Here is a 72089-nt window from a genome sequence, read left to right as displayed (position 1 = left end):
ATCGCAGTATCAGAAGAAGATCTTAAGGAAGAGCAGAGGCAGGCTATGGAAAAGGCTGTAGAAGAATACAGGCAGCTTTGTCTGAAATCATTTAGCCTGAACAAGAGTGGACAAGTCATCCAGAAGCAAGATTTGCCGTTGCCTCGGTAGGTTACCTTTGACTCCAATCCTGGTAAACTTCAAGAGATGGTTAATTCTGTAGTAAATCATGCTTTGATTAATCATTCCAATGTGTTGTCCAATACTATTCATAATGCTGTGGTTCGAACTCTCAAAGAAGGACAAGCGTCACCGCATTACGTTGGGCCTGCCTATCACCAACCAGAGCCGGCATCTGTCAATACTCCATCGGCTCCCTCGGCCGTTGTGGGTACAGAAGTTACTTCCCCTCTAGTATCGGCAGGCTTACCTAATATTCAATCTACACCAATACGATCAGATCAGGTACTACCAGGAGGACGAGTTCAGCTTAATACAGATCTATTGGCATCAGCTATGTCAGGCCCTGTGTCTCAGAATAGCCAGATTCCTGCTAATTGGTGGGGATATGGTATGCCTCCGAAGTCATCTGCTTTCAATCCTGGGTTACCTCAAGTGTTTGATGCAGCAGGAAAAGCTCCTATACCATCGGCTGTTTCGCCGATGGCTCAAGTGCCTCAATATGCCACAGCAACTACTGTGCAACCAACTCCAGGAGGTTTCCAGATGCCTTTGGTTCAAACACCCAATTCAAGTCCATCGGCAAGCTTACTGCCGATGCAGCAGAAAGCCCCTGCTATGAGTCAAACTGGGGTTCGGTTCATGCCTCAAACTGGTTATAATTATCCAACAATGTCAGCAAATTACCAACCATCGGTAAGTTTTGTACCGATGAGTTCTAATAATGGTTGGTCAAGACAGTTACTTGCTCAACATACAGTTCAGCAAAATCAGCAGGTTGCAGGGATTCAACAAGGTCATATGCAAGCTGGTTTCCAGAATCAAGCATCGGCAGCTCAGCCGATGAATCCTTTCCAACAGGTTAATGGACCACAAGTAACGGCAAATATGCCGATTGCTGGAGATCGTGGGCCACAAAGATATGTGGAGGGATATCAGCAAGCCCCTCCTGTAGAAATTCAGCCAGTTCGTCAGCAGGAAGCTGATGCTTTTTGGGCCGATAAGATAGCAGAAATTATGAAGGATCAGTTTGGGATAAAGCCCAAGGTCAATACTTATTGTTATCGGACTCCATACCCTCCTGCATATGATTTAATTCCTCTCCCAAATCGATACACGGTACTAGATTTCACTAAATTCTCTGGGCAAGATGATACATCAACAATGGAACACGTCAATCGCTTCATTATTCAATGTGGAGAGGCAGCTAGTAGAGATGAATTAAGAGTTTGATTATTTTCATCATCTTTGTCTGGATCGGCATTTACATGGTTCATTTCATTACCACCAAATTCTATTATTACTTGGGCTGATCTAGAAAAGCAATTTCATAAGTATTTCTTTGCTGGAATCCATGAAAAGAAGCTTACCGATTTAGTAAAATTGAGACAGCGTAATGATGAATCGGTAGAAAGCTTTGTGCAAAGGCTACGAGATGTAAAAAATAAGTGCTACAGCCTGGTGTTAGATGATCGGCAGCTTGCCGATCTAGCTTTCCAAGGGTTATTGCCACATCTTAAAGACAGATATGCTTCTTAGGAGTTTGAAAGCCTCAGTCATCTTGTGCAAAGGATCTCTGATCAAGATACTAGAGTTTTTGAACCTAAAAAGAATTAGAGTAAAAAAGTATCATTTGTTGAAGAAGTAGGAGATTCTGATTCTGATGAAGAACCAGTTATCGGCTTAGCTGAGTGGGTTAAGAATAAAAAACCGATATCTTGTCCCTTTGGCCAGAAAGAGCTAGAAAAGTTTACCTTTGATATCACCAAGGCCGACAAGATATTTGATCTTCTGCTTCAAGAGGGCCAAATTAAGCTGTCACCTAATCATGTGATCCTATCGGCAGAAGAGTTGAAGAAGATCTTGTACTGCAAATGGCACAATGCAACTTCACACAGTACAAATGAGTGCAAGGTGTTCAGGCAACAGTTACAATCGGCTATTGAATCTGGGAGAATTAAGTTTGGTACTTCCAATGCCCAGAAGCCGATGAAAATTGATCAACACCCTTTTCCAGCAAATACGTTGGAGGCCAAAGGGAAGACCAAGGTATTGACGTCAGAGGCTGCTGAGAAAAACGCATCAGTAGATCCCCAACATCGGATAACTACCGATGATGCAAAAAGTAAGGGTTTGCTGGGAGAAAGCAGTAGTTCCAAAAACCCTCCTCGACCTGGCATTGTGATTACTCATCGAAGGCAGCAGGAGGGTTGGCATCAGCATAATGACCGATATCGACAACAGCAAGAAGAGAGACGTTGGGAAGAATGTTATCGGCATAAAAATCATTGGAGGTGCCTGTTTTTCATCCATTGCTGGGAAGAAGGTATTAAATTGCCAACTATTGAAAATTGCCCTGAGTGCAATGGTTATTATGGAGTCAATCGGTCAGAAAGGAGGTTTCAACCTGGCAATCGGGGTTTATTTATCAATGAGCCGATCAGAGGCAGAGCATCAGTGCATGATCGGCTGGGGGGCAGACTTAGTGTACATGAGAGGCTTGGTAAACGCGCTGGATATTTTCCAAGGAATCAAGAGGAGCTTGAGGAGATGGCAAATGCAAGAGTTCCCGATGAAGAAATATTCTACAGGGACCCCAATATACGCCGTGTAGAATCAACTGGGACTTGTTATCAGCCGGTTTGGAAAACCAAGTTTCCTCGATGGTGCCTAGAGGGTCTGACAAAGACACAGAAAAGGAGGATGCAATGTGAGCATCAGGAGGATTTATACCGAGAGGAAAATTCCTCTAATGAGAGGTCCGGTCATCAGCAGTGGCAGGTAAAACACAAAAATAAGGGTCCATCGGCAGATGTTAATATGGTATTCATGTTGCCGATGGAGTTTTTGGCACTATCTGATAATGAGGAAGAAGTTGTTCTTTCTGATCAAGTAGCTCAGTTGACACTAGATCCAATGATGGCTGTTTTTGAGAAACCTACCGATGACGGGAGACAGCATCTTAAGGCTTTGTTTGTGAAAGGCAGAGTTGATGGGCAGCCTGTATCTAAGATACTTATCGACGGAGGGGCTACGATTAATATTATGCCTTATGTGATGTATCGGAAACTTGGTAAGGGAGATCAAGACTTGACCAAAACCGATATGATGCTGAAGGATTTTGAAGGCAATGTGTCACCGGCTAAAGGGGCAGTATGCGTTGAATTGACCATCGGCAGCAAAACCTTGTCGACGACGTTCTTTGTTATTAATGGCAAGGGTGCATATAATCTGCTTCTAGGGAGAGATTGGATTCATGCTAATTGTTGTGTTCCTTCTACAATGCATCAATGCCTCGTACAGTGGATTGGGGATAAGATTGAGGTTGTCCCTGGTGATTCTTCTTATATCATCGCATCGGCAGAATCAGATACTTATGAGCGAACTAAATGCATATCAGGAGAAGTTTGGGAAAAAGAGTTCCTTAGAGTTGCTGATTATGAAATTCCACCGATCCAAGCAGTCGGTTCTGAAGAAGAGTTTTAATGGATAGGTTTGCCGATGATGGAAAATTAGGTCAAGGGTTCACATCGGCAGATGATTTAGTAAAAGTAGATATTGGTGATGGCGATAGGCCAAGACCTACTTTTATTAGTGCTAAGTTAGATTCCAAGTGTAAGCAGCAAATAACTGATTTGTTAAAAGAGTATAAAGATTGTTTTGCTTGGGATTATACTGAGATGCCTGGATTAGACCGATCGATAGTTGAACATCGGTTACCTATCAAATCTGGATTTCGGCCACATCAGCAGCCAGCGCACCGATGCAACCCTAATATACTTCCTGACATTAAGGCCGAAATAACTAAATTAATTGAGGCAAAGTTTATTCGGCAGTGTCGATATGCAGAGTGGATCTCTAATGTGGTTCCTGTCTATAAGAAAAATGGAAAACTTCGTGTTTGTATTGATTTCAGGAATCTCAACAAAGCCACGCCGATGGATGGTTATCCAATGCCGATTGCTGATTTATTGATTGATGCTGCAGCCGGACATCAAATTATCAGCTTCATAGATGGTAATGCAGGTTACAATCAAATATTCATGGCTGAAGAAGATATTCCCAAGACTGCTTTCAGATGTCTAGGTCATGTAGGGTTGTTTGAGTGGATAGTCATGACGTTTGGTTTGAAAAATGCTGGCGCTACTTATCAAAGAGCTATGAACTTTATTTTTCATGAATACATCGGCACATTAGTGGAGATCTACATTGATGATGTAGTGATTAAGTCTGGAGATATCACAAAACATCTGGCCGATCTACGAAAGATACTGGAGTGCACAAGGAAGCATGGATTGAAGATGAATCCTAATAAATGTGCATTTGGTGTATCGGCAGGTCAATTCTTGGGTTTTATGGTGCATCAGCGGGGCATCGAAATCAGTAGGAAGTCTATTGATGCAATTAACAAGGTGGTTGCTCCTGCCAATAAAACTAAATTGCAATCTTTGATCGGTAAGATTAATTTCATTAGAAGATTCATATCTAATCTGTCGGGTAAGATCAAGGCTTTCAGTCCATTACTTAAATTGAAGGCCGATCAGGAATTTGTATGGGGAGCTGAGCAGCAGTTAGCCCTAGATGAAATTAAGAAATATTTAACGAATCCTCCAGTGCTAGTTCCACCTCAACACGGGAAACCTTTTAGGTTGTATTTGTCAACTGATGATACCGTTATCGGTTCAGCTCTTATTCAAGAATTTGAAGGAAAAGAACGTGTTATTTATTATTTGAGCAGAAGATTGGTGGATGCTGAGACAAGGTATTCGGCCATCGAAAAATTATGTCTGTGTTTATACTTTTCTTGTGTCAAATTAAGACATTATTTGTTATCTACCGAATGTACGGTCATATGCAAAGACGACGTAGTCAAGTATATGCTGTCGATGCCGATATTAAGTGGTAGAATCGACAAGTGGATTTTAGCATTATCAGAATTTGAACTACGTTACGAATCGACTAAGGCAGTTAAGGGGCAAGTTATGGCTGATTTTGTCACTCAGCATTGTAATATAGTGGACTCTCTGGAGGTTGCTCCTTGGACACTTTTCTTCGATGGGTCTACATGTGGTGAAGGAGCAGGTATCGACATTGTGTTGATTTCACCTCAAGGAAGGAAGTATGAGTTTTCATTGCCGATTGTTGCTACATCGACAAACAATCAAGCTGAATACCAAGCCTTGATAAAAGGGTTAGAATTGCTGAAGGAGATACGTGCCGATGCTGTTGAAATCTTTGGTGATTCTATGCTAGTTATAAATCAATTGGCTGGGATTTATGAATGCCAAAGTGAAGTTTTAATTTCGTATTATGAAAGATGTTTGCAATTGTTGAAAGGGTTTAGAGATTTTTGTCTTGAACATATTTCTCGACTGCATAATGAAGAGGCTAATCGACTAGCTCAGCATGCTTCAGGGTATCAGCCTATTCAGGAAGTGCTAACATCGGCAGTCGATACCAATGACTAGAGAAAGGAGATTGTCGATTATTTAAAGGATCCATATAAAAAGGTTGAAAGACGTATAAGGTTCCAAGCTACCAAGTATGTGCTCCTCGATGATGAATTATATTATCGAACTATAGATGGAGTTTTACTCAAATGTGTTAGCAGTGATGAATTGAAAAGTTTGATGGGTGAAATTCATGAAGGAGTGTGTGGGGTGCATCAATCGGCTTTCAAGATGAAGTGGATGATCAGAAGGAATGGATACTATTGGCCGACTATTCTTGAAGATTGATTTAAATATTTTAAAGGATGTCAGGGATGTCAAAAGTTTGGTAATATTCAAAGAGCGCCTGCATCGGCTATGAACCCTATAATTAAACCTTGGCCGTTCCAGGGATGGGCTATCGATCTCATCGGTCAGATTTATCCACCATCAAGCAAAGGACATAAATTTATTCTGGTTGCTACCGATTATTTCACAAAATGGGTTGAGGCAATTCCTTTAAAAAAGGTGACATCGGCTAATATGATCGATTTTGTGAAAGAGCATATTGTTTACCGATTTGGTATTCCTCAGACTATCACTACCGATCAGGGTACTATGTTTACATCGGGAGAATTTGATGAGTTTGTTGTAGGTATGGGAATTAAAGTTTTAAATTCTTCTCCATATTATGCTCAAGCTAATGGTCAGGCTGAGGCTTCTAACAAAGGGATCATCAAACTCATTAAGCGCAAAATTAAAGAAAATCCTAAGAGGTGGCATACAGTATTAAATGAAGCCTTGTGGTCATATTGGATGTCGTATCATGGTGCAACCAAAGTGACGCCTTATCAGTTAGTATATGGACACGACGCAGTATTGCCTTGGGAAATTAAAACTGGCTCTAGGTGAATACGTTCTCAAAATCAGCTGACAGCCGATGATTATGATATTCTTATGAAGGATGAGTTGGAAGATGTGGCGGGTCATCGGTTAAGGGCTTTAGTTAGCATCGAAGAAAATAAGAAAAGAGTAGCCAGATGGTATGACAAGAGGGTGAAGGTAAAGGAGTTTGCCGATGGGGATCTGGTCTGGAAATTGATTTTACCGATTGGGACTAAAAGTTCAAAGTTTGGAAAGTGGTCTCCTAATTGGGAAGGTCCATATCGGATAAATCAGTCTGCTCCTGGTAACGCATATATTCTAGAAACCCTCGAAGGGGTTGTGTTTCCTAGAGCATTAAATGGAAAATATTTAAAGAAATATTACCCTAGTATCTGGATGGATGCATAAAAGTATAAGTACCGATAACAGTCCTATCGGCTAGAATTATACAAGGATGTCAATGTCTCATAAAGTGCCGATGCAATAGACAAGATTTACAAGTTTAACAAGGATTGGATAGCCAATATCGCACGCAGGCGAATCTGGTCAGCTTCCTTCATTTCTTTGATGTCTTCATCGGCAGCACCCTCCATAGGCTTGAGTTTTTTCTTCATGGCCAAGGCTTTACGAGCCTGGATGTCTCTTTCTTGCTGAAGGGCCTTGATGGCATCGGGTAGCTGGCTTTCTTCTAGTTGGGCATGAGTTAAGGCTACTTCGACTTCTTTCAATTCAGCCAATAGAGCCATCCTCTTTGTCGATAAGTCTAAGATTTTCTGCTTAAGTTCAGCGCCTGAAGTCTGCAAGTTGCCGATGCCCTTGTGCTTCTCATCGGCAATTTGTTTCAGTTGTAGCATCTCTTCTTTGAGTTGAGCCTGAGCTGCTCTATCAGCAATGCGTTGAGCAGCCCGTTGATATTGCAGTTGGCGGCTTTCTAAATGGGCTGCTGGGAAGAGTACTTCTTCAACATCGGTAGGGACCTGGCCTCGGATTGTTTTGAAAATTGCCTTTGCGGGGTCCGAGTCCTCTACCAGTTGGGCGGTATTCTGCTGTAACAAGTCCAGGAGAGCTTCCAACTTGGACTTAATTTCTGCCGATATTGTTCCCAGTGCAAGGGAAGAACTTGTTTCCTCTCCATCATCGTCGGAAACGTCAATGGCAAAGGAAAATAGGCTGTTTGGGGAGTCTTGTTCCTGAGAAAAAGAAAAGGAGGTCAGTTAAGGATAAGTATGAATATTATAAATCAACTAGGTCAATCGGCTTACCTGTTTCAAGGCAATTTCCTATACTTGGCTGGAGGAGGCAGCCTGGAGTATGCCGTGTGGAGGATCGGCTGAGCTTGCAGATGGGATATCCTCTGTGGCCTCATCGGTGGTTGGCCCTTAGGGTATGATGACCGATGACGTTGGGGCAAATGGGGGGATCGGCATGGACTTCTGTCATTTTGGCTGTGCCTCGGCATCTGTTAAGGCTTTGCGCTTTGCTTGGGCCTCAGCAACGGTTGGCTGGGGGGCATCGGCACTTGTTGGTTGTGAAGCTTGAACATCTGGTACGCTTGCCGATGTACCCATTTGTTGCTGCAAAACAAGTGTAAGGTATGATATTTAACAGATAAAATGTAAAATCAAAGGAATACCTCTGAAGGATTGTCAGAGGTAGTAGTGCTTGATGTCGGAGGAATTGCCGATGACGATCCAGCAGTGGCTCTTACACCCTGATGATTAATGTTAATACAGTTTGTGATCGGCATGAGTAGAAATAAATAGGGTTGTTACCTTGAATGCCTTGATCAGGGTTGTAGCGGCAGCCAATGGAGTGGCCCTAGCTGTAGCCAATTTGGACTTGGAGGTGATGGTCTTGGCACGGGTCTTCTAGTGAGTCAAAGCAGTTAAGGTGGGGGCGTTGTAGCCGATCGGTGATATCGGGGAAACAGGCTGAAGGTTGAAGGGTTTCCCACTTTTGCTCATAGATGGTGCTGGGTTGTTAACCTATCATGAGAGAGTTAGTTACCAATATATGAAAGGAAAAAGCAGAAGGGAGTTAGAAGAAATTTACTGCGTCATCAGGAATGGCGTATTCAGGGTCGATCATGTGCCGATATGAGTGAGCAGATGTTGCAAACAATTGTTCCTTCCACTCTCGCCACCATTGCTTATATGATTCGGTGATGAAAGATACTAGCGTCCAGTTGGATATATCGACATCTGTAGTATCGGCATCGGGGGGAAGTCGCACTACCCTGCTCCAATCTGTTCCGCAAGTGATTGTTTCTCTGGGTTTGATCGCATCGGTAAAACAAAGTTTGATTGGCAGTTGCCCAAAAGCCAATTGACGGGATACTGCCGATGGATTGTAAAATTCATACATGATATTAGTGTTTTCCCGCTACCGAATGTGTTTACTGGGATTGCTCTGGGAGTAATGATGGCCATCATGAGTTCATTATCCTAATTCAGAGTGTCATCGACAAAGTTGAAAAGAAGGGGGAATCTGTTTTCTTCGTCGATATAAGGTACCCAGGCCCTATGATCACGAGAAAGACCATTGTAGAAGCTTTGGAAGAATCTGCCGATCTGGTCTTCATTGGCCTCTATTCCAGGGAGGACAATTATGGCTTCACCAAAATTGAGGGGTGAGCGTGTTGCCGATTCCTCATCCCCAAGCACGTGGTCTTCAGCAATTTCTCGTGGGAATTGTTGGGCAAAGAAGTCCCATTGCAAATGCTTGTGCATATGGGCATTCATCCACATGTTGATAAACCACCACGGGCCTCCTAAGTTGCCGATGGGTTCGCCAAGCAAAAGTTTCTGAGACACTTGATGAAGAAGATGATAAGTGGAGCTCAGAAGGTATCGGCCAAGAGGGAACCTTACACCATTGGCCAAGAGTTCAGCCGCGGGGAGGAAGGCGTTGGTTGGTCCTACTGATCGACCACAGAAGATAAATTTTTCTAACCACATATTCAAGAATGTGGCATGTTCCCTCTGGTTAACTGTCCCGGTCCTCTGGCATTCTTGAATGTATCCCGTCCAACCGCCGATGTTGTGGGTATTCACCCTATATTCAGATTTTCTGCCATAGATGGAGCCTTCATCGGCAGTTGAAATGTCCAAGCCAGTGAGCATGTAGACATCGGCAAGTGTGGGAGTAGCTGGGCCATGTCCAAACATGAAAGTGTTTGTTGTGTCTGACCAGAAGTAAGCAGCTACAATCATCATTGACTCGTTCTTTTGCATATCGGCAATGGATAGCCTAATGCATTGGTCTAGCTTCCGTTCTGCCCAGTGTACTTGCATCGGCCTGTTGACCCTCAAGTACCAATCTTTCCACCCTTTGGTGGTTTTGGGCCAAGATCGGAATGTATCTTTCCATAAATTCAGAGAGAAATTTTGGGCTCTAAAGGGGATTCTGTTAACCTCTACATTAATCAGATCAGTTGGATCTGGGTTGCCCATTGGTCCTAGGCATTGGACGTGCGGCTGATCGGTTGGAATAACTAATTTGTTGTGAAGTTCCTAAGTTTAGAGGATCCGAAAAAAAGAAAAAAAGAGAGGAAAAATTACCAACTGTATGAACTCGCAAAGACTAGAGGAATCGAGGTAAAAGGTAATGGAAGTGGAACGAACCGCAGGGACGTTGAAGTTGATTGCCATTATCTTGAGGTAGATGGGGGCACGAGCTGGAGGCTCGAGGTTGACGCTGGAGAAAAGTTCTTGTTGGTTGAGGTCGCACAGTTGTTCGTCGGAGTCGCCACCGAAAAGAGAAAATACCAAAGATTGGGGTTTGAGGGTAGAAGACGAGCGTTCCGGAGAAATCTATTTATAAGCCGCTCGGAGTAGGGGTATTTTGGACTTATCTCTATGCCGCGCGCATGTAGGTCGAGATGGTTCAGATGGATATGGTAATTGTTCACACGATAATCAAGGAATTGTATAGATGATTTGATGACAAGTAATCATGATTTGGAAGAGATCTCGGTACAGGATATTTTAATTCTAAAAATGGCGACATTATTATGTTAGGATCTTGCCGATGGATTATTGTTTCGGTATCTTAACCATAATCAGGGCAAGAGTGGTTGGAAATTGTGTGATATTTACTGAGGCGCGTGAATCAGGACTAGATTTGATTAGATTTGATAACAGATCATGTTTTGGCTTGGAGGATGAGTTACAGTAATTGGGCGAAGGCAAACGTTATCTGGAGTAAATTTTGGAGCATTAATGGTTTTATACTCCGAAATTGGGGGGCATGTGTTGACACCGTTTTTTTGCACATGTCAAAATGATCAGAGTGGGCTAATCGGCAGGTGGAAAGTTACTGTATACGTTGACAGCCGATGAAAATCAGCTTGTAAAGATGGTTGTCGATGAATGGTGGTGATCGATGGAAAAGTTGATTTACTCGGGCGTTGCCGATAAGGTTGGAGATGTTATTGTCGATGCCGATGAAGGGAGGCTTGAAGACTACTGCCGATGAAACAGGAAGTATGCCGATGGAAAGGAGGTTGGTGAGATTTCCATCGTAATTGAAGCGGACAGGGAAGTAGATAGGAGTTGATTTCCTTTTCTATATTTGTTAGAGTATGATTCATGTAAAGAGTCACGTGTTTCCTTAGATATGGACTTGGTGTCCTAGTTGTATTTTGGTTATGTCTCTTTAGATCAGGGTATAAATATAGATTGAGGGGCAATGTAATGGAGATATCAATCAATATCAAAACCAATTTTTACTCCTATTTGCATCTATTTACTTTTCGGCGACTTCGTCAATTTGCATATTTTTCCTTTTACGAGTTCTCATTGATTCGGCGAGTTGCATCGCTTCAGTGCAACCTTCGGCGATTCTTGAGTTCCATGTGAGTACCTCTTGGCCGTGACTTCCGAGCGTATCGCTGTTGTCAGGACCAAAGTGCTCGTATCTTCATCCTTGTCGATTAACAGGTCAAATCGACTGGCACGCTTTGGATATCGATTCGGGTATTAGCCCTTTGTGTTTGCAGATCCACTTTTGCATCAATAGATAGTGATGAAGAATTTGAATCACCTTCTTATGATGATCTTATCAAATTGTTAAACCAATACACTGAAATCATTAGAAAGACAAGAGCTAAAAATGAGAAGCTAAAACTTGTGAATGACTCACTCTTAGCAAAGTATGACATAGCTAAAAAAGCTAATGATGAGCTTAGAGAAGAGAACAAAAGTGTGTCATCCAAACTCAAGGAACTCAAAACCTCTAAAAGGGAGCTTAGAGAAAAATATGATAAACTTGAGGGGATACACAATGAGCTCACCACTAGTTACAACTTGCTAAAAGAAGAGTACACTAATCTCAAGGTTAATCATGACAATCTTGTTCTTTCTCTTGAGTTATTGCCAAATGAGCCACATGATGCTACTAACAATGTTGTTAAGATTGATATAGCCACTTCATGTGATGACTTGATTGTTGAGAGCATTGAGCAAGGTTCTAGTAGCAGAGGCAAGAAAGTGGTTGAGTCCGACAACTATGATGGTATGTCAAACTCAAAAATGAAAATGAAAAGCTCAAGAAGGATCTTGAAAAACTATCGACCACAAACACAATTGTGATAGAGAATCTTGATAATGATCATGATATGGCTCTTGAGAATGAGATGCTTAGAGAAGAGAACAAGAGACTCAAAATGGAGAAGAATCATGATGAACTTAGAGAAGAAAACAAGAAACTCAAGTTGGAGAAAGAACATCTCAAAACCGGTTTGAGCAAGTTCACAAGAGGCCCATATCTCTAAAGTGAGCTACTTATGAACACCATGATAAAGATGAATAGAAGTGGTATTGGGTTCTTGGCAAATCAAGAGAAGAAAGCTCAAGCTCAACATCAACAACAATACAAGTCAAAGCCTAAGCCAAAGAGATGCTTTGAGTGTGGACAAGAAGGTCACTTTGCTCATGAGTGCGAAACTCCACCACCACATCCCTTGCCCAAGCATGCTAGACCCTTTGCCTTCAATGCTCACTACATGCTTAGAAAAGATTCTAGTGGAAAGATGAAAGTCATGTTCTTAGGTCCACACAACAAGAATAGGCCTAAACAAATTTGGGTTGCTAAGTCACTAGTTGAGAAAGTCAAGAGCCCTCATCAAGTTTGGGTCCCTAAACAACAAGCTTTATCTCTTGTGTGTGTAGGTGAACTACAAGACCGGTTGAAAGCACTAGTTTGGTTTTGGTGAATTGATGAAACCCTAAGTGCTAACCTAGTTTATCAAAGTGATCATGAGATAGGTAGCACATTTCAAGTGGTGAAGCAAATGGAGATCATGACATGATGATAGTGATGCCATGGTGATGATCAAGTGCTTGGACTTGAAAAGAAGAAAGAGAAAAACAAAAGGCTCAAGGCAAAGGTATAAGTGGTAGAAGTCATTTCATTTCGGTGATCAAGACACTTAGCGAGTGTGATCACATTTAGGTTCGATAGCCATACTATTAAGAGGGGTGAAACTCGTATCGAAATACGGTTATCAAAGTGCCACTAGATTCTCTAACTCATTGCATATGCATTTAGGATCTAGTGGAGTGCTAACACCCTTGAAAATGTGTGTGAAAATATGCTAACACACATGCACAAAGGTAATACATATTGTGTTTAGCACTTGGGAGCAAGGGTTTGAAACTTCACCGACGGACACTCCGACGGTGCCACTGGCACCCTGTACAGTAAAGACAGCGTTTCACAAAGTGCACCGGACGCTGGTCACGCAGTGACCAGACGCTGGGATCCTACGTCCGGTCAGTGGCACGTAGTGAATGCCGCCCTCGGTATCTTGACTGGACGTAGGCGACCGGACTCTGGCTGAACACTGTTCAGCGTCTGGTCCTGCTAATGTGGTGGTGCACAGAGAAGATCATGAATGAGTGGACGCTAGGCGAGTCTGATCAGGCATGACCAGATGCCTCCGGTCGCGAATTTTCACCTCTAGAACCTTAGTGGAAGTGACCGAACGCTAGAGTCTTGTGTTTGGTCCTATACTGTAGTGCGTCCGGTCACAACTTAAATGCACTGATGACCGTTGAGATTGGCCGATTAGCATTTGAAGCAGGGTCAAGTGGCGTGCATCACGCGACCGGACGCTGGGGTCCTACGTCCGGTCAATCTGACCGGCGCGTTCGGTCGCCCTGATTTTTCATGGAACAGAGAGCCAATGGCTCTATTCGTAGGGGCTCTCTATTTAAGCCCCATGGCCAGCTCAAGCTCACTCTCTTGGCTATTTGCATTGACATAACAACCTTGTGAGCTTAGCCAAAGCCTCCCACTCATCTCCATCATTGATTCATCATCTTTGTGAGATTGGGAGTGAATCCAAGTGCATTGCTTGAGTGTTTGCATCTAGAGGCACTTGGTGTTCGTGTTTCGCTGCAGGATTTGCTTTTTACTCTTGGTGGTTGCTACCACCTAGATGGCTTGGAGCAGCGAAGATCGTCGAGTGGAGGTTGGTGAATGTCTCCGGCTTCGATCGTGATGATTGTGAGGGGTTCTTGACCTTTCCCCGATGGAGAGCCAAAAGGTACTCTAGTAAATTGCTTGTGGCTTATGTGATCCTCATCTTGTGTTGGTAGTGCGATACCCTATTGAGGGTTTGGCGTGTGATGCCAATTAGCGCGTGAACCTCCAAGTGAGTGAATCGCCACAACGAGGACTAGCTTGCCGGCAAGCAAGTGAACCTCGGTAAAAAATCATTGTGTCATCATTTGATTCCAAGGTGATTGGTCTTCATTGGTATTCATTCTTATGATTGATTGGTTCATTCCTCGACATGGCGGTATAACTATCTTGCTCTCTCTCTCTTTACATTACCCTAAACTAGTTATCAAGTTCTTTAGTGTAGTTAGTTGTGAGAGCTTGTTAGTTTGGTTAGTGTGGCTCTTTAATTAGCCTTTGAGAGCACACTAACTTAGTGTAGTGACATAGCCATTGTGTGGATAGAAATTATATAAACTAGAATTGTGGTAGGTGGCTTGCAATTTTAGTAGGCTAGCATAACACTTGCTTCACCTCATAATTGTCTAACCGGTTTGCTAAGTGTTGTTGTAGAATTTTTAATAGGCTATTCACCCCCTCTAGCCATATGGACCTTTCACCGGTGGAAGTCATTGAGTTATTGATAGTGGTTACACTCAACATACGACAGGTGATCCTCATATGTTCACCTCACTAGATGAAGAAGTAGATGGTCAAGAAAGGATTACATTTGGTGATAATTCAAAGGGCAAAGTGCAAGGATTGGGCAAAGTTGCAATATCAAATGATCACTCAATATCAAATGTGCTATATGTTGCTTCATTGAGCTTTAACTTGCTATCCGTAGGTCAATTGTGTGATCCTGGCTTTCAATGTTTGTTCACTGAGAAGGAAGTGGTTGTGTCAAAGAGAGATAATGATCAAATTATATTCAAGGGCTTTAGATACAACAACCTATATCTTGTGGATTTCACCTCCGAAGATGCAAACTTAAAGACATGTTTATTCACCAAAACATCACTTGGGTGGCTTTGGCATAGAAGACTTGCACATGTTGGGATGAGCTCACTCAAGAAGCTAATAAAGAATGAATTGGTGAGAGGTTTGAAGGATGTGAAATTTGAGAAGGACAAGCTTTGTAGTGCATGTCAAGCTGGCAAACAAGTTGCAAACACTCATCCAACCAAAGCTTTCATGTCAACAACGAGAGTACTAGAGTTTCTCCACATGGATTTATTTGGACCAACAACTTACAAGAGTTAGGGAGGCAACCTCTATTGTTTTGTGATATTTGATGACTACTCTAGATACACTTGGGTGTTCTTCCGTCATGACAATATCGAAGTGGCCATATGTTTCAAGAAGTTTGCCAAGAGAGCACAAAATGAATTTGAAGTGAAGCTCAAGAAGATAAGAAGCGACAATGGGAAAGAATTTGACAACACAAACATTGAAGCATATTGTGATGAAGTTGGGATCAAGCATGAGGTCTCCGCAACCTACACTCCTCAACAAAATGGTGTAGTAGAGAGAAAGAACCGGACACTAATCACCCTTGCAAGAACAATGCTTGATGAGTACAATACACCTCAAGATCTATGGGTAGAAGCTATCAACACCGCATGCTATGCATCTAACCGCCTATTTCTCTAAAAGTTTCTTGGCAAGACCTCTTATGAGTTGCTCAATGGGAAGAAGCCAGACGTCTCATTCTTCTAGGTTTTTGGTTGCAAATGCTACATCTACAAGAAGCGGGAACACCTAGGGAAGTTCCAAAGATGTTGTGATATTGGTTTTCTTGTTGGTTACTCATCAAAGTCCAAAGCATATCGAGTATTTAATCATGCCACCGGCTTGGTTGAAGAAACATAAGATGTGGAATTTGATGAATCTAATGGCTCCCAAGGAGCACATGAGAACCTTGATGATGTAGGTGATGAACCATTGAGGGAGGCCATGAAGAACATTCCGGTTGGAGACATCAAGCCCAAAAATGATGAAAGTGATGTACAAGTGATTGATCCACCCTCTTCATCAAATATGTCACAAGATGATGATAAAGATGGGAGAGTAGAAAATGAAGATACTCACATCTTCCATGACCAAATGGTGGCATAAGCCCAAGATGTTGATGCTCCACAGCCTCCTCCTCTAGTTATTGATAGAAGAAATTCATCCCTACTACAAGCACATCCACAAGATCTTATCATAGGAAGTCCTTCAAAGGGTGTAATGACTCACTTTCAAAAACTTGCTTCATTTATTAACATCACTCGTTTGTTTCTTGTATTGAGCCTAAGAATGTAGAAGAAACTCTTCAAGATCTAGATTGGATAAATGCCATGCATGGAGAATTGAACAACTTCACCCGCAATGAAGTTTGGACACTTGAAGAGCGACCACAAGATGTAAGAGTCATTGGAACAAAGTCGGTGTTCCGCAATAAGCAAGATGATCAAGGCATCGTTGTGAGGAACAAGGAAAGGCTAGTTGCAAAGGGGTTCTCTCAAGTTGAAGGGTTGGATTTTGGAGAGACCTTTGCACCGGTTGTAAGACTTGAAGCCATTCATATCCTTCTTGCATATGCATCTCATCATGAAATGAAATTAAATCAAATGGATGTTAAAAGTGCATTTTTAAATGGCTTCATAAATGAACTAGTCTATGTTGATCAACCTCTCGGGTTCGAAGACCCTAGATATCCTAATCATGTTTATAGGTTGTTCAAGGCACTATTTGTTCATTGAGAATGGCTTCACCATTGGGAAGGTCAACACCACACTATTCACCAAGAAGCTTGATGGAGAGATCTTCATTTGTCAAGTATATGTTGATGATATCATATTTGGCTCATCAAATGAAGTCTATTGCAAAGAGTTTGGTGAATTGATGTCGAAGGAGTTCGAGATATCTATGATTGGAGAGCTTACATTCTTTCTTGGTTTTTAAGTCAAGAAAATAAGAGAAAGGATCTTCATCTCTCAAGAAAAATATACCAAGGATCTTCTCAAGAGGTTTAAAATGGATGAATGTAAGCCAATCAAGACACCAATGCCATCTAATGGACATCTCGACCTAGATGAGGGAGGTAAATCAGTTGATCAAACTCTCTACCGTTCTATGATTGGTAGCTTGTTATACTTGACCGCATCTAGGCCCAACATCATGTTTAGTGTGTGTATGTGTGCTAGATTTCAATCTAATCCTAAGGAGGCTCACATGGTTGCCATTAAAAGAATCCTTAGGTACCTTAAGCATACACCAAGTATTGGTCTTTGGTATCCCAAAGGAGCTAAATTCCAACTAGTTGGCTATTCCAATTCAGATTATGCCGGTTGCAAAATTGATAGAAAAAGCACATCCAGAGGGTGCCATTTGCTAGGTAGATCACTAGTGTCTTGGACCTCTAAAAAGCAAAATAGTGTGGCCTTGTCCACAACCGAGGCAGAGTACATTGCCATAAGTGCTTGTTGTGCACAAATTCTTTACATGAAGCAAACTCTTCTAGACTATGGTGTAGTTCTAGAAAGAGTACCTCTCTTGTGTGACAATGAGAGCACGGTAAAACTTGCTAATAACCCGGTTCAACACTCTCACACCAAGCACATAGATATCCGTCGTCACTTTCTTAGAGATCATATTGCTAAAAATGATATATTACTAGAAGGTGTAAGGACCGAGGATCAATTGGCGGATATCTTTACAAAACCGCTAGATGAGGCTACGTTTTGTCGGTTGTGGAATGAGCTCAATGTGCTTGATCTAAGTAACTTCATAAAAAAATGAGCTTATGTTGTCCCTTGCATTGCATTGTAATATAAAACATGTTTAATTTTTAGCAATGCACTTAGGGCTTGTCTAACATGGTTAAGATAACCGTCGAAAAGCATGTGAAGAAGCTTAACCTTGGATCAAACTTGACAAGCAACTAGATTTTCTTTCAAGTATTGCATTGCATATGCATGTGTGTTGCTTTATCATTTCTTTTTGGTTATCTTTTGAGCATCCGCTGTGTTCATCAACAAATACAGAGAGCATTTGAAGCTCCTATTGGTTATAAACCCTATTGAGTTGCCACATGTTGCTCTTTGACTCTCTTGTTGTTTATTTTTCTAGAAAGAACTATAGCCGAAGACAAATTATTTTAAATTTTTTTTGAGGGTTTGAGAGAGGTCTCTCATATCTGTCCGAATTGGTGTCCATTTTGGTCTTATCGAAGTTTGGTACTTGATTGGGAGAAAGCATCATGGAGAAAGAAGGAGGAACTGCAGCGGAACAAGGACCGAACGCTGGATCGAACTCACTGTGTGCCGCGTTCGGTCGCTCTGCCTATTGTGTCCGGTTATTTAGTGCTCATGTGAACTGATGCATGAACAATATCTCTTATGTGTCTAGTCCATAACTCGGTGCTGTGTCTGATCGTTAAGTGCTTCTCAGAAACTGACCGGACTCAGCTAGTGCGTCTGGTCATGAGTGATCGGATGTGTCCAGTTGCTCAAGAGCATTTCTGGAGCTCTCTATTCCTGATCGGACTTAGGAGATGCAGCGTCTGGTCATATGCAAAGGCGCGTCCGGTCACAATGGTGCTCGTGTGATCTATTTTGACTCTAACAGTCACGTGGGCCCACACCAACTCCTCCATTCAGCAACCGCCGGCGCCCGCATCCCTAATCCGCCGCCCACCTCTCGCTCACCGACGTGCATGCACCTCCTCTGCTTTTCTCATCGTGGCTCTGCTTTTCTCTGCATTGCAAAGCTTCCCATCCAATCGCATACGAACTGATCCACTACATTGGGCATCTAAAAATGAGCATGTGGTTTGACCCCTGCCCATGCTGCATCCTCTCATGTCCCTATACGCGCGCTGGTGCGCCGCTGCCGGCCACACTACCCCGTCCCATCCTACCTCCGCGTTGGTGCTCTGGCGTGTGTATGATGTGTACCTCCCTCGTGCTGCTTCCCATTCCTTCCTTTTCTACTATCGTGGAGGAGATGCCCCAACTTCAGTCTGCCTGTTTAGCCTGCTGTTGTTGCTCTGACCTTGCTTGCCTTGCCTGGCTCAGCTTGTCTCAGTCTGTCCTCGCTTGTCTAGACTATTTCTCTGCCGAGCCAAGCACCCAATTGACAGCGTCCCAGTCGCCTTGGCATACTCCCCATGCCCCTCCTTTTTCCTCTCCACCGCGAATGCCACGTGTAGGCCACAGCACTCCTCTTCCACGCAGTTAGCCGCCTCTCCTTTTTCCTCCCCGCAGCGCCGCCGTTGCCTTTTCCCTCGCGAGTGTGCACGAGCTCCTCGGTCCGCGCTGGACCACCGTCCATCGGCGCTACCATTGCCATGCCGTCCCTGCTGCTCCACGGAGCTGCTTCCTCCTCTGCTTGCCTTGCGCGATGCCCCTACCATCAAGCCGCCCCATGAGCGTGTGCTGCTCGTCCCACTATTGCCGAGCACGCGCCGTCCCTTCCTTTCCCGCTCTGGACCACAGCGCCATGGCAGCGCCTGCGTGGCCTCGGTCTTCTCCCGGTGTCCCTCCTTCTTCCTTCCACGCGAGCAAGCTCCCGACCCGCGCTGGTCCGCCTGGTCCGGACTGGTGCCGACTGGGCTGCCTTGCTGCTGGGCCAGTTTCGTTGACGCCGGCCTTTTCAATTTGTAGAGCAGTTTCTAATTTAGCTTACAAGGTAAATTTGTAAACTTAAAATAAAATTGTGTAGGTGTCCAAAAATGATGAAACCATTTTTGTTAGTCTCCTAAAATCATGATCTATCTGTTAGTATATTTTGTTCACATAGTTGGATAATATTCTTGGAAGCTATATAATTAATTTAAGGTACTTAATATTGTAAAATATAAACGTGTAGGAATTTCCATGATAAATTGGTAATATTGTTGAATCTAAAATTTATACAGTAGGCTCCTAGCAATATTAGGTATTCACTATAATTTTTGTAGCTCTAGAATAATTAGTTGCTAGATAGACAATGATGTCCTATTCGAATAGTGATTAAATCGTTAGAGTGAAATAAAGAAACAACTTTGGTTTATATAACTAAAACATTCGTTGGGAAATAATGCCTTATTCGCCAACATGGATATGTAGCCTAAGTACGGACGTCGTTAGAGCGAGCTAGTTAGCTTGTGAGGCGTAATCGGATTTCTAAGCATTTCGGCTGTCGTCGATTATTTACATCTATGCATTTGCATCAATGCATATCATATAGGTACGATGATGGCTCAACGAACCAATTGAAGGATGATTGGAATCCGAAGATGGTGTAATGGTATTCTCTCCAGGAGATGATGCGATGGGCTTTCTATTTAGATGATGTGGATGATCTGAAGATGCAAATACTAACTTTTGGTTAAATCTTACCTAGGCAAGCCTCGGTGCATAACCCCTACTTTTCTGCAGTTTAAATTATATTTGTGCATTAAGTTTTAAGGAGTTGAATGAAACCCACTTGCATATATATATCTTTATCCCATGAGTCTTACTAGTATGACATGATCGTGTAGAATGCTATGCTACATGACTCCGGTAGAAGTCGTGTGATTGCCTGTCACTCGTGAGAGATAGGAAATATATTACCGCATTATTATCACTTGGAATATATAAAAATGGTGGAAAAGAAAAATGGTGACCGGGCAGGGATATGGTTTGGGTATTGGTGGATGTAAGAGGTTGTGTCACCGTGGACGCGGGGCATGGCTTGGTTACACTGCTTTCCCTGTCCGTGTCGATTAAGGACCGGTCGTTGCATAAGGCATCGTGGGCAAGTCACAGATTTATTATCCTAAGCACATACTTGTGCATGGGCACTTGGAAGACTTGTTGCTCTCTTGTCGTGGGTTTTGGCACATTTCGGACTGACTGTCAGGGTTTTGTTTCGGTGGAGGAGGTCCTTGCACCGCACTGAGTCCAGGACTCAGAGGCGGGGGCTTGGAGTCCCAGTTTGGATGGGGACCTAGGACCCTAGGATAGGAGGGTGACGGGTTGGTCCTACTTGTGCCTTGGGCACAAGCGGGGCGTGTATTTTCGGGGTACCCAGCTGGGGGCATTGATTCGCGAATCACCAGGCAATCCGGTATGGCTTGTTTCGTGTCTAGCACCATAGTAAGAACTGAAAGATGAAAGATGGAATGGAAAAAGGAAATCTGATTGCTTACCACCTGCTTGAAAGTAGCACATGTGCTTACATAGAATGGTTAGTTAATGAACCAATGCGGCTATTAATAAAAATCGAATATAAGGATGCACTCTTAGCAATGCTTCCTGCAAATGCAATAAACCCACAAGCCAGATAGCCTTGCATATCCTTGGTGTCTTTTCTTTCCTCCTGTCGGGTAAGTCTTGCTGAGTACAATTGAGTACTCAAGGTTTTATTCCCCTATTGTAGGTCACAGGTGGATGCTAGAGCTGACTCTTGTGTGTGGATACCTCCTGGTGGGCTCAGCGAGGATTCCTTTACGCTGCGATCGTAGTTTTTATTTACAACTCTCACCAAATGCTTTTATAAATGGAAGTTTCATAATCTGTTGTCGTAGTTTATATATCAATACTTCATCATGTCATGTTAGATATTTATGTCCGCTGTAATTTAGATCACTTGTTTATATTCCGCTATTCAATTAAATTATTTATAACTCTGATAATATGTTCATATTCCGCTATTATAAATGATAAATATTGTACTATGATGTTACATGCAAAGTGATGTAAGAAATGGTTAAGAATGATGTAAGCTTTATTCTCTCATTTGTGATCCTGATGGCAAAAATGTGGATTTTTGGGTTCTCCCCAGGGGTGTGCCCGACGGAATCAAGTAATTTAGTGTTCTCCCCTAAGTGCTTAGTGTCTAATGGAAGATGAACACTCCTGGGAGGCGTTAGATTAGGCGGTTCTACCACATAGGCCAAGCCTCAGCAAGTGTCAGTTGGGCAGTGATTCTCAGTGCTAGGGGGAGTCCATGACAGTTGTCTTTTGTTAGTGGCAGTGGTCCTTTGCTAGTCACTTGAGTTCTTTGCAGTGTCAGTTATGGCTCGTTGCAACAATGTCGGGGGTGGCCCCGGCGATGATGAGAGGCATCCACCTCGCTTGACAGAGCAGGAAAAGGGAAAGGGGCCAAAGAAGACAATTACAAAGAAGAAGCGCAAGCGTGGTGACACAGAGGCAGAGAAAGCAGCAACAGTGGCCACCACCACAGAGCGTGCTGAGAGAGGTGACAGAGGTAGTGGTATTTGCATTGGCAATCAGTTATCACCAGCTCAGAGGGCCATAGTTGAGGAGCTTGAGGCCAGGCATGGTAGTTCACATGGTACTATCATGCTTAGAGGTCAGCGTGTATCTCTAGAGGATACACCAGAGGGCACTCGTGTTAAGGAGATTAAGCCCCAGGAGGAGACCGAGCAGCACCAGGATGAGGTAGAGCAGCAGTAGGAGCAGCCACTACGATGCTTAGGTCGTTGCATAAGGCATCGTGGGCAAGTCATAGATTTATTATCTCGAGCACATACTTGTGTATGGGCGCTTGGAAGACTTGTTGCTCTCTTGTCGTGGGTTCTGACTCTTTTCGGACCGACTGTCAGGGTTTTGTTTTGGTGGAGGAGGTCCTTGCACCGCACTGAGTCTGGGACTCAGAGGCGAGGGCTTGGAGTCCTAGTTTGGATGGGGACCTAGGACCCTAGGATAGGAGGGTGGGGGTTGGTCCTACTTGTGCCTTGGGCACAAGCGAGGCGTGTGTTTTCGGGGTACCCAGCTGGGGCATTGATTTGTGAATCGCCGGGCAATCCGGTATGGCTTGTTTCGTGTCTAGCACCATAGTAAGAACTGAAAGATGAAAGATGAAATGGAAAAAGGAAATTTGATTGCTTACCACCTGCTTGAAAGTAGCACAGGTGCTTACATAGAATGGTTAGTTAATGAACCAATGCGGCTGTTAATAAAAATTGAATATAAGGACGCACTCTTAGCAATGCTTCCTGCAAATGCAATAAACCCACAAGCCAGATAGCCTTGCATACCCTTGCAATCTTTTCTTTCCTCCTATCGAGTAAGTCTTGCTGAGTACAATTGAGTACTCAGGGTTTTATTCCCCCTGTTGCAGGTGACAGGTGGATGCTAGAGCTGACCCTTGTGTGTGGATACCTCCTGGTGGGCTCAGCGAGGATTCCTTTACGCTGCGATCGTAGTTTTTATTTACAACTCTCACCAAATGCTTTTATAAATGGAAGTTTCATAATCTATTGTCGTAGTTTATATATCAATACTTCATCATGTCATGTTAGATATTTATGTCCACTGTAATTTGGATCACTTGTTTATATTCCGCTGTTCAATTAAATTGTTTATAACTTTGATAATATGTTCATATTCTGCTATTATAAATGATAAATATTGTACTATGATGTTACATGTAAAGTGATGTAAGAAATGGTTAAGAACTATGTAAGCTTTATTCTCTCATTTGTGATCCTAATGGCAAAAATGTGGATTTTTTGGTTCTCCCCTGGGGTGTGCCCGACGGAACCGAGTAATTTAGTGTTCTCCCCTGAGTGCTTAGTGTCTAATGGAAGACAAGCACTCTTGGGAGGCATTAGACTAGGCGGTTCTGCCATAGAGGCCAAGCCTCAGCAAGTGTCAGTTGGGCAGTGATTCTCAGTGCTAGGGGGAGTCCGTGACAGTTGTCTTTTGCTAGTGGCAGTGGTCCTTTGCTAGTCACTTGAGTTCTTTGTAGTGTCAGTTATGGCTCGTTGCAACAATGCCGGGGGTGGCCCCGACGATGATGAGAGGCATCCACCTCGCTTGAGAGAGCAGGAAAAGGGAAAGGGGCCAAAGAAGACAATTACAAAGAAGAAGTGCAAGCGTGGTGACACAGAGGCAGAGAAAGCAGCAACAGTGGCCACCACCGCAGAGCGTGCTGAGAGAGGTGACAGAGGTAGTGGTATTTGTATTGGCAATTAGTTGGCACCATCTTAGAGGGCCACTGTTGAGGAGCTTGAGGCCAGGCATGGTAGTCCACATGGTACTATCATGCTTAGAGGTCAGCGTGTATCTCTAGAGGATACACCAGAGGACACTCGTGTTAAGGAGATTGAGCCCTAGGAGGAAGCAGAGCAGCAGCTGGAGCAGCCACTACGATGCTCAGGTCATACTCGTGCTCATGTGACACCTAGGCTAGAGAGGCGGAGGCGTGGTTCTCGGCCACCTCCCAGACCACGAGGCCTGCCGCCAGTAGAGCACTTGGATTTGAGGGCTGCCATAGCTCGATAGGTGCAGCAGCTTCGCTTTGTGGAGGTTGAGCGGTGGTTCCCTCCTTAGCATGACGAGAGGGCTTCAGAGGGCTTCTACACTATGCTCTAGGAGGATTTCTGTAATGCATATCTGAACAGTGGTGTAGCCTTCAGATCTTAAAGGGTGTGTCAGTTAGAGGCTATAGTGGCAGTTGGAGGAGAGCTGGTTCGACCCCACCTCACTTTCCTGCCTAGATTGGCAGATCTCTTGGGGCGAACCGGCAGGTACGTTGCTAGTTGGGTCAAAGAGTTCTATGCCTCTCTATAGATTGACCTTGGTCATAGGTCATTCACTTCACCTTTAGAGGACGTGACCACATGTTGTACAGCGACAGGGTCCGAGAGATACTGAGGATTCTAGAGTCAGCCACCAGGAGTCACTAGATTTGCTATGGACAGACTCAGCCACTGAGACGTCCTCACGGCAGAGTAGTGCCACCCACCGACCTAGTCTGCTTTCTAGAGCCGTTCGGCGAGGGTTCGAGATGGACTCCCGGTGCCCTTACACCTATGGCTCATCTTTTAGACGCTGTTATGAGGAGGACCTTGCTTCTAAGAGGTGGCTACCATGAGGGTTTGACTCGTATTTAGCTTTGGCTAGTCCGCCACCTGATCTCTCAGACGATGTTTGATATTTGGGACTTGCTACTTTCAGAGATGGAGGACACTCTTGCAGAGGGATTCAAGGGCCACCATCAGCTACCATATGCCCATTAGATCTATTTTCTTATACTCCAGGCCTGTTCACATATACCTTCTGAGGTAGTGTCTAAGTTGACTGGTACTACTACTGAGTTCCCCAAGTACAACATGCGCCAGCTGATGGGTTTTAGTACTAGGAGTAGGACACTGACGCCGATCCATCGCCAAAGGCCAGAGGTGCAAGAGACTATAGCTGAGTAGGATGAGGCCATTAGGGCCATTGCTGAGATTGAGCTTGAGTAGCTAGAGGTATAGCTGGAGGATGTGGTTGAGAGCGACTCGACTAATAGCTCAGATGAGGACTACTAGCCTATTCCACGGATGCCCCCACGGGCTCACGACAGCAAGGCCAATGGCTCCAGTTCAGCTCCACCCCAGCCACCATAGACAGACCCTGCTTTGATAGCCATACTTGACAGGATGTAGCAGGAGCAGACTCACTAGGCACAGGCCATAGCTACCACTCTCGCTCAGCTGCAGACCCATCAGGATCAGTTCCAGCAGCAGCAATAGGCCATGCAGCAGCAGCAGCTAGTCATTCAGTAGCAGCTTCTTGGTTTCATGCAGCATGTCTTTTCGGCTATAGGGATAGCTCCTCACCAGTCCACATTGCAGCTTGGTTAGCCTATTACTACTACCCTAGTGACTCTAGCCATACAGCCTAGTGGGCTTTAGAGTCTGGGACAGCCGACTTCATAGTTTGCCTCACCCACCGAGCAGGTGTCTCTATGGTTTGCTTCACCAGGGATAGAGCAAGCTCAGCACTTCACTCCTATAGTCACAGGCTTCACTCCTACTCAATCCACATCAGTGCTCATGACAGACACCCTTGTCTCTAGGAGTCTGGGTGCTACTTTCAGTGAGCTCACAGGATAGCCTACACGACCTGAGTTTCAAGTTCTTGCTCCTACCATAGCCGCTCCAATCATAGGGACTACTGAGACGATCCCATCCTCTGTTGCTTCATCCGAGCCACCTCTAACAGTCACTCCCACCCCTGAGGTTTCAGTGCCAACGCCAGTAGTAGTTGTGGCTCCACTTCCTCTAGTGACACCTTCTGAGCCACAGGGTCAGGCTACTACCATAGATTCATCGTTACCACAGGCCACCCTAGCTATCGATTCCACTGAGCAGACCTAGATCGCTTCACGTGATAGAGGGTCCGACTGCTCCGAGTTCAGGGTCTAAGGATGATGCAGCTCAGTTTCAGATCTCTCACCACACCTTAGCACCCGACACATCTGCTGCTACCCCACCATCTGACCCTTTGGTTTTGGTGCTTGACGCCAAAGGGGAGAGGGAGCGAGTATGTTAAATTTAGGGGAGCGTGTGAGATGGACTCGTTCTTTTGTGTGTGATACTTCATGCATTCATGTTTACTCTCATGCATTATGTTATATGTAAAATATGTGTGATTGTGAGACTTATGTGGCATGTGTTCTCTCAACCTTGATATATATGTCATGTCACTTGATTATCCTCGTTTGCTTTGCTTCCACGTTTCACTCCGATGCAAATGAGTTTTACTTTGTGTACTTATGCTTATTTCATACCTTGTGAGTACATTGCGTTGGCTTGGATCATATAAGCATGCCTAACCCTCCTTTGTTCTTATTATCAATTGCTTATATGAGCCAAGCATGTTGAAAACCTCACTCATATTTTCTACATACTCGAGGTTTTGTTGTCATCAATCACCAAAAAGAGAGAGATTGAAAGCATCTAGGACCCTAGTTTGGTTTTGGTGATTAATAACAACATAAGATTACTGTGACTAATGTGTGTTTTGTAGAGGCAACTTGAGTTAGGTCATGGTAATGGTGATCAATTGGGCAATTATGGTTTTCATGCCCCTATCGATGGAAATCATTTTGGTTTTCAAATGATAGATGACAAGGTTAAGGACAGACTAGTTCTAAGTGTTGTTTAACGTTGAAGAGACACTTAGTGTAGTTTAGAAGTTTGGTTTTCCTTTGACTGTACTATTAAGGGGGGTATGAACTAGTAGCTTGACCTAGGTGAGTCTAATGGTTTTGGTGTGGTGCACACTTGTCAAACTTAGCACTAGGTAGCTGAAGGACATCCCATAGATCAGTTGAAGTTGATGTCGTTCACAAAGTTGATAGAATTTGAGGTGAATGGAGACTTGGATGATGACCGGACACTGGACCGGACGCATAGGTGTCATGTCCGGTCACTGTTAGCTCGCGTAGCTAGGGCTTGCTCATCGACCAGACGCTGGCTCCTAGTCAGGATCAGACATGTAGGTGTGTGCAACTGTAGAGCGAGCAGCATTCATGAAGGACCGGACGCTATGACCTGACACACTAGAGGTTGTGTCCGGTCAACAACAGTAAGCATTGAGAGAAGGAAATTGCTGACCGGATGCGTCAGATGAGTGGTGATCGAACGCTGGTCAGAGTCTGGTCTCTGATGATTGTGCTAGCATCATGTAGCCGTTGGCTACTGACCGGACGCGTCCGGTCACTTTGACCTGAGCGTCCGGTCACCCCAAAATGTGCGAAGTTGGACCCCGACGGGTATGTTTTGAAGTGGGGAGTATAAATACTTCCCCCACTCATCCAACTTAGGTCTTTTGCCCATTTGTTCAGCTAAGAAACACCTTTGGAGTGCAAGGGAGAGCAAGAGTCTAGTGGGGCGATTGAGATTTGTTAATCCAAGATTAAGGACCTCATTAGTGTATAGGGAGTAGCAAGTGTGCATCCACCTTTCTCATTAGGCATCTCTTGGTCAAGTGAGAGTTTATGCTTGTTACTCTTGGTGATCGCTATCACCTAGATGGCTTGATGGTGATTGGAAACTTGGTGATCATCCGGTGGAGCTTGTGGATGACCCAAGTCATGGTGTGAGCGGTTGTGGGTGATTCACCGTGATGGAGTGTCAAAGAATCAGCTAGTAGAGAGCACTTGATCCTTGCATGGATCAAAGGGGAGCCACACCCTTGCGTGGGTGCTCCAATGAGGACTAGTGGGCAGAGGTGACTCTCTAATACCTTGGAAAAACATCGACGCGTTCCTTTCCATCTCTTTACTTTGAGCATTTACATTTGAGCAATTCAATTTATGTCTTTACATTCTTAGAATTGTCATGCTAGAGTAGGATTGGAACCTAGAGTGCAAAACCCTTTGTGCGATAGAACAATAGAAACATTTCTAGGCACAAGGGGGTGAAATGGGCTAAGTGTAGAGCTTAATATTGAAAGAAATTTAGAATTAACCCAATTCACCCCCCACTCGGGCATCTTGATCCTTTTAGGTAGCAAAGATGCCAGTCGGGACCGGCTCTCGGCCGAACGTCATTTTTGTGAGCATGTCGGCCACTTCGTTGAGTCATCTCAGGATGTGGTTGAGTTCAAGGCCATCAAACTTGTCCTCCAGCTGGTAAACTTCTTGGCAATACGCAGCCATCTTGGCACTGCGGCAGCTTGACTCCTTCATGACTTGATCAATGACTAGTTGTGAGTCACCTCGGACATCCAACCACCGGATGCCCAACTCGATGGCGATGCATAGGCCATTGATGAGTGCCTCATATTCGGCCATAATGTTAGAGGCAGGGAAGTGAATGGGAACTGTGTACCTAATGCACACTCCGAGGGGCAAAACAATGACCAGCCCATGCCGACGCCTTTCTTCATCCGTGATCCATCAAAGTACATCGTCTAGTACTCTTGATCGACCGCTACTGGTGGCATTTGGATTTCGGTCCATTCTGCAATGAAATCGGCCAACACCTAGGACTTGATGGCCATCCAAGGGGCATATGAAATGCCCTGACCCATCAGCTCGAGTGCCCACTTCATGATTCTACCTGTGGCATCCTGGTTTTGGACAACCTCATCGAGAGTGAAGGACGTCATGACCGTCACCGGGTGTGACTCGAAGTAGTGATGCAGTTTCCTCTTAGCGACCAGGATGATGTACAAGAGCTTCTAGATTTGGGGGTAGCAAGTCTTAGAATCGGACATGACTTCGCTAACAAAGTATACGAGACGTTGTACCTTGAGGGCATGTCCCTCTTCTTCCCATTTTACCACTAGGGCGGCGCTGACCACTTGCATGGTGGCCGTAATATAAAGCAGGAGTGGTTCCCCATCGATCGGCGGGACCAGAATTGGGGATCTCATGAGGATTTCCTTGACCTTGCCAAGTGCCCCTTGAGTCTTGGGTGTCCATGCAAATTAGTCGGTTTTCTTCAGAAACCATATAGGGGGAGGCCTCTTTCACCGAGGCATCAGATAAAATGGCTAAGCATGGCGAGACACCCTGTAACTCGTCGTACTCCCTTTAGATTCTAAATTGGGCCCATCCTCGTGATAGCCGAGATCTTCTCTGGGTTGGCTTCGATGTCACGCTTGGAGACAATGAACACAAGCAGCATACCCCTTGGGACCCTGAAAATGCATTTCTCAGGATTGAGTTTGATGTTGTTTGCCTAGAGTTTTGTGAAGGTTTACTCTAGGTCTGCTACGAGCTAGTCAGCCTGTTTGGACTTGACCACGATGTCAAAAAACGTAAGCCTCAATGGTTTGCCTGATGAGGTCCCCAAAACACTTGAGCATACAACGCTGGTATGAAGCCCCTATGTTTTTAGACCGAACAGCATCGTGACATAGCAGAATGATCCAAATAGGGTGATGAAAGAAGTCATGAGCTGGTTGGATTCTTTCATCGCGATCTGATGGTACCCAGAGTACGGATCAAGGAAGCAGAGGGTTTCACACCCCAAGGTTGAGTCGACTACTTGATCTATACATGGCAAAGGAAACGGATCCTTTGGACATGCCTTGTTAAGACTCGTGTAGTCAACACACATTCTCCATTTCCCATTCTTTTTTCGTACGAGGATGGGATTGGCTAACCACTCAGGATGATACACTTTCTTGATGAATCTGGTCACCAAAAGCTTCGCGATCTCCTCGCTGATGGCCCTGCGCTTCTCCTCGTCCAAGCGACACATGCGCTGCTTTACTAGCTTGGAGCCTTGCCTGATCTTCAAGGCATGCTCGGTGACTTCCCTTAGAATGCCTAGCATGTCTGAGGGTTTTCACACGAAGATATCTCTGTTGGCGCAAAGGAAGTTGACCAGCGCGCTTTCCTATTTGGAGGAAAGCGTGGTGCCGATGCATACCACTTTGTCCTCAGAGCTGCTGGGGTCTATGAGGACCTCCTTGACACCCTCCGTAGGCTCAAAAGATCTGGCTGACTGCTTGGAGTCGGGTGCTTCCTCGGTGGTCCCCTCCTTGATGACCGCGAGCTCCTCGGAGGCGATAATCGCTGAGCCATGCTCATAGCACTCAACCTCGCACTCATAAGCACGCTGGAAGGAGGTGTCGACAGTGATGACCCCACACAGGCCTAATATCTTGAGCTTCAGGTAAGTGTAGTTGGGGACGACCATGAACTTTGCATAGCATGGTCGTTCTAGGATGGTGTGGTAGGTTTCGTGGAACCCGACCACCTCGAAGGTGAGGGTCTCTATCCTATAGTTGGCCGGATCCTTGAAGGTGATGGGTAGGTCGATCTACCTAAGCGGTATGGCTTATTTCCCCGGCATGATGCTGTGGAAAGGCACCCTGGTCGGTCAGACGCGTGACCGGTCGATTCCATGGCATCAAGTGTCTCGGCGTACATGATGTTGAGGCCGCTGCCTCCATCCATCAGCACCTTGGTGAGATGCTTTGTGCCAATGATCGGGTTGACCATGAGCGGGTACCTTCTTGGCTGCGGGATGCTATCTGGGTGGTCAGATTGGTCAAAGGTGATGGCGGACTCCGAAAACTGGAGGAAAGATGGCATGGCTGGGTTGGCCATGTAGACCTCGTGACCCGCGAGCTTTTGGCAACGCTTGGAGTCATAAGCCACCGCCCCACCGAAGATCATGAGGCAGCCATCTAGCGTCGGAAAGCTACCATCCTTCCCCTCGGCATCATCCACCACCGGCTCAGGCTTCTTCCTTTGGTACCCCTTTTTGGAGCTGCCGGACAAGAAATGCTTCATGAGTGCATAGTCCTTGTATAGGTGCTTGATAGGGAAGGTGTGGTTCGAGCATGGCCCCTCGAGTAGCTTCTCAAAGTGGTCGAGAGCGCCCTTGGCGGGTGTATGGCCACCTTTCCACTCGGTAGCGGCCATGAGAGAGCCCATGTGTCACTGCTTGTTCTTCTTCTTGTTTGGGTGGTTGGAGGTGCCCTCGTCAGCGTCCTCATCCCGCTTCGCTTTGCCCTTGGGGCGGTCGAAAATTGCTCCGACCGCCTCCTTGCCTGAGGTGTGGCTGGTCATGATGTTGAGGAGCTCCTTGGTGGTCTGAGGGCCCTTGCGTCCCATCTTATGGACCAAGGACTCATAGGTGGTCCTAGACAGGAAGGCTTAGATGACGTCGGTGTCGGCGACGTCGGGCAACTCGTTGCATTGCCTGGAGAAGCATCGGATATACTCATGGAGAGTTTTCCTAGACTTTTGTTGGCAATTCTTTAGATCCTAGGGGTTCCCAGGGCACATGTAGGTGCCCTAAAAGTTTCCCACAAAGATCTCCTTCGGGTCCGCCCAACTTTGAATTCGGTTGGGCGAAAGGTGCTCCAACCATGTTCATGCTGAATCAGCCAGGAATAAGGGGAGGTTGTGGATAATGAAGTAATCACTATCCACACCACTAGCTTGATGAGAAAGTTAGTAATCCTCGAGTCATAGGGCGGGGTTTGTTTCCCCAGAGTATTTTGGGATGTTGGTCGATGGTCGATACCACGGTGGGAAAGCCACATTGAGGATGTGTAGGCCAAAAGCCTAGGGCCTTAGTAGATCAAGGCTTGGGCTCCGGTCCTCACCGATGTCATAGCATCTGCCACGATGAGGGAGGTAGCTGTGGCCGGCCTCCTCTCTCTTGTCCCCTCGTCCATGCCTATGGGCATCTAGGGTGTTACGTGCATCACGGTTGGGGCCGACATGCTCATGCACTAGGACCATGGCAAGCCCTCCACCAACGCGTGGTGCCTAGTGGATGGATACGTTCTGGCCATGTCATCCTGAAGACATGTGGTAACTGGCATCGAGCTCGCATCGCCGAGATAGCGAGCTTTTCGCCTGCTACACCACCGCACGCTCGAGCAGCGTGCGGATCTCATGATGGGCCTGACAGTCTTCGGGTGTCACAGGCACTGGGAGTCCTCGAAGCATGGCTGCCGCGATAGCTATGTTCTAGCTTTCCCGGGCAAAGTGTGAGGGGCCTCCGTCGTCCTCGATGATCCTCTGGTTTACGTCGTGGGTGATGGCACGTGCACGACCACCATCTCCACAGCGTTCGATCTTGCACTCGAGCTCCACACGCTCCTGCTCCAACTGGAGTCGTGCATCCTCGATCTCCTTGTGTCGTGCCCTTAGCTGCTCCACCCGCAGGCGAGGCGGGGCCCCTACATCTCCCTTGACCTCGTCATTGGGGTCATTCGTAGGAGTAGCCCTCCCTCGTGGACGCTTTCGATGTGTCCCTCGGGGGTGCCTGCCTTGAAGCATTGTCACGAGGGGTGATGGCTTCCCCTACTGGAGTCAGAGTCGGAGATCATCTCTGAATCTCCCGCGAGAAGGTTGTGGAAAGATTCCATGATGTAGTCCATCATACCCATGAATTCCTCATCCGTGGGGGATGGGTGCATGTGCTATGTCACGAGGTGACTAATGGTCTTTGCGGTGTTGCGCAGATAGAACAGGAATGCTGTTGGGGCGCTCCGAGTGAGGTATTCTGGGGAGAGTGGTTCCCCTCTGGCAAGCTGTGTCATGACATTGGTGAACAAGAAGGTGAGGCAGCGCAGGTCCTCCCAGGATGGTCGGGTCCTAGAAAGGCATCGAGCTGGTGCTCCACCCTCTCGTAATTGAAGCCAAGGAGCTGGTCGCTCTGGGGGGCACGGGCCTCTGAGGCATGCAGCTGTAGCTCTTCGAGGGCCTAGACGGTTGCGTTGAGGTCGGTGGATCAAAGAAGTTGGACGGGGGTAGGAGCCAGCGCCAACTCTCCCTCCACGATGACACAGAAATAAAGGCTCCCAAAGCACATGTGTGCACCTAGGACCCAGCTGACGTCGTGGCTAGCCATCCATGGCCTATTGTGGATGACGAGACGTGCAAACGGCCCCTACTTGGCACGCCAACTGTCGGTGTTTCGAACCGCTGACTAGTAAATTTGTGTTTGGATGTTTGGCCCTGATGGTGTGCTCAGAGGACACAAGGGTTTATACTGGTTTGAGCGGAATGTCTCTATGTCTAGTTTGATGCTGCTCATGTTTCCGACACTTGTTTGTAGTAGGGGTTACAAACGGGTGAGAGAGGGAGAAGGTCCCAAGTCTCTGATGGAAGGATCGAATAGAGTTGAGTCTAGTTGAACCGTTCAGCATTGAGCCATGCCCTTCATGGGGCGTCTTGCTTCCCCTTTTATAGTTGAAGAAGGCGCAGGTTACACGAGAGAGAGAGAGAGAGAGAGAGAGAGAGAGAGAGAGAGAGAGAGAGAGAGAAAAGCGAGGAGGAAGAAGGCCTACGGGGTCATGGCGCACTTCATCTCCTTTACACGGGTCTCGCCAGTCCTATAGATGATGATAGGGATGGCTCCATGTCGCGGCCCTATTCATCACTTTTGCTATACGTGGGCATCGCCAATCGGTCATGGCGCTCCATTCTGTCTTGGGGGCTGCATGGTTAGCAGATACCCCCATCGAAAGTCGTACGGGAATTAGGTAGCATAGTGCCGGCACGCCCGACACTGTTGGTGACGTGAGTCCTCAGGTTTGGCCCATCGTGGCCGCGGGGCACATTAAGACACGTCTACTCCCTTTCTGGTGTTAGAAGTTTGACCTTGAGTTCATACTTTTAGACCCGTTGTCGGTGTTTTGAATAAGCACCGGCAAGTAAATTTATATTTATGCGTGTTAGGCCTGGATGGTGCGCTAAAGGACACAATATTTATACTGGTTTGGGCTGAATGTCCCTACGTCTAGTCTGCTGCTGCTCGTGTTATTAGCACCGAAAATGGTTCATAGTAGGAGGGTACAAATGGTCGAGAGAGGGACTAGTCCCAGGTCTCTGATGGAAGGGTCGAAAGGATGTCAAGAGCCTGATAGCAGCTTGACCGTGTGTGTTGTGTGTTGTGTTGTCCATCAAAAGTCGGTCCCTTTAGTGGGGAGCCCTGCCCTCCCTTTTATAAACCAAGGGGGGAGCAGGGGCTATAGATGGGAGAAAGAAGAAAAAACTAAGGGCATAGAAGGTCCTTCGAAGGAGCCGGGTCTTCCTTTTTTCCCACACCTGCCCTGTATAACATGGCAGTCCGTGTTAGAAGCGGTGTGCTTGTTGATCTTCGTAGGCCATGCCCTGGCCTTTTTTAGCAAGTGGGTGCATCCCATCCCGCTCTTGCAGGCGGTGTATCGGATAGGGTTGTTGATCTCCGACCCTGTGGGGAGCGGATGGCACGGCGACTGCTCATTTGTCACTGTAGGAGACGGGAGTCCCTGCTTGGAACATAGTGGTTGTCGTATGTCCGCATCGGGTTCTTCGCCCGGAGGCTGAAGGCGGCGCCTACAACACTATAGGGCGAAGAGCATGCGCCCGCAACACTATTCAGCTCTGCCACGCCTGGAAGGGTCTAAGCGCCCGTCCTGTCGTGCCTTGATGGTACTTTCCTGTAGGGGTGCAGGGTATGGTCCTTGATGCCGTGGTTGACCCGAACGTCTTGTCTCACCCTGTACCTATCATCATGAGGGAGCGGGGAGTGGTTGTCAGGCAAGGCGGAGCTGGGCTTTTATCCGTCAGGCAAGGCAAAGTCTAGCCCTTAGCCCTCGAGCGAGATAGAGCTAGCCCATGGGCGTCAGGCGAGGCAGAGTCTAGCCCTTAGCCCTCGGGCGAGGCGGAGCTGGCCCATGGGCGTCGGGCGAGGCGGAGTCTAGCCCTTAGCCCTCGGGTGAGGCGGAGCTAGCCCACGGGTGTCGGGTGAGGCAGAGTCTAGCCCTTAGCCCTCGGGCGAGGCGGAGCTAGCCCATGGGCATCGGGCGAGGCGGAACCAAACTATCGTCATTCGGGGTAGCGCCCTTGTCCGTCCGGGAGTTTTTAACGTTCGATGGTTATTAGTTCCACCTCCTTGGGTACCCCAGAATTAGGTCCCCGATAGTAGCCCCTGAGCCCCCAAGTGATTCGGACAGAATTGCCCGGGGGGTGTTTTTGATTTCATCGGAGTCAATTCGCCAGAGGGTGCGCACGAGCGCACCCGATGGGTGTAGCCCCCAAGCCCCCGGGTGATTTGAGTAGAATCGCCCGGGGGGTGTATTTGACTTTGTCGGAGTTATTTTGCCAGAGGGTGCGCGCGAGCGCACCTGATGGGTGTAGCCCCCGAGCCCCCGGGTGATTCGAGTAGAGTCGCCCAGGGGTAGTATCGGACCTTCCACGGGTAAGGCCGTAAGACTTGGTTTTTTGTCAACTGGATATTTTTAAGGGAATCGTGGTATCCCGTTCGCGGGGATTTCATTTAGGGCTGGCCTGATTGGGGCTTGACTATGGATCGAGGCCCTGGTGATGCTTGCGTCCTTGAGTCCTAGTCATTTTGTAGGCCCATCCCTCGTTGGGACGGCCCTTGGGCTCTAGGGTCCTAGGTGGGCCAGAGAGAAAAAAGCTTTGTGGCCCATATTCCCTCGGTGGGAAGGCGAACCGCTCGGTGCGACTTTCACGGGAAGGGATAGGGATTGCGTGCGCGTGTCCTGTGACATGACGCGGCGGTGCGTCGTGGCGGGCTCAGAGATCAAGGTGGACCAATGCCCTTCTCGCGTCCGCCGCCCCTATAAAACCATGGGATTTGCCCCTAGGGTTCTGTACTTCACCTCCTTGCCCTCGCGTTCTCGCACCCGCACTGCTCCCACCGTCAAACTCGCTGCTGCCTTCTTCCCCGTGCTGCTCCCGCCGTCGTAATGGACTCGGGGTACAAATCCAACATCTCCACTCGGTGCCTGGAGGGCCTCATTCACCGAGGCCTCCTTCACCCGTTGACCGCCACCGAGGAGTGGCGGCTGCCCGGTGAGGAGGAGGAGCCACAGCCGCCTGAAGGGTACGCCGTGTCTTTTGCCTGCTCATCAGTTTTTCCGGGGACTACTGGACTACTATCAGGTGGAACTGTAGCACCTCACCCCCAATGGGATCCAGCACATTGCGGCGTTCATCGCCCTGTGCGAGGGGTTCTTGGGGATCAGTCCCACTTTGACCTGTTGCGGTATCTCTTTGCCGTCAATCTTTTGAAGAGGCAGGTCAGGCAGCAAGAGCTGCATGCGCCGGTGGGGTGCGCCAGCATCCACCTCCGCAACAACCGGGGGGCGTACCCGCTAATGCGTCTATCCACTTCTAACAAGGGGTGGCATTCGCAATGGTTCTATGTCAAGAATGACACCGCCGCCCCCTTGCCAGCTTTCATCGGGCGCTACATCTTGGAGGCCCCGGGGTCATGGGGGTGGGGCGTCCTGAGCAAGGGAATGAACCAACTCGACAGCCTTCTTGCCGCCATCCAAACTCTAAAGCAGAGGGATGTGAAGGGGTCGGGGATCATCGGCGCCTACCATGCGAGGAGGGTCGTGCCACTAATGGCGCGCGTGCTTCCCCTGTATCAGATGGTGCCCGAAGTGTCGTTCGAAGGGACGGTGCTTGTCGACGAGATGCTCCCTTACTCTGAAGTGGCACAATGCATCAAGGAGGTGATGGAGCCCACGAAGGACTCTGTTGGCGCCGTCCTTAACTTCATGTATCTGGTGCCGGGGCATCCCCTGATGCGACCAGAACTAGGGTTTGTTGACTTTGTAAGTTTTCTTGCCTCTTGCTCTTCTTTTCTCTTGAAATTTCTGATCCCCTAATGTTAACCTTGGGATGGCGGGACCAGCCGGGGGGACTGCACTTCAAGGATAGCCTGGCTCCGTTGCTAAAGGACCCAACCCGGGCGGCAACGAACCACGCCGCGGCTGGTTGGGACAAGAAGATGCGGGAGCTTGCGAAGAAGAAGGCGATACGGAAGCAGCAAGCTCAAGATCGAGGAGAGGAGACAAGCAGTGAAGACGATGATGATGACGACGAGTTAGATGAGTAAGCAGCCAGCGTGGATTGGGGTGACCTGGCGGACGAGGACTCGTTGCCCACGTAGGAACCCTTCTCGTTCCACGTGGAGGGAAGCGAGTCCACGGGGATGGTGGAGCCGGGCCTGCCCCTGGGTCCGATGGGAGCCGGTGGATCCGCCGTCACCGTTGGGGTGGTGGTGGAGGATCGGTGGATGGGAGGGGACGGATCCGAGGCCGTCCCTGAGGTGCTGGTGGAGGAGGGCGGCTCCGACGCTACGCCCCATGAGCTGATAGAGGGGGTGGCTTTGGCGCCGCGCCCCATGAGCCAATGGAGGGGGGTGGCTCCGGTGTCGCGCCCCATGAGTAGATGGAGGGGGGCGGCTCCGGCGCCATGCCCCATGAGCCGATGGAGGGGGCGGCTCCGGCGCCGCACCCCATGAGCTGATTGAGGGGAGCGGCCCTATCACCATGCCCTCAGAGACAAGGGAGATGAGCCCCCCTGCCTCGGAGCAGGGGGCAGGCATGAAGCGGTCCCGCCCACATGAGTTGGAGCAGGGGTCCGGGGGTTCGTCCCCAAAACATACCCGCCGCCCTAAAGCGACAGAGTATGTCACCGATTCCCCTCGTTTTTCCCTTTTTGTTTCTTCTATTCTGATTTTACGCCTTTTCTCTCTTGCAGATTCTTGCGACGGGGCCACCCTCTGGGGCTGGCGCCTAAGAAGAGCCTTGCCCTTCAGACGGGATTGATGACGCTGTCCGACATCGCCCCTGTTTTGGGCAGGAGCGGCGCTGACGTTGAGGCCTCGTTGGCCGATCTGGTGACACCCATGGTGGTTGCCGAGCAGGTGGCCGCGACCGTGCCAAGCCGGGAGCAGCTGGACACAGTCGCGGTGGCGTCCGAGGGGGTGGTGCATTCCGTGCCCCCGGTGGCCCAAGTGACGGCGCCTGACGTGGGCCGGGCGGAGTCGGGTGTAGCCGCGGTGGCGTCCGACGGAGCAGCGCAGTTCGCGCCATCGGAGGCCCAGACGGAGGTGGCAGCGACCATGACAAGCCCGGCGGGGTCGGACACCGCCATGGTGGCGTTTGAGGGGGTGGTGCAATCCGCGCCACCGATGGTCTAGGCCGTGGCGCCCAGGGCAGGCCAGATGGAGGAGGACGTGGCCGGAGGGTCTTCGGGCGTCGTGACGGTGGTGGGGAGGACCAGAAGAGAGCCGCCTTTGGCCCTATTGTCGGGAGGCAGCCGCTCCCCCACAAGGGGTGAGCCGCCGGTCCAGTGGATGGCCGCTCAGGACCCAGCGTCGGTTTTTTTCGCTTGACGATGCTACCGAGAGCTTGGAGCAGGAGAATCTTGATGTCGGGCTCTCGACGGTGATGGGTGCCCTAAGGGAGGCCGGTGGTGCCTTGCGTGAAATCCTCATTCCTTCTAGCCGGGTATCTACTTGATCTTCTCGCTTGTTTTCTTCTTTCTTCACATATTTTTGTGTTTTCGTGTCTTCTGATTCCGATCCTTTTTTCAGAATATTGTTGCTCGTAGCCGAGACAAGTCCCGGTTCCTTCATGAGCAAAAGGCAGAATGGGACCGCCTTATTGAGGAGGCCAGGGTGCGAGGAGATGTGGGCATGCAACTCACCGCCGCCCAGCAGTGGGAGGCCAAGGTGCGTCGGGACGTGGAGGAGGCTCATGGGATGTTTGAGGACCTATTGGCGAGGGTGAAGCTGGACGAGGAGGATGCCGCCAGGCTTCGAAAGAAGTAGGACGAGCTATTACAGAAGGACGTCGCGGCTAGTGAGCAGGCCAGCGAGCTCCTGGCAGAGCTGGAGACGGAGCGAGACCTCAAGCTGAAGGCTGAGGAGAGGTTCATGGCGTTGCAGCAGAGGGCGGACGGGGACACCGAGATGATCACCCGGTTGTGTGAGGAGCGGGATGAGCTACGCCGGACTGAGGAAAGACTTCACTTGGAGCATGGTGTAGCCTGTGAGGATCGCGACCGGGCCACTCGGGAGCACGATGAGGTGCGTGGGGTGGCCGACTCCCTCCGGGTGGATCTTGGAGTCACGGTGAACCGAGGGTTGGACGTTGAGAGCATTGCTACTAGGTTGGAGAAAGAGCTTACCGAAGTGCGAGGGATCCTCCAGACCAAGAGCGACAAGCATGACCTTCTACAAGCCGCTGTCGGGGTGGTCATCGATGCCCTGGGGGTGGCACAACCGGTGGAAACCAGCTCGCTCATGGCTCGTGCCGCGGGTATCATGGCGCGGGTGGGCCAACTTGAGGAGGACGCCTTTCACACCGGGATCACCCAAGCCTTTGCTGTCACCCATTCCCATTATGCTCAAGAGATTAACCTAGAGGCAATGAGCCATGGCTTTGCGCCTATCTATGATGATGATGAGCTGGACGAGATGGAAAAGGCAGTGGCTCCCCTCACGCGAAACCTAGTGAACAGGTTGAAAGAAGAGGTTCTCCCTTCACGGAAGTAGTTAGTTTGATAAACACTTATCTGTAATATGTTAACAAGTGTTAGTACTTTTGTGTCCTAGAAATAGTTTCGTAATTTTTGTTTCGTTTGTTTGATCTTACCTTCTTCTCTTTTTGCGATAAAAAAGATTTAGACAATCGACCCTTCCGTTTGTTAAGACCGTAGGGCCCGAGGTTTTTAGGGGAACTTTTGATTACGCTGGTGAGCGGAATTACCGTAGCTGTCTAGGCGTGGGCTTTTTGTGGTCTTACCAGTCTGTTCCCCCGAACCTTGCCACCAATCTTGATGCGAAGAGGAGGTCTAATGTAATGTTTTTTTTTGAAAAAAGAAAAGGGGTAGCCATACCTTTATAAGCCCCCAAGTGAGATTTGACCCCTTGTGGTTGCTGGGGGTCAGATGTTACTGGAGACCGAAGCGAGGGAGGCGAACTTACGTTTGTATTTACTCATATCCCTTGTCAAGGACTTTGATGATCGCCGCATGACCGTGCGTTATGAGCTCGCTAACGGGGATGTTCGAACGGAATCCGATCCCGTTTGCTTTGCGGCAGGGTCGGTGAAGCCCTCGGGTGGCGTTCTATTACTCCTTGGCCCGCCTTCCAACGGATTCCCCCTCAATGGGGTTTCTATGGGCTCGGCTAGAGGCTGGATTGAATAAGAACATTGAGATGACCCTATTCGCCTTAATGTGGGTCGGGCAAAGGCCGTTGAGGCTCATCTGTGTTTTCTCCCCTGGCTCTTGTTTGACGCGAGGCGGCCCCGGACCCTTTGCTGGTCAGCCTTCGAACCTCAGTCTCTCGATCTTGGATCAAGCGGCTCGAGCCCCCGGGCCCTTTAGGGTCAGTTAGGGGTCGACCGTGTTTTCACGCGCTACCCCATCCTCAGTTTCTGCGACCGAAGGGGCTGAGTTAACGACACTTGCCTCGATGGCTCGAGTGTCGCGCTCAATGAGCTCGCTAACGGGTATGTTCGTGTGGAATCTAGATCCATCATTCATTGACGGGGTCGGTAGGGCCCTCATGTGGCATTCCACTACTTCTTAACCCGCCTCCCGGCAGATGCCTGAGCCGTTCGATGGGCTCAGGCAGCCCGTTGGCCTCTCCTCAACAGAGATTCTGTGGGTCTGGCTCGAGGTTAGAATCGAACGAGAAAGGTCGAGATGTCCATGTCCGCTTCTAACCAGGGTCGGGCGAGGCCACTGGGGCTCATTTCGGTTTTCTCCCCTGGCTCTGTTTGACATGAGGCGGCCTCGAGCCCTTTGCAGGCCGACCTTCGAACCCCAGTCAGGCATCGCTCATATTGAATGAGGCGGCTGCCGCTTCGTGACGCGACACGAAGCGTTGAGATGCAAGAATTTGCATACAATTTAGCATATAGTTTAATTAAAACGAAAGCGGGGGTCGGTAACATTACCTTGCTGGTATGATCCATGGGAAGCTCCTACCAGATATGTCCATGCCAGGTTTGGGTCCGACGTTTGCGATGAGGCCGGCGTAACCTACATAAGTATCACTATTTTTGTTTTCGTCTCTTGGCGGTGATCCGAGCCGCTCGATTGATTTTTAAGCAATCTGTCAGCTTCCCCCTGAAAGGGGGCTCTACAGGTGGACCCCTCCAAACTCCTTTTGGGAAGGCGGGAGCTAAGGTTAGTAATGTGAGGAACTATGAACACGATTATGCTGGTGAACAAAAAACACTGTAGCCATCGGGGCGTAGGGTCTGGTGGTTCATCCAGTTGTATTCACCGTTATATTGCCACACACCGTGCTTCCAGTTGCTCAAACGTAAGGAGGGGTAGGGCTAAGAGGGTGTTTAAACAAACAGGCACCCTCAGTAGCCCCCGAGCGATGTCTGTGCCCCTGCCGTTGCTGGGGTCGGAGGCTCGGTAAAGAATTCAACACTCAAAGTAAGTAAACAGGGGTGCTTATCTTTCCATTGGTCGTCCGTTCATTGTTTTGCCTAGGCCGCCCAATCGACTTAGGAGGCCCATTGGGCTCCCCCTAGAGGGAGGTTCCGTTGTTGGGTTGTTCCATGGTCCTACCAGGCGGCGTCCCATCGACTAGAGCGCATCCCGTCGTTTCCGGCATGTCCCCTCAGATTTCTGTCAGCATTGATTTCACATTTGTATTGAATATGGGAAGGCAGAGAGTTTTTTGTCCTAACCTTTCACCTTTTCTCCGCTACTGTGACCCTTCTTTAAATAGGGAGGGGAAGAGGAGTTCTTGTCCCATTCCCTAGCCAGCCTCTGAGCCGCTACCACTTCTCCTTCCTTTCCACCGAATGCGGCGGTTCCTGAGTAAGAGAGGGTGATGCGAGGGAGAGAGCAACTCATAGATCTGCTTGTGAATCCAGAGCATGATGTCGAGCTGGAGGTCGTCCAACGTAGATGAGATGGTGCGAGCCACCCTTGCTGTGGAGGGACCGCCGCCACCGATGGAGTAGGGGCACTGGAGGGTGCTGAGCATTGTCGACCTTGCCGTCGTTCGTTGCGGCCTTCCTTCGGCAGGAAGCACCCCCTGGCCCAACACCGTTGTCGGGGTTGGAGCTAATGATGATGGCGTAGTCCCTGGGCTCCCCGGTGGAGGGGCACCGCATTCGCTGGGGCGGTGCTCGACGTTGTAGATGACGGTGCCTTCAAAGATCCCGCGGAGCGGTGGGACGTTGCCGATGGAGAGTGTGGTGCGGTGACCGTAGTAGACGAACTGGCCTGTGTACATGCCCGGACATTGCCGATGGAGAGCTTGGCGCGGCGACCGCAGTAGTACTTGTAGTAAAGCTAAGTAGAGACTGTAATTGAATAAGTTTGGGGGAGCCCTCGAGTGAATAGTCCTTTGAATTTTAGGAGTACATTAGTCCTTTGTGTGATGAAATTACTTTGTAAGTGGTGAATTTGTGCAAAAAATGAACAAATTTTCCATCTTTTGTTACGGCAAACAGCTTTTCAGCTTCCTCTTCTTGTAGAAGAGGTTTTGATGCCTTCACATGGCTCAAGTTGTAAAAAACTAGGAGTGCGGGTGAATTAGCTCTGATCATGCTGGTGAGCAAAGAGGTTGTAGCTGCTAGGGCGTGGGTCTCCCGCAGTCCTACCAGTCGTATTCAGAATTTGTTCTCGAAATCTTAGTCTTTAGGACTTGTTATGAGAAGAACGGAAAACTTAGAGAAAGTTTGCAAAGATAACACAGGAAGTGTTTGCAAGATAAACATACTTGTATTATTTGTATCAGCCCCCGAGTGAGGTCCGGCCCCTCGCGATTTGTAGGGGTCGGATGTCACTAAAGATCGGGGATTTGTAAAGACAAAAACTGATAAGAAAAAACATGTGTTTATTTAAGGGTAAAAACAACGTAGCTGCTCAATGTTCTAGGCGTTGGTGAAGACCTCGCTGTTGATGGTTTTCAACTTGTAGGCGCCTGGGAAGAGTACTTCTACGATGACGTACGGCCCCTCCTAGGGTGGGGAGAGCTTATGGCGGTCCTTGTTGCTCTGCACGAGGCGGAGGACAAGGTCCCCGATGTTGAAGGCTTGGCCCCACACCCGTTGGCTGTGGTACCATCGCAACGCCTACTGGTACTTGGCCGAACAGAGGAGGGCGATGTCGTGGGCTTCGTCTAGTTGGTCCATGGCGTCTTGGTGGGATGCCTCGGCCCCCTATTCGCCGTATGCTCTGATTCTTGGTGCTCCATAGTCAAGGTCCGTTGGGAGAACGGCCTCAAAACCATAGACCATGAAGAAAGGTGTGTAGCCGGTGGCCCAGCTGGGAGTTGTCCTTAGGCTCTAGAGCACCACCAGGAGCTCGGCGACCCAGCGCGCGCCGAACTTGTTCAATCGGTTAAAGATCCTAGGCTTGAGGCCCTGCAAAAGCATGCTGTTTGCGCGCTCAACCTGCCCGTTCGTCCAGGGGTGCGCGACGGCCGCCCAATCGATCCGGATGTGTTGTTCATCGCAGAATCGAATGAATTTCCTACCGATGAACTGTGTGCCGTTGTCTATGAAGATGGAGTTTGGTACTCCGAAGCGGTGGATGATGTCGAGGAAAAATACCATAGCTTGTTTAGATTTGATCATGGAGATCGGTCGAGCTTCGATCCATTTCGTAAACTTGTCTATGGTGACAAGCAGGTGGGTGAAGCCTCCAGGCACCTTTTTGAGTGGCCCAACCAGGTCGAGCCCCTAGACCACGAAGGGCCATGTGATGGGGATCATCTGGAGCGCCTGGGCCGGGAGGTGAGTCTACCGAGCATAGTACCGACACCCTTCGTAGGTGCGTACAATTTGCTCGGCGTCGGCTACTACGGTGGGCCAGTAGAAGCCCTGTCAGAATGCATTTCCAACCAAGGTCCTTGGCGCGGCATGGTGACCGCAGACCCCACCGTGGATATCGCTCAGCAGAAGTTTTCCCTGTTCGCTAGGGATACAGAGCTGTAGGATCCCGGTGTGGCTCTGTTTGTAGAGTTCGCCTTCTACAAGAACGAAGGACTTGGCGCGACGTGCGAGCCGTCGGGCTTCCGTCTTGTCTGCCGATAGTGTGTTGTGGAGGAGGTAGTCGAGGTAAAGCGTTCTCCAGTTGTTAGAGGGTCGAGCTCTGCTGCTGGATCCTCTTCAAGCTCCATGACCTCGGGGTCAGGCGGAGCAGTCAGAGGGTCGGCCACCGGGACCAGATCAGATGGGCCATCGTCGGCCCGTTCTGACCCCTCGTAGCGCACCGAGGTCTTGTGTTGATCGCTGGCGAAGACACCCATCAGCACTGGCTCTCAGCCGGATGCTACTTTTGTGAGTGCGTCGGCCGCTTCGTTGAGGCGCCTTGGGATGTGATTGAGTTCAAGGTCGTCGAATCTATTCTCCAGCCATCGGACTTCATGGTAGTATGCCGCCATCTTGGCATCGTGGCAGCTCGACTCCTTCATGACCTGGTTGACGACCAGCTAGGAGTCGCCCCTAATGTTGAGGCATCGGATGCCCAGCTCGATGGCGATTCGTAGGCCGTCGATGAGCACTTTGTATTTGGTGATATTGTTTGATGAGGGGAAATGGAGCCGAACCATGTACCTCATGTGGACCCCGAGGGGTGATACGAAGACTAGTCCCACACCGGTGCCCTTTTTCATCAGCGACCCATCGAAGTACATCGTCTAGTACTCTTAATCGACGACTGCTGGTGGCATCTGGACCTCGGTCCATTCCGCGATGAAGTCAGCCAGCACCTAGGATTTGATTGCCGTTTGGGGGGCATATGTAATGCCTTGATCCATCAGCTCGAGTGCCCACTTTGCAGTTCTCCCTGTGGCGTCCTAGCTATGGACAACCTTGCCGAGGGGGAACGACATCATGACTGTCACAGGATGTGACTCGAAGTAGTGGCGTAGCTTCCTCTTGGTGATGAGGATGGTGTAGAGGAGTTTCTGGATTTGGGAGTAGTGGGTTTTGGAGTCAGATAGTACCTCGCTGATGAAATATACAGGGCGCTACACCTTGAAGGTGTGCCCCTCTTCTTCCCACTCTACTACTAAGGCAGCGCTGACCACTTGCGTGGTGGCCGCTATGTATAGTAGGAGGGATTCTCTGTTGCTTGGAGGAACCAGGACTGGGGGTTTTGTTAGAAGTAACTTGACCATGTCAAGCGCCTCCTGGGCCTCGGTTGTCCACTCGAAGCGGTCGGCTTTCTTCAGGAGTCGATAAAGGGGGAGTCCTTGTTCGCCGAGGCGCGAAATGAATCGGCTGAGGGCGGCGAGGCACCCTGTGATCCTTGTGATCCTTGTGAGGCACCCCCTTTATGTTCTAGATCGGGCCCATCCTTGTGATGGCTGAGATTTTCTCTGGGTTGACTTCGATGCCGTGCTCGGAGATAATGAAGCCGAGCAGCATGCCCCTCGGGACCCCGAAAACACACTTTTCGGGATTGAGTTTGATGCCATTTGCCTAAAGTTTCGCAAAGGTTTGTTCAAGGTCGGCGACAAGGTGGTCAGCTCACTTGGACTTAACTACGATGTTGTCGACGTAGGCCTCAACGGTCCGCCCGATGAGGTCCCTGAATCAGTTGAGCATACAGCATTGGTAAGTTGCCCTAGCGTTCTTCAGACTGAACAGCATTGAAATGTAGCAGAACGATCCGAAGGAGGTGATAAAAGACATCGCGAGCTGGTCGGACTCTTTCATCGTGATCTGGTGGTAGCCGGAGTATGCGTCAAGGAAGCAGAGGGTTTCACATCCTGAGGTAGAATCGACTATTTGGTCTATGCGTGGCAAAGGAAATGGGTCCTTCGGTCATGCCTTGTTGAGGCCCGTGTAGTCGACACACATCCTCCATTTCCCGTTCTTCTTTCGCACAAGAACAGGATTTGCTAACCACTCTGGGTGGTGTACTTCCCTGATGAACCCAGCGGCCAATAGTTTTGCTATCTCTTCACTGATGGCCCTGCGCTTTTCCTCGTTGAAGCGGCATAGGCGTTGCTTCACCGGTTTGGAGCCTGGGTGGATTTTCAAGGTATGCTCGGTGACCTCCCTCGGGATGCCTAGCATATCTGAGGCTTTCCACTCAAAGATGTCTTTGTTATCGCAGAGGAAGTCGACGAGCGCGCTTTCCTATTCGGAGGAGAGCATGGTACCAATGCGTACCCTTTTAGCCTCGGAGTTGCTGGGGTCCATGAGGACCTCCTTGGACCCTTCCGCCGATTCGAATGACCCGGTTGATTTCTTGGCGTTGGGTGTTTTTTCAGCAACCTTCTCCCTGAGGGTGGCGAGTTCCTTGGAGGCGACGACTGTGGAGGCGTGACCGCAACATTCGACTTCGCACTCGTAACCGCGCTAGAAGGAGATGCCGATGGTGATGACCCCGCGGGGACCCGACAACTTCAGCTTAAGGTATGTATAGTTGGGGACGGCCATGAACTTCGTGTAACACGGTCGTCCCAGGATGGCGTGGAAAGTTCCTGGGAACCCCACTACGTCAAAGGTGAGGGTCTCAGTCCTGTAATTGGACTGATCCCCGAAAATGATGGGCAGATCAATCTGCCCTAGTGGCATGGCCTGCCTACCAGGCACGATGCCATGGAAAGGCGCTCGGATGGGGCGGAGGTTCATTCGGTCGACGCCCATCTCGTCGAGCGTCTTGGCATACATGATGTTGAGGTTGTTGCTTCCATCCATTAGTACTTTCGTGAGTCGCTTTGGGCCGATGATTGGATCGACAACAAGCGGGTACCTTCCCGGGTGTGGGATGGCGTCCGGATAGTTGGTCCGATCGAAGGTTATGGCAGATTCTGACCACTGGAGGTAGGCAGGCGTGGCCGGTCCGGCCGTATAGACCTCACGACGCGCGACCTTCTAGCAGCGTTTGGAGTCATAGGCCGCTGATCCTCCGAAGATCATGAGGGCACCGTTTGGCGTTGGGAAGGCGTTGTCCTTCTCCTCGGCGTCGTCTGTGCTAGGGGCAGGTTCCTTCCCCTGCTCCCCTTTGTTGAGGCCTCTAGACAAGTATTTGTGCATGAGGCCACATTCCTTGTATAGATGCTTGGCCGGGAAAGCAAGGTTTGGGCATGGCCCCTCGAGCATTTTCTCAAAGTGGTTCGGAGTGCCCTCCACGCGCTTCCGGCCACCTTTGCGGCCACGAGCGAGTTGTTGCTCCGTTGCCTCTTATTCTTTCTTTTGGCAGGACGGTTGGAGGCGCCTTCATCGGCGTCCTCATCCCGCCTCGCCTTGCCGTCGGAACGGTCAAAGATGGCTCTGACCGCCTCTTCTCCTGAAGTTCCTTGGTGGCGATGTCCAGGAGTTCCTTGGTGGTCCACGGGCCCCTACGCCCTAGCTTGTGAACCAAAGACTCACAGGTTGTCCCAGATAGGAAGGCTCCTATCACGTCGGCGTCGGCGACGTTAGGGAGCTCGTTGCACTGCCGGGAGAAGCACCAGATGTACCCGCGGAGGGTTTCATCGGCCTTCTGGCGGCAGTTCTTGAGGTCCCATGGGTTTCCAGGGCGTTTGTACGTGCCCTGGAAGTTCCCCACAAAGATCTCCATCAGATCCGCCCAACTTTGAATAGCGTTGGACGGTAGGTGCTCCAACCACGCTCGTGCCGAATCGGCCAAGAATAGCGGGAGATTGCGAATAATGAAATCATCATCACTCGCACCACCGACTTGATAGGCAAGCCGATAGTCTTCGAGCCAAAGCCCGGGGTTTGTTTCCCCATAATATTTAGGGATATTGGTGGGTGGTCGGTACCTTGGTGGGAAAGCAGTGTTGAGGATGTGTCGGCCGAAGACCTGAGGGCCTAGCAGGCCAAGGCTCAGGCTCCGATCCTCGTCGCTGTTGTAGCGTCCGCCATGTTGAGGATGATAGCCATGGCGGGCTCCTTCCCTTGCGTCGTTGTGGGTGCGCCTGCGGGCGTCGATGATGCTACGCACGTCACGGTTGTGGCCGAGACGTTGATGTACTGGGACAGCGATGTGCTGCCTACCGCCTGGCGGTGTCTGGTGAACGGACGCGTCCTTGGCGGGGCGCACCGAGGGCGTGTGCTGGCTGGCATCGGGCTTGCGTCGTCGAGACAACAAGCTTTTTGCCTGCTGCGCCACCACACGCTCGAGCAACGTGCGAATCTCTCGGTGGGCTCGGCGATCCTCGGACGTCGCGGCCTCTGGAAGGCCGTGCAGCAAAGCCGTCGCAGTGGCGATGTTCTGGCTCGCCCGAGTGAAGTGAGGGAGGGTCCCGTCATCGGTGAGGATCCTCTGGTGTACGGTGCGGGCCATGGCGCGCGCGTGCCCATTGTTTTTGCGGTGTTCGATCTCATGATTGATGTCCGCGTACTCCCGCACGAGCCCTTGTCCAGCCTCATCGATCTCCCGCTTCCGGGCTCTCAGCTGCTCCATCCTCAAGCGAGATGGGGCTGCTGCCTCCTCTCCGGACCTACCGTCAGGGTTGCTCATTGGGGTAGCCTCCTCCCCGGAGATGCTTTCGACGTGCCCCTCAGGGGTTTGCGCCATGAAGCATTCCCGGGAAGGGTGATGGCTCCCCCTACTGGAGTCAGAGCTAGAGGACAATTCTGGTTCCTCCGTGAGGAGCCTATGGAGAGTCTCCGTGTCGTGTTCAATTGCCCCCACGAACTTGCTATCCATGGGCGGTTGAACCATGCGTAATGCTAGGAGGTGGCCAGCGGTTGCCGCAGCGTTGCGGAGGCCAAACGAAAACGCTGTCGGGGCGCTCCGTACGTGGCACTCTGGAGGGAGGGTGATGCGGTGCGGGGCCTCCCTAGACGACTGGGGTCCAAGGGAGATGTCGGGCTAGCCCTCAAGCCTCCAGTGGCTGAAGTTGACGGGAGGGAGAGACTGGACGGCCGCGTGGGCCAGTGCCAGCTCTCCTCCTAGCGTGACGATGAAATCCAGGTCACCAAAATGCATGTGTGCGCCCAGGACCCAGCTGATTGCGTGGTTAGCCATCCGAGGCCTGATTTGGAACGCGCAAAGTCCCCTACCTGGCGCGCCAACTGTCGGTGTTTCAAATAAGCACTGGCAAGTAAATTTATATTTATGCGCGTTAGGCCCGGATGGTGCGCTAAAGGACACAAGATTTATACTAGTTCGGGCTGAATGTCCCTACGTCCAGTCTGTTGCTGCTCGTGTTATTAGCACCGAAAATGGTTCGTAGTAGGGGGTACAAACGGTCGAGAGAGGGACTGGTCCCAGGTCTCTGATGGAAGGGTCGAAAGGACGTCAAGAGCCTGATAGCAGCTTGACTGTGTGTGATGTGTGTTGTGTTGTCCGTCAAAAGTCAATCCCTTTAGTGGGGAGCTCTGCCCTCCCTTTTATAGACCAAGGGGGGAGCAGGGGCTACAGATGGGAGAAAGAAGAAAATACCAAGGGCATAGAAGGTCCTTCGAAGGAGCCAGGTCTTCCTTTTTTCCCGCGCCTGCCCTGTATAACATGGCAGTCCATGTCAGAAGCGGTGTGCTTGTTGATCTTCATAGGCCGTGCCCTAGCCTTTTTTAGCAAGTGGGTGCGTCCCATCCCGCTCCTACGGGCGGTGTGTCGGACAGGGTTGTTGATCTCCGACCCCGTGGGGAGCGGATGGCACTACGACTGCTCGTTTGTCACTGTAGGAGACGGGAGTCCCTGCTTGGAACATAGTGGTTGTTGTATGTCCGCGTCGGGTTCTTCGCCCGGAGGCTGAAGGCGGCGCCTACAACACTGTAGGGCGAAGAGCACGCGCCCGCAACACTATTCAGGCTCTGCCACGCTTGGAAGGGTCTAAGCGCCCGTCCCATCGTGCCCTGATGGTACTTTCCTATAGGGGTGCAGGGTATGGTCCTTGATGCCACGGTTGACCTGAACGTCTTGTCTCACCCTGTACCTATCATCATGAGGGAGCGGGGAGTGGTTGTCAGGCGAGGCGGAGCCAGGCTTTTATCCGTTAGGTGAGGCGGAGTCTAGCCCTTAGCCCTTGGGCGAGATGGAGCTGGCCCATGGGCGTCGGGCAAGGCGGAGTCTAGCCCTTAGCCCTCGGGCGAGGCAGAGCTGGCCCACGGGCGTCGGGCGAAGCGGAGTCTAGCCCTTAGCCCTCGGGCAAGGCAGAGCTGGCCCACGGGCGTCGGGCGAGGCGGAGTCTAGCCCTTAGCCCTCGGGTGAGGCGGAGCTGGCCCACGGGCGTCGGGCGAGGCGGAACCAAACTCCCGTCATTCGGGCAAGAAGCACAGTAGCGCCCTTGTCCGTCTGGGAGTTTTTAACGTTCGATGGTTATTAGTTCCACCTCCTTGCGTACCCCGGTATTAGGTCCCCGACACCTGTAGTGGTTGAAGGTGGTACGGACCCCTATTGGGCGAGGCAGAATCCCCCTTCGAGGGGTCTGGCGAGGCAAAGTCCACGTCCGAGGGGTCGGGCGAGACAGAGCCCGCACCCTCGAGGTCAGACGTGACGAAGCCCGCGCCCGAGGGGTCTGGCGATACGAAATCTATGCTCGAGGGGTCGTGCGAGACGGAGCCCACACCCTTGGGGTCAGACATGACGGAGCCCGTGCCCGAGGGGTCTGGCGAGACAGAACCTGCGCCCTTGGGATCGGGCGAAATGGAGCCCGCGGCCTCGAGGTCAGGCATGACAGAGCACGCGCCCTCGGGGTCGGGCGACACAGAGCCTACACTCTTGGGGTCGGGCGTGACGAAGCCCGTGCCCTTAGGGTCGGGCGGGACAGAGCCCGTACCTTCGGTGTCGGGCGAGACCAAAATACGCTCTTGACCATCCGGACGAGTTAGAGTTCGCGACAATCAGCTTCCTTCTTCCAGGTATCCCTAATGCTGATACCCGACACATTTGTACTACTACACATAATTTTTCAGAGATAGATTTGAAGTCTGAGCAATATAAATGAAAAGGTGCAGTTGAGAGTTTTACCTTCCAATCAGATTTGACGATGATATGCCCCCGGCCGACCGCGAGACCTCCAAGCACGCCGCAGTGGAGCACTGAGTTTACTTTCGCTATAAAACTACACATGCAAACCATGGCCGCGGCCTGGTCAGTTGGTGACGGCCACAACAATCTTAAGCATGCGTCACCTTGAACTCTAGCCAGATAAGTGGTACTTTGAAGTTCAGTTTCTCTGCAAATATCACATCCCAGCTGTAGTCCTTGCTCTCTTGCGATGGAATAATCAGGTATATGTAAATTAGAACTGAAATATATGCAAACTAAAACATGATCTGAGTCCGTTAGTCTGAGTTATCTTCTTCTCATTGCTTCTTTCATCAAGTAAAATTTGTCTAACTTTACAGAATTACAGCGCAAATCTGAAGATTCTAAAGGACTACATACAGGTTGTATGGTTTCTTCAGTGTTGATATTGCAAGCACACTGGACAGCTTATGCACACCTACAAATATATAATTAACTTATTAACTTTACTTGTTAGTAAGCACACCTCCAAAGTAACTGGGCTCATAACTTTTTCCGTTTGCGGGACAGTTATGGCATTGTTGCCGAAAACACAAAATGTCCATGAGCTGTAGAAGCAAAAGGCATAAAAGCCCTTACATCATTTTAACTAATCCATCTTGGCACTTAAGTTTACACTACTCCCTAACCAATATGTAAAACAACAGGAAAGATAATAAACAAAGGATAGAATGGAACAATATGAATCCTTGACAAAAAAAATATCATTACTTTCCAAGCACTAATTTTATAATATATCATCACAATTTTATTATCAATAGTTGACCTCTGAGGAGTGAGGCCTTCGCATTTTCAAGATACAAAAGGGTATGGTGCTGAGTGCCTTACCAGCTTAGCCAGCAACAGGGAGATGGCATGCACTGGCTGAGCACCAGCGCGGAGGCCTCCAACTTCTTGAGAACATCCCCAATCGTTGTTCTTATGGCTCCACGTACATTGAGCAAGAACCCACAACCAGAAAGTCTTTAGACAAGAACTATCCAACTCAGTTGGGTTATATCTAAAGCTCTTGTAAAATCAGACAGAAAAATGAGCATACTTTGAAAGCTTACTTCCGAATAATGTTAGAATACAAAACAAGGTGAAATTCCATCATAAATTAAATAGTACATGAGCAGACTGTAGCATGGCTCAGAGTGTGGAAACAATGTTAAATGAATAAGGGCAGGCCCTGTCATATATATGAACTGCAGTTTGAATTCTTAAAAGTCATTGCCACATTGCAAACGTGCCACTAATCCATGAACGACAATATAACTAATGTTCATATATAAATACTGCAGGTTGAAAGACAAAACTTTAATTATAGGATTATTTTTTAGTTCAAAGGTAAGGTCCCCAAAATACCTCTGAATTTTGACTCAGTATCATAACTGCATTTTTAGACAGAGAACTTTAACATAGCATAACTCTCAACCCAGTGCAATATACTTCGATGGAAAGCTTGAATAAATTTCTACGACCTTTAACTTATCAAATTTTGCGGAATAACCATTTAATGTTCTCTAAACTAATGGTCTAACTACAGTTTCAGAACATTGACAACACAACAATAATATTCACATGGGTATAACTCCTACATCTTTCATCGAAATACAATTGCCGGCAGTTAGGTCCCAATGATATCCACAGCTTTGTAAAATTATGAGTTTTTTTGCAGGAAAAAATGTTTCTGTTACCTAATAATTGAGAAACAGAAACATGGTGAAGATCCATCAAAAAATCATTGCCAGTAGTTAGGTCCTAATGATATCCACAGCTTTGTAATTATGAGTTTTTTTTACAGGAAACGTGTTTCCGTCACCTAATGATCGAGAAACGGAAACACAGAGGTCATGGTAAGGGGAAGTTCTTACTTAGATTTCTTGAAGACAACCAGATGATGGGTGCTATTCATGGTCTGGCTAGGTCCGCACAGCAGCTGCACCCTGCGTGGGGAAGGAGAAGCTATGCGAGAGGACCCCTGGCTTCTTACCCCTCGCCGCGGTGGTGGCGGCAGTTCTAGCAAGCATCCTGACCTTTTGTGCCCTCTCCATTCTTGGTCAACTCAAAGTTTAACGCCTAAACCTATGCTCTGATCCTTCTCCACCAGGAATCCAAACAAAAAAATGACTCCAAAATCTAGGTCATGGTAAGGGAAAGTTCTTACTTAGATTTCTTCAAGACAACCAGATGATGGGTGCTATTCATGGTCTGGCTAGGTCCGCACAGCAGCTGCACCCTGTGTGGGGAAGAGAAGCTATGCGAGAGGACCACTGGCTTCTTACCCCTCACCGCGGTGGTGGCGGCAGTTCCAGCAAGCGTCCTGACCTTTTGTGCCCTCCCCATTCTTGGTCCCACCAGCGTCCCTGGATGCACAGCGAGCGACGGTCAGTGCTGTATCACGACCCTAGCACACGGGTTGGATGCACAGCGAGCGACGGTCAGTGCCGTATCACGACCCTAGTACACACGTGGGAGAAGGGAGCCAGGAGGCGAAACTCACCTTGGGCGGCACCTTTGTCGATGTCACGAGTTGCCCCATCCTGGCCGGCGTCCTCCATCGCGTCGCCCAGATCCGACCTAGGATCACGGTAGCTCCTCCCACAACTGTTGCCGGCACATCTCGGCCACTCACCACCGTTCCGGGCGAGGCCTGGTGGCCGACGGCCGGCGCCCTGCCCTGATCCGTAGGGGGAGGAGAGGAGGAGTCGACGAGTCGCGCGTGTTGGGGAGAGGAGGCGTCGGGGGAGTCACCACGAGCACCCCGCAAGCCCGTGTGACCTAAGCAGCCGCCGTGCCCTTCACCCAAACCCTAGGCGCGGGAGCTCCTGCACGTCGAGTGGAGCCGCCGCCGCCGCTGTCTACCGACCCCACCTCTCGTTTTCGACTTCTGGGCCGCAAGTTCTATTTTCTTTTTCCTAGAGAAATCGAGACAGAGAAGGTGGGGATTCGGTCCGTGGCCGCGGAGGGCGTATTGAGGGCGGAGCGCGTGCGGACCTGTGGGGTGAGATGCGTTTGAAGCCTACATCAATCGTGGCCATCGAATTCTTGTGTGTATTTTCTTGGATGCACAATGGTTGTAGACTCTCCGCAGAGGACGTTTTCATGGGAAGACCTAGTATAATTTTGATTGGTCTATTATAGTAGAGATTATGACATGTTGTGTGCTGTCAACTGAGACTAGCATGGGTCTATCATGCAATATACAGCATGTTCGCTGGTTGGTTTCTGGACTGATAAGCCCGGCTGATGCTGGTTTGTTGTGAGAGAAAAATATTATACCTTGGTTGATAAACCCTGGCTGAAACCAATAAACGAACAGGCTGATAATCTGCTGGGACTATAGCATCGGCCTATTCCTGCAACATAACCTGCCCACTCTATCAGCTGAGACATGCTGGCTCTGTTTAATCTTTAGACTATGCAGTAGTATTTGTGCTGGTTGCTGGAAGTTGTTTATCCAAATCCCGCTCCTGCAATTCTTCAAAATGTTTTAAGCTTCGGCAGCCGAATAATTCCAACTGTGGACACTGGGTTCCTAATCCACATATGTAGCAGATGCCTACACAATTAGGCCATAGCAACTCTAACAAGTAACAAATACACGCCTCTCTAGACAACTTATCGACAGAACTTCACCCCTATCCACTTCAAATGCAGATTTCGTTCCCTTCATGCTTGGTCAAACTAAGCTTGGGATCAACTCTGATGAAGTTTAAATAGCATACCATTTTAATAGACATCCTTAGATATTAGCAGTTGTGCCACTTGGAGAAGGGCAATGAATCTACTAGTGAAGCCGACCCATATTTCTAGGGGGCAAGCATAGATGAGCATACTCAAGATCGATGTGATGCTGCTCAAAATACATATTCCCGTCGCATTGCATGCACAGATTTGCCTGACTGCCAAAAGAACTTAACCTACTGGACTAACAAGTAGCGTTATTTACACAGCATTATTTCACGTATCATTCTCTTTATCGCCCCTGTCAGAGGTGTGAACTCCAAAATATCGCCCCTGTCAGAGGTGAACTCCAAAATATCGCCCCTGTCAGAGGTGTGAACTCCAAAATATCGCCCCTGTCGGAGGTGTGGCACCCGTGTCACCCGATGGTAATCCGGCTTCCAACGAGCATCATATCATCTGTTACATAGAGAGCTGTTACTGAACTTTATCAGTATCAGAATTAATGTGGCAACGCTTGATGGGATCACCATACAAAACGTTATAAGACCGTGTGTAGTTCGCGAAATTTGGGAATTTGGCTACGGTAGCACTTTCGCTTTTATTTGGCAATTGGTGTTCAATCATGGACTAATTAGACTCAAAACGTTCGTCTCGCGATTTTCAACCAAACTGTGCAATTAGTTTTTTTTCATCTACATTTAATGCTCCATGCACATATTACAAGATTCGATGTGATGGCTATTATAGCACTTTTTGAAAAACTTTTTAGTAACTAAACACAGCCTAAGATGCAATGCTCAAAACGTTGGATAAATCTCCAAACTCGCAGTTCCCCACGTGGGGCTGACTCGCTCATTGACATGCAGTACAACTCAGCAAACCTACATTTTGAGCTCATTGAATTCCAAGCCTTCTACCACACCAGGGCACAAAGTAGCAATTCTAAGTATACAGTGTATTCACACAACAAACTGCAACCAATACAGCCTTCCAGATAAAGAAGAGGCAAGGGACACATATACTCATCTGTGTTCATTTTTTGACCAAAAAAGAGGTGATAAATGTTTACAGTAAGAAATATAGCTATTCTTAATCATTTACAGTAGAGTTCCTTTGCCTATATACTACCCTTAACCTGTACATGCCACAAGTTGCCAACTCGCAATGGTATTTCAATGACATTACGAAAGCTGTTAGCATGCATTCAAAATAATATGTTGCTGAACTACATATCAGACAACTACTACAGTACACAAGACATCACATGCAACCTCCTATCGCATGGAAATATATCACTATGTCGAAGGAAAATAAATGACAGTAATAAAGATTTGGTACTTCACAATATATTTACGTTGTCCAGCGAGCAAGTATTCATTACAATAGCAAATTCATGAATGGTAACAACCCATAGCAACTTACCATTTTTGCGATCAGATGCTTCATCGAGTTTGGCAATTGCATCAAGCAATGACTGCTCTTGGTCCTGCATTGATAGTAATATAGATCAACTTTTCAAGAAGGAACGAACGGTAACTTCCCCAGTTCAGATTCTCTTAGGAACTACTAAGGGAATAGAGAAAACCAACTTAGTATAACACTGGTAGAGAACCGAGCTTTACTCCTGGTGGGGAACCCTCTCTAGTCCCGGTTCCCCACCCGGGAGCAAGCATCCGAGACTAAAGGGGGGTCCTTTAGTCCCGGGTCAGGAACCGGGACTAAAGGAGGACCTTTAGTCCCGGTGGGTAACACCAACCGGGACTAAAGGTGCCTCCTGACATGCCACGATGGCCGGCACCTTTAGTCCCGGTTGGTAATACGAACCGGGACTAAAGGTTTTTTTTCTTTTTTTCTTTTCTTTTCATTTTTTTGTTTTCTTTTCAAAATAGGTTTTCGAAGTCGTATTGTACGCTGCTAATTATACATTTATACGCGCATATAGTATGTTTCGGTTCAAGCACAATGAACGTATTAAATCACACAATTCAAGCATAGAAATATATATATATATATATGCATGCATGCATCATATATATATTTACATGCATGTATGCATATGTGTATTTTACATTATATTATTTCATGTGCATATATTACAAAAGATTGCATTACAGTTGTTGTGACATAACAAGTTTCCTCTCATCCTCTAGCTTGGCTTCAATGGCAGTGTTGGATCGAAGTAGAACTCGCCCTTGGAATCGATGACCTGCTCATTAAAAAATCTGGCTATAGACTCTTGAATTGCTTTGATTTGGTCTTGCCGTATGACCTTTTCCTCCAACCATCGAGTCTACAGGTTTGAATTAAAGGAAAATAAATTAATATATGTACATATATATATATATAAAGACATAGTAACACAATCAATAATAATAATTAAATGAATATATAGTGTATTTTTAACGTACTTTGAGACTCTGTAGGAGTTCTTTGGGAGAGCACCTTGATAAACTTGCAAACATAGTAACCACAGTAGTTGTTCCCCTGTTCCTGCCTTAGACACCACTTTACGAGAAAAAGATTTGTCATCCAATCTGGTGATCCGGTGAAAGCTATATGTTTAATTAATAAAGATGATGCGATTCAGGGGACTTACTTTCAAAGGGATTACATTCAGTGGCGCTTTGCATTTTTCCATGTGTTGCTTCTCAATAAAGGTTTTCCAAACACTGCCCAATAAAAAATTTGCCACGTCATTAGATATAGTTAATCATCATGTTTGTGTGTATATATAGTTGCTAGAGATCCCAAAATTACCTCTGGATAATATCTATCATATCTTGGTAGTCTTGTTGTGGTTTTCTCATCGAGTCATAGATTATCAAGTGACTTTTCACCAGATCGATGTCCATCAATATCCAGTGATTGCTGTATGTGTTTATAGGATATAACACATAACACTCATTAATTAACTAGAATCAACATATGAGCCATTAAGGATATGATCGACATGATTAACACTCACTTGAAGTTATAGGGAAAGAGTATATCCTTCTTGTGGCGTTGGTTCACTAAGAAGTTCATAAGGTTACTCTCTGACTCAGACTTCCAATTAGTCTTTGGAGTAATTGAGTCTTTGAATACTATATGGGGATCAACAAAATCAATTTCATTGCAGCCTTCCTTTCTAAGCTCTGTCATTGTAAATCTGCATATATATAGTACTTGTTAGGATAATTTATATGCATATACACACATATGATGAGTTTAATAATAGATCGAAAGAATTATTACTTATAGGCAATAGCAGCTAATGATAACTTTGTCCAGAGAGGTCAGGTGGCATAGTTGATGAAATTCTGCAAAGTCAACATACATAACATCATCGCCACGGAACTAATGTTTGTCTCTAATTCTGACACCAACGCAGAAGTCTCCACTGGTAGACGCCTGCATGTACCACTTGTTTAGCAGGTACATTTGCGTCTCCAGATCAGATAAGGCTTGAGGGTTGTATAGACTCTGGCCTAGTACAAATTTTTTCTTCCAAATATCAACCTCCGCCGCACTCTCAATGTTTCCATCACCAAACATCTGGTAAAGGTCGAGACCAGTCTCATCAAGAAATTCACCAAGGTGATCTAAATCGACATCCGGAGGTATGTTTGCCTGATGCATTAATCCTAAATTCGAACCATATTCATTACCAACAACTAGCGGGGGGATTGATTGGTGTGCTTGTTGTCCGAGTTGGGCAATGCCTTTCCCTGCCCGCTTCTTTTTTTGTGCCGCCTCAATTGACTTGGTGAGAGTGCGGTCATAGTCTGATAACGTTGATTTGGACGGCTTACGAGATTCCCGCTGTTGTTGCTGGTAAGAAGTCACCTTTTTTCTTAGAATATCTGGAGCTACGAAGAAGTACGGTTTCTCCGGGTTTCTCCTTGCTTCTTGATTTATTTTAAGTTTGTCATAGAATCTAGACATGTCTTTTTTATATGCATCAGTTCCTTCTTCCTTCTCTTCAGATATTATTTTGGGAATAGCCCTTGGTTTCACGGTAGCTTTCTTTGCAGGCGGGGACTGGTTCTTCGTTTGAGGGGCTGGCCTCTTGCTAGGCTTCTTGGTAGGCGGGGGCGGGGGAGGCGTTGGAGACCTCCTTGGAGGTGTTGGCAGCGGCGTTGGAGACCTCCTTGGAGGTGGCGGCTGCGGCGTTGGAGACCTCCTTGGAGATGGTGTAGATGCAGCCTCGTCTTCCAACATAATGTCATCGTACAGAGCACTATGATGATCTGGCGATTGAACAATTGGATTTAGATTGGGGGAGGATCTGCTACAAAAAAAAGGAATGACATATTATTATGAGCAGATTGTTAATTATTTAAGCCAATACAAATTAATGATGTAGTGTTTTCATCCGCACATACCTATGGTGAGGTAGTTCAGGAGGAGGTGGAGCCGACATCCCTGGAATGATGATGTAGCGCTTGCGCCATAGAATGAATGTCTTCTCCGCTTCTCCTAGAGTCTTCTCGCCATCACCTCCAGGAATGTCAAGAGGCAAATCACTAAAACCTTTTTCAGCTTTATCTACCGAGATGGTAGCATATCCTTCTTGGATTATATTCCCATGAATCCTTGGTGTCTTGGTTCGGTCGATAGAATTAACAAGACCGATAGCCACCTTGATTGTAGAATTCTTCAAATAATATATAGCGTGTTTATTATACAAGCCATGGATTTACATCGATCTAATTAATTTCTAAAGTAATTTCATTGGTGGTCCTTAATTAAACTTGTCATGAGTTCAGGTCCCAGTGATCTTAAAATGTATTTTAGTACCATAAAATGCAGTTTTTGACACTCTAAACTTGCTAATTTATCCATATAATATCCAAATATTCAAAACTTGCGTTAAGATATGGTTTTGAGATGTGAGCTTGACAACTCCATCTTTCTCTCTTTGGCCTCGCTCGCTGCATATATAGAGTTCCAAATATTCATTTTCAGTTCCTAGATTTTATGATTCAAAATTTGGAATTTTCAATCGACCTCGAGCGTTGACATGGCTTCCACCAAAGTTGTAGTTTTCGACGTGATCTATAACTCAGCAGTGGAGGGCTTGGGCGAATGTACAAAGAGATCGACGAACATATCACCTCGAGCTCGGCAGTGGAGGGCCTCGGGCGCGGTGGGGCCACGGGCGCGGTGGAGGGGCCTCGGGCGCGGAGGAGGGCGCGGTGGAGGGCCACGGGTCGCGCGGAGGAGGGGCATGGGCGCACGCAGTGGAGGCCGCACGAGGAAGAAGAGGGCGGCGCCGGTGTCACGGAAGGCGAACGGACGCGGTGGAGGCGGCGCGAGGAAGAAGAGGGCGGCGGTGTTCGACGAGGAAGAAGACGAGCGGATCGATCTGCGCCAGGCGCTGGAGGTTATATATCAGAGAGAATTACTCCCAGTGCCAGCCACCAACCGGGAGTAAAAACCCTTTACTCCCGATGCGTATTACCAACCGGGAGTAAAGGATATTTTTGGCGGGCCACGAAACTGTAGCCCACCTTTACTCCCGGGTGGGCTTCCCACCCGGGAGTAAAGGTGGCCTGCAGTTTCATTTCCCGCCTGTTTTAAGCAATAGTCTTGTTAAATACAATAGAAATGCAATAGTTTTTGTTAAATACATAGTAAATTAAATAAAAGGCATAAAATTATTTTGTTAAAAATATGAATTTTCTTTTTGTTTATTGCACATAGGAAAAATCTATAACCTAACTTTTTTTATTTTTTGTTAGAATTATAAAACATAATGTAACTAATATTTATTATTTCGTTAATGCAAAAATGTAGTGTTTAATTAAAATTATTAAAACTATTGGTTTTGGACAGGAAATTTGTTTTCACATCATTTTAACGTTAATATTTTAATTTTTCATCACTCAGTATCCTAATTTACCTTTTTGAGAGAGAAATCCCACCAAATCAAACATTGATTTAATTTGAAACATGACATAATAAACATCTGAATTCACAATTATTACATAATATCTCAAACACACACTATATTAAATCACTATATCATCAAGTGGGCACAGCAGTGAACTTCTTCTTTACGTATGTCCCTTGGTTATGATCGCTTCGTAACCATGGAGTGTCCTCATCATTTACCAAGATGCTAGGGTCTTTGTTCACTTTGAAGGGCGGAATTCGGTCATCCTTTTCATATTCTTCTGACATGTCCGACTTGTCCTCAATTCCCACGATGACTCTTTTCCCTGAAAGAACTATGTGGCGCTTTGGCTCTTTGGTTGAGTCATTATCGTTTTTCCCTCTTTTTGGTTTGGTAGACATATCATTGACATAGAACACCTGATTCACATCCTTGGCAAGGACGAATGGTTTGTCTTTGTACCCAATATTACTAAGGTCTACTGTTGTCATTCCATACTCATTGTCTACTGTTACCCCGCCTTCGGTCACCTTGACCCATTGGCACTTGAACAATGGGATCTTCAAAGTAGGTGCATATTCTAGTTCCCATATTTCATCTATGCGTCCATAATATGTCTGCTTATTCCCATTCGGGTCTGTGGCATCTATGCGGACACCACTATTTTGGTTGGTACTCCTTTTATCTTGGGCTACTGTGTAGAATATGTTCCCATTTATCTCGTACCCTTTGTATGTGACGATATGCCATGATGGTTGCATAGCCAATAAATACAGTTGCTCATGGATGCTCTCATCACCTTGACATTTTTTTTGCAACCAACCGCCGAAAGTTTCCATGTGCTTATGCGTAATCCAAGCTTCAATCTTCCCTAGAAACTCAGATCGTAAGAGATCCTTGTGTGTCTCAATATACGGATCTACCAAAGAGGAGTTCTGTAGAACTGTGTAGTGCGCTTTATTGAAATAATCATCATCCGTACCAATATATGTTTTCCTCCCTAGTGTCCCCTTTCCGCTTAGTCTCCCCTCATGTCTCGATTCAGGAACACCAATCGAGTCAAGGTCGGGAATAAAGTCAACACAGAACTCAATGACCTCTTCTGTTCCATAGCCCTTGGCGATGCTTCCTTCTGGGCAAGCACGGTTGTGAACATATTTCTTCAGGACTCCCATGAATCTCCCTAAGGGGAACATGTTGTGTAGGAACACAGGACCGAGAGTGAAAATCTCCTTGACTAGGTGAACTAGGAGGTGTGTCATAATATCAAAGAAGGAAGGAGGGAACACAAACTCAAAGCTGACGAGACATTGAACCACATCATTCTGTAGTTTAGCTAGATCAGTTGGATCAATTGCCTTCTAAGAAATTGCATTGAGGAATGCACATAGCTTCACGGTGGCTAGACGTATATTTGGAGGTAGAATTCCTCTTAATGCAACTAGAAGTAATTGCGTCATGAGAACGTGACAGTCATGGGACTTTAAGTTACAGAATTTCTTCTCTGGCACATTTATAATACCCTTTATATTTGAGGAGAATCCAGATGGTACATTGATATTGTTTAAGCATTCAAACCTGATTTCCTTCTCCTCTTTGCTTAGAGTGTAGCTAGCAGGACGTAAGTAATGGCGTCCATCATCTGTCTTCTCTGGATGCAGGTTGTCTCTTTCTCTCAAACAACGTAGGTCCTGTCGTGCTTCAAATGTGTCCTTAGGCTTTCCATACACACCCATAAAGCCTAGCAGGTTCACACAAAGATTCTTCGTCAGGTGCATCACGTTGATCGAGCTACGGACCTCCAGGACTTGCCAATAGGATAGGTCCCAAAATATGGACTTCTTCTTCCACATGGGTGCGTGACCGTTAGCGTCTTTTGGAATAGGTTGGCTTCCATGTCCTTTTCCAAAGACGACTTTCACATCATTGACCATATCGAGTACATCCTCACCGGTTCGGTTGCGAGGCTTGGTCAGGTGGTCTGCCTTCCCTTTAAAATGCTTGCCTTTCTTTCTTACGGGGTGATTTGCAGGAAGAAATCGACGATGGCCAAGGTACACGACCTTTCGACATTTTTTCAAGAATACACCTCTAATATCACCGAAGCAGTGTGTGCATGCATTATATCCCTTGTTTGACTGTCCTGAAAGATTACTTAGAGCAGGCCAATCATTGATTGTTACGAACAACAATGCTCGCAGATCAAAGTGTTCCTGTTTGTACTCATCCCACACACGTACACCTTCTTTATTCCACAAAATGAGAAGTTCGTCAATAAGTGGTCTCAGGTACACATCGATGTCATTGCCAGGTTGCTTCGGGCCTTGGATGAGCACAGGCATCATAATGAACTTCCGCTTCATGCATAACCAAGGAGGAATGTTGTAGATACTTAGAGTAACAGGCCAAGTGCTATGACTACTGTTCTGCTCTCTAAAAGGATTGATACCATCTGTACTTAAAGTAAACCTTAAGTTTCTTGCGTCATTTGCAAACTCCGGGAATTCTCTGTCGATTGCTCTCCACTAGGACCCATCAGCAGGGTGTCTCAACATATTGTCTACCTTACGGTCTTCTTTGTGCCATCGTAATAATTTTGCATGTTCTTTGTTTCTGAACAGACGTTTCAAGCGTGGTATTATAGGAGCATACCACATAACCTTGGCAGGGATTTTCTTACGCGGACGTTCGCCCTCAACATCACCAGGGTCATCTCGCCTAATCTTATACCGCGACGCATGGCATAACGGGCATGCATCCAATTTCTCGTACTCTTTGCCATGGTACAGGATGCAGTCATTAGGACATGCATGTATCTTCTCTATTTCTAGCCCCATAGGACAGACAACTTGTTTTGCTTCATAGGTAGTGGCGGGCAATTCATTGTACTTCGGAAGCATCTTCTTTTGGATTTTTAGTAACTCTCCAAATCCCTTGTCAGATACACCATTCTTTGCCTTCCATTGCAGCAATTCTAGTGTGGTTCCCAACTTTTTCTGCCCTGCATCACAAGTTGGGTACAACAATTTCTTGTGATCTTCTAGCATCCGCTCGAACTTGATCTTCTCCTTTTCACTTTCACATTCTCTTTGTGTGTCACGAATGACCTGGCAAAGATCATCAACCGGCTCATCTTCTGCGGCTATCTCTTCTTCAGCTTCTCCCATTGCAGTATCATTGAAGCACGCACCATCAAGAATAATATCATTGTCGTCCCATTATTCTTCTTCACCTTCTTCCATTACAACACCGGTTTCTCCGTGCTTTGTCCAACAAATATAGTTTGGCATAAAACCCGACTTGAACAAGTGTGAATGAAGAGTCCTTGAGTAAGGATATTCCACCGTATTCTTACATATGGCACATGGGCAGCACATGAAACCGTCGCGTTTGTTTGCCTCGGCCGCACGTAACAAAGAATGCACGCCGTCAATGAACTCTTGGGAGCGGCGATCAGCATTATACATCCAATGACGGCTCATCTGCATTACATGACATAAATATTATATTAAAACCTAGATCATAATTAATTATTTATACAACATGCGTGCCACCACAAAAGATACAAATTTATGAAAGCATCGCTACAATGTAGACAATCCCAACTACCACTAAAAGAACTAAAGCTAAAATACATTTCAGGAGCACAAGGATTTCGTGACCAATCTCAACTAAAACAGACAGATCCCCCGATTGTGCAACATCTTTGGGCTTCTTTGGCTGGATCACTGCCTCATTAGCCGCCGTATCTGCCTGTTGTGCAAGATATTTTTGCACGAGTTCAACATACTCTTCCTCCCAGTAGAAGCCTGAACATCGTCCACTGCCATCCCACTGAAATTAAAACAAAAAATTAGAACTTTAATCACAACCATCATGAAAATAGGTATAAATTAACCATAATCATTAAATACGATAAAATAACTCACATTGCGATCCGGACACTTGTAGAAGATACGATCCTTGTTGGGACCCTCCTTCTTCACTCGGTACTCCATCACAATCTTCGTCTCATCACGACACTTGCCGCATGGAATGAGAGGAAGGCCCGGCCTAAGTCGCTTTGGAAACCCATGAGAGGCCGAGGACCCGGAAGCAGTTGCCATCTACTCTCTATACTCATTTTTTAATACACTATAAATTTCTCCTTTTATAAACAAATAAAATTAACAAACTATAAAATTATCTAGATCTCTAAACAATGATATTTTTAATGGTCATTGTGTTCTCATCTTTTACTGCGGCAGGTAAGTAATTCACATGATATTTCCGTAAATTAACAGAAGAATGGGAGTGTACACACATAACAGACTACTGCGACGATATCGGGACGTGTGAATAAATAACCATCCGTACTAGTTGACCTTGCTTACGTGATCATCTCGGCGAGCATTTCTCCACCGGACGGCACCGTACTTGGTCAAGGAAGAGCTCTGATTCTACGAGGAAGGGAACACGGTCTTCCACGACCGTTGCCGCTCTCCCTCGTAGAATCAAAGCTCCTCCTTGACGTCCATTACCGCTCGGCAGAGAACATGCTCGCCGAGATGAACACGGTCCGCAAGTTCAACTAGTACGGATTTTCTATAATTTTCTAAGTTTTTCATTTCATAAAAAGTTAAAATAAAAAGTACGGTGATTGACAAACTACTACGACGATATCGGGATATGTGAATAAATAACCATCCATACTAGTTGAACTTGCTTACGTGATCATCTCAGCGAGCATTTCTCCACCGGACGGCACCGTACTTGGTCAAGGAAGAGCTCCGATTCTACAAGGAAGGGAACACGGTCTTCCACGACTGTTGCCGCTCTCCCTCGTAGAATCAAAGCTCCTCCTTGACGTCCGTTACCGCTCGGCAGAGAACATGGTCGCCGAGATAAACACGGTCCGCAAGTTCAACTAGCTACTTTAACCTTCTTTCATGTAAATATGCAAGCTTGAAGTGATTTTGAGCTCAAATTGCTTACAAATGAAAAAAACCACAATAAAGAACCATATATATATATATAGTGAACAAAATGAGATAATACAATGGTGAAAAATGAGAGTATGAGATTGGTAACCTTTACAACTGAAGAATCGATGGAGAAATCAAAGAAATCGACGGAGGAATCGAAGAATAGATGGAGGAACAATGGAGGGAGGGAGGAAGCAAGAACACTACTGCAGTGAGCTTCAAAATACGCTGAGCTCGGGCTCGGGGAGGAAGAAGGAGATGGCCGATATATAAAGGGGGGACCTTTAGTCCCGGTTGGTGGATCCAACCGGGACTAAAGGTAACTTTCCAACCCCGGGCGCAGCCATGGCCCGGGAGTAGACCTTTACTCCCGGTTGGATCCACCAACCGGGAGTAAAAGTATACCTTTAGTCCTGGTTGGAGGCTCCAACCGGGACTAAAGGTCCCTGCCACCTCTGTCTGGCGCAGTAGCCGTTGGGCAAGGACCTTTAGTCCCGGTTGGAGCCTCCAACCGGGACTAAAGGTATTTCTAGTCCCGGGGGCAAAAAATTCCGGGACTACAGCCCATTTTGGCCGAGGATCAAAGGTCTGTTCTCTACTAGTGTAAGCAGTTTCTTTGCCCTTTCAATTGTATACACATCTGGATCGGATAATACCCTTTCCACCTGTTGATAACACACATAAGACATTGACATAACAATCTTCCATTCAATTTCACCAAATTGAGAAATATGTACCTTTTTCACAAGAGTTTCAGTATTAGGTATGTCAATATGATTGAAGTTCAAAAGCCCCATGTCATTGGGTGAAGCATAATACTCGTTTGCATGATACCTTCTGCTTCTCCCATCCACACCTCTCATAACACCATCAGATGCCAGCCAACCACCCTGATGTGGAATGGTCTGATAGGCAGAACTCTGTCTTATGTTTTCAGGTGCCAGCTGTCAGGGGGGCACTTTTAAACCACCAGTAGAACACAAAGCATGCTACACTAACTACAGAAATGCATGCTCAATGAGGATTAAGATTTTGAAACGATAAAATGGGTGTTGAATCCAACTCAGGGCAGTCCCAATGAAAGAAACTGGTAGTTTCTATAACATAGGATGCCGCACAAAAAAAACACTGTTTTCCAACCCATGGTTTCTATGAGTAATAATTATTTTCTCTTTCTCTCTCCCAACTCTATCTTCTTCCTCTAATGGGAGTGCGACACGAGCTTCCTAAAAACTGGTGGTTTCTCCCCAATGGCGATTTCATGGTTTCTTGGTGCATTGGGTCAAGAGTAGACCTGATTTCTTCATGAAGAAACTATTTCTATGATTTTTGCTCTCTTTCTTCATTAATTACGTTGCCATGTCAACATTTTGCCTATGTGAAAAATCATTTAATGAGGATAGAAACCATCATCAATGCACCATTGGGACTGCCCTCATTAAGCAAATATCAGACGCTAGGTTAGGACAATTAATGCTTGATCAAGCATTCACTAAAAACGTAATAGAACATCAAAACAGCAGGTAAAGAATTCTGGCTCCTCATCAACAAAACATTGCCAATGAAAAAGGATGCAATAACAGAACATACTTTCATATTACCTTTCCTGACTTGCCTATTTTTCAAAAAAAAAATCATCTTGGTTCAACTTGTGTGTCTGTGTGTGCATGTGTGCTAGTTGAACATAATTTTTTGTGCAACGGGCATGTCTTTCACAGTTGTCAGGTCACCTATTAAGAACTATAAGAACATTGTGAAAAAAAGGAAGGATCAGGAATACTTCAAACCGACTGTATGTCTTGTTGCCCACGATTGCTTGCAAAGGCATGACGGGTGAGTGGGGATCCACAGGGAGTGAATACATGGAATGGGATTTCTTCTGCCTCTTGAGGGGTCCATGGTTGTGATCAAATATGCTGTTATGAGGCAAGCTAGATTGCATTCCACCTCCCTGCCTTGACTGCCTACAGAAGTTTATGAAATACAAAGCACACTTTAATGATCATGGAATAATTATTGAAGTTACCAATTTGTTCATCTCAATGAATGCAAATGCTTTAACCTACATGGTACTCCCTCCATCCCAAATTGTAAGTCATTCCAAGAATCTTGGAGAGTCAAAGTTTTTCAAGTTTGACCAAATTTATATAACAAAATAATAATATTTATCATACCAAGTAAGTATCATTAGATTCTTCATTAGTTATATTTTCATATTATACCTATTTGATGTCATCAATCTTTGTGTTTCTCTCTATAATTTTAGTCAAACTTGAAAAAGTTTGACTCTCCAAGATTCTTGGAATGACTTACAATTTGGGATGGAGGGAGCACCTTATTCTATGGACAACCTCCTCTTCATTGACCATGTTTAAGAGCATTCTGTGTTCCACATCAGAGACTTTCCACTCTCTTCTTAGTTCAGTGATTAAACTTTCTTTTTCCTGTACAAGCCCCTTGTTAAAATTTCTCAGTAAGGAATATAATAGGCTACAATAGTCACCAATAAGTTTCCATTGATGAAATTACCCATGTCAGGGCATCCGATTGCATTTTGAATGCTCTGAGAACACTAGTATATGCCTGTTGCTCAATCTGATGTATACCGCTATCCAACTTGATGTGCGGTCTTGGTTGATAAAGTGTGCCTGCTAATGACCTTCCGTTCCCCCAAAAATGCACTCTTGGTCCTCTAATTTGATATGTTGGAGGGAGCTCATCACCAGTCACTGAAATCAGGCAAATAATCAATACAACAGTAATGCAAATACCATGTTGAGTGGCGTCTGTTCTGATCTGTGTTGTTACAGCAAGTGCGGCTGTGCCACACCCAGGTGCAACAGCAAACCATGGTGTGCATAAACTGTCATTTGCATCACATTTTACATACCTAACACAGTATGCAGCACCCCACAGGAGCATGGATGTAGGGGGAGCCCCATCACTTTCACTAAAATGTGAATCTTGGCTTCTTATGCCAATTTGAGAATTCAATTTTCTATTCACATACTTAGGGGAGGCTCTACACCCATGGATCGAAAGTCTCAGTATTTATTTCATATTTTTTGTAAGCTCTAATTGTGTTGTCATTGATCACCAAAAATGGAGAGATTGAAAGTGCAATCAAGCCTTATTTATGGGTTTTGGTGATAATAACCACACAATTAGAGAACTAATAATATTTATCGAGACGACAAGCAGGGAATTTATATTCGAGGATGTTACACGGAACGGAGGAGCCTCCAATTATAAATGTAGATGGCATCAAACTCAAAGGACATTTAAATTCTTTTATATATTGAATTTGAGTATAAGAAAAGACGTACTATAAAGGGAGGCACAATGCTTAACCTAATATGTGATACCAAGTGCTCAAACAACCACAAACATCCTTAGATTCATAGCCAAGACTGTCTGCACTTCACTATTACCCTTGCTGTCTTGCGTGGTGCGAGCTCCGTCTCGCCCGACCCCTTGGGTGCTGGATCTAGCTCGCCCGACCCCTTGGTCGCGGGATCCAGCTCGCCCGACCCCTTGGTCGTGGGCTCTGGTTCGCCCAACCCATTGGTCGCGGGCTCCAGCTCTCACGACCTCTTGGTCGCGGGCTCCGGCTCTCCCGACCCCTTGGTCGCGGGCTTCGTCTCGCTCGACCTCGAGGCCACGGGCTTCGTCTCGCCCGACCCCATGGGTGTGGTATCCGTTGCGGGCTGGGGGTATATATACCTTTCCCTTTCCTCGGCAACGGCTATATGCGATTTGAAGTGACCGTTGGGGGCTGGGGGTATATATACCTTTCCCTTTCCTTTCCAACGGTAACCAACCTGAGCTCTCCTCTTTCTCACTTCAGCACGCCCAAAACAGAGCAAGATCTCTCTCTCTCACTCCATTGTTGACATAAAGCCTCCAAGCAAATCCATTAATTTCCCATCAATCCTTAGGGGATAAGGGTCCAAAAACTCGATTAGATAGCAGCTCCATTGATTCCCAAACTCTAAAGAGCACTTGGTTCATGTTTTAGCTGGTGGTTGTGTTTGTTACTCTTGGAGCTTGGCTCCTAGCCGGCTAGAGCGTTGCCCGCGGAGCTTGCCAACTTGTGTGACAGTCCCGGGAGGTTTGTAATCATCTCTTGAAGTTAGTAAACTCATCCCTCATCTCAAGAGTTAAGTCTCTTGACTTGAGAATGAGGAATGACTGATAAGCTCTAAGCCTTAGTGGCTAACCTCAACAACATGGAGGTAGGCAAGCCTTGGTGGCGAGCCAAACCATGGGATAAATCAATATGTCACTTGTGCTTGATTTATATTACTTGCATGATATATTGTTGATTGAGGTGATTTCTAGAGTTTGAGACTGATCTACTTGTGTGTGGTGTTCTCACCACTTTAAGTTGTCGATCTGTGATCTACTACCCTGTAGGAAGCTAAGAAATTTACCCTATCTAAATTTTATTAGGTAGATTTTGAACTGTGAACTAATCTCTCCTGCAAGTGCGACAGTGCCGTGGTCACAGAGCGGCAGTGCTGCGAGTGAATTTGACTTGTGTTTGAGTTGATTTTTTACAGGCCTATTCACCCCCCCTCTAGGCGTACCAGTGATCCTACAAGTGGTATTGGAGCAAGGTTCCCTCGTGTGCGCTTCACTGAATGAGGTATGGAGCCCAGGGGAGGATCCGATGTTGTGAAACCCATCAACGTCGATCCGGAGGACGTTGGGCTGCATGAGACCGATGGCAGTGAGCTTAGCGCCACTATAAAAATGATTTTGCGAGACATTACCCAAACATTAATGGAGGCGATCACAAAATCCAATCATCTCGTAAAATGCCTGAGATTTTCGGAGGCAGGCGTTTTCATTTACCCTACAATTAACCGTATCGCAAAATCGATTTACGAAGACAGTAAAAAAATAACCAACTCCTAAAATCAATTTACGGAAGAGGCCTGCCTTCGAAAATGAATCTATTTTCAGAGGCCGCCCTCTTATGAGGCCCGTCTCAGCAGCCTACTCCAAACCCTAAATATAAAATCTCAAACACCCCTCTCCACCTCTCCACTTCTCTCAATCCCAACCGCCGCACCCCGTCAGCTTCTTCTGCTTCTCTCCCCTCTCTCGTCTCCCACACCTCTCCACGAACCACTCCACATGCCCTCTGTCTGACTCAGCGTGAGCTCGACAGCGGGGCTATGCCTCCTTGACAACGATGGCGTCGTGCCAAGCAGATCCGGCGCCCCTTCCCCCTCCTTCCCCACCACCAAGCGCGAATCTGGCTTTCCTAAAAGTGCAATCAAGCCTTATTTATGGATTTTGGTGATAATGATCACGTAATTAGAGAACTAATGAGATTTATCGAGATGACAAGCAGGGAATTTATATTTGAGGATGCTACACGGAATGGAGGAGCCTCAAATTATAAACGTAGATGGCATCAAACTCAAAGGACATTTAAATTCTTTTATATATTGAATTTGAGTATAGAAAAAGCCGTACTATAAAGGAGGCACAATGCTTAACCTAATATGTGATACCAAGTGCTCAAACAACCACAAGCATCATCAGATTCACAGCCAAGACTATCTGCACTTCACTATTACCCTTGCTGTCTTACGTGGTGCGAGCTCCGTCTTGCCCGACCCCTTGGGTGCTGGATCCGGCTCGCCCGACCCCTTGGTCATGGGCTCCGGTTCGTCCAACTCTTTGGTCGTGGGCTCCTGTTTGCCCGACTCCTTGGTTGTGGGCTCTGGTTCGCCCAACCCCTTGGTCGTGGGCTCCGGTTTGCCTGACCCATTAGTCGCGGGCTTCGGCTCGCCTGACCCCTTGGTCACGGGCTTCATCTCGCCCGACCTCGAGGCCGCGGGCTTCGTCTCGCCAGACCCCTTAGGTGCGGTATCCATTGTAGGCTGGGGGTATATATACATTTTTCCTTTCCTCACCAATGGCTATCTATGATTTAAAGTGACCGTTGGGGGCTAGGGGGTATATATACCTTTCCCTTTCCTTTCCAACGGTAACCAACCTGGGCTCTCCTCTTCCTCACTTCAGCACGCCCAAAACAGAGCAAGAGCTCTCTCTCTCTCTCACTCACTCCATTGTTGACTTAAAGCCCCCCAAGCAAATCCATTAATTTCCCATCAATCCTTGGGGGATAAAGGTCCAAAAACTCAATTAGAGAGTAGCTCCATTGATTCCCAAACTCTAAAGAGCACTTGGTTCACGTTTTAGCCAGCGGTTGTGTTTGTTACTCTTGGAGCTTGGCTCCTAGCAGACTAGAGCGTCGCTCGTGAAGCTTACCAACTTGTGTGGTAGCCCCGGGAGATTTGTAACCATCTCTTGAAGCTAGTAAACTCACCCCTTATCTCTAGAGTTAAGTCTCTTGACTTGAGAACGAGGAAGGGCTGGAAAGCTCTAAGCCTTAGTGGCTAACCTCAACAACGTGGAGGTAGGCAAGCCTTGATGGCGAGCTGAACCACGGGATAAATCATTGTGTCACTTGTGCTTGATTTATATTACTTGCATGACATATTGTTGATTGAGGTGATTTCTTGAGTTTGAGATTGATCTACTTGTGTGTGGTGTTCTCACCATTTTAAGCTGTCGATCTGTGATCTACTACCCTACTACCCTGCATGAAGCTAA

General features: G+C 47.4%; 1 protein-coding gene across 1 annotated transcript; it reads right to left on the bottom strand.

The window, feature by feature from the left end:
- Window positions 1-54343: 54343 nt before the first annotated feature.
- On the bottom strand, window positions 54344-68378 carry LOC136500144 (protein EMSY-LIKE 3-like). Its single transcript, XM_066495534.1, has 8 exons — window positions 68228-68378; window positions 67986-68185; window positions 67791-67900; window positions 67237-67420; window positions 66194-66400; window positions 66056-66121; window positions 56037-56100; window positions 54344-54486 (listed from the first exon to the last, which is right to left on the bottom strand). Exons 1-8 carry the CDS (start codon window positions 68376-68378, stop codon window positions 54344-54346), a joined length of 1125 nt encoding a protein of 374 aa, XP_066351631.1.
- Window positions 68379-72089: the final 3711 nt, after the last annotated feature.

The sequence above is a fragment of the Miscanthus floridulus genome, chromosome 13, assembly GCF_019320115.1.
Source record: "Miscanthus floridulus cultivar M001 chromosome 13, ASM1932011v1, whole genome shotgun sequence".
Lineage (NCBI taxonomy): Eukaryota > Viridiplantae > Streptophyta > Magnoliopsida > Poales > Poaceae > Miscanthus > Miscanthus floridulus.
This window is presented reverse-complemented; position numbering and strand designations above follow the sequence as displayed.

Excerpts from the sequence above, each read along its gene's own strand:
- LOC136500144 (XM_066495534.1), bottom strand. The coding sequence starts at position 68,378 with ATGCTCCTGTGGGGTGCTGCATACTGTGTTAGGTATGTAAAATGTGAT. Across the intron at positions 66,401-67,236 it reads AGACATACAGTCGGTTTGAA|CTGGCACCTGAAAACATAAG; the intron begins GTATTCCTGATC and ends CCCCCCTGACAG. Across the intron at positions 54,487-56,036 it reads AGCATCTGATCGCAAAAATG|GCATCTGCTACATATGTGGA; the intron begins GTAAGTTGCTAT and ends CTAATTGTGTAG.